We start from the raw sequence: 72,089 nt of genomic DNA on the forward strand, positions 1-72,089 counted from the left end.
GGTATCGAAAATACTACACCGAACACGTTCCAAGAGGATGGAAGTAGAAATTTTTAATTGCAAGGGTAGCTATGAAACACCCTACTCCAAATCGCACCAAGAATTGTACATCTCAAGACAAACACTAAAGCACTATATCACAATTTTACACATACCACCGCTCCACACTGGATCCTAGCGATAGGGACTTAACGTCAGTTACTTCAGTGGCGTAATCAATAAAACGTAACAGATTTTGATTATAACTATGGCGGTAAAAATGCTTACTGCTGAAATGATACAGTTCGCCTTAAAACAAGTTAGTAAAAAGTCAAGATAATGCTATTCAAAGGAACTAAATTACTCACCTGATCAACTAGACCTGACCCACAACAAACCGACACGCAAGCCCTATAATTATCGTTATTAGTACCAGCGACGAGACAACACGCCTCTGTACAAGACAGAACGGCGCGCGCGGTACACAAGTTTAAATTAAGTCAACAACAAATCGTCGCCTGGCCTCTACCAACTCCCGTAAACTTACTTGTGTGCTGCCGTACGGAAGCAAGAGAACAGAGTGCTGACATCAGTGGACACAGTCTTGCACGAATTTACTGTCACAGCGACTGAACATTAACAGACTTCGTGCAACAGACAGGTACATACATGTTGTACAAATCAATGATTCGTGCGCTTCCAAAGAAAATTATGTAAACGTCACCTAATACTCACAACGACAATTAGTCACAAAATACCTTAACACTAAGCAAAGAATATCAAGAAACGCCGCGAGAGCCAAAATTATATTGAAATTAGCTGGTGTTATACACGAGCTTTGGCAGAAATAGGATTTCATTCTTCTTGGTTAATGAGCACTACTTGCACATAAATCGTGTGTCTCAGAATATCTGGCCACACACACTCAAGCAGTATACACTATGTGATCAGGAGTATCCGGACACCTGGCTGAAAGCGACTTATAAGTTCGTGATTTCCTCTATCGGTAATGTCGGAATTCAATATGGTGTTGGCCTTGATGACAGCTTCCACTCTCGCACGCATACGTTCAGTCAGGTGGTGGAAGGTTTCTTGAGGTATGGCAGTCCATTCTTCACGGAGTGCTGCACTGAGGAGAGGTATCTATTTCGGTCGGTGAGGCCTGGTACTAATTCGGGGTACCAAAACATCCCAAATGTGTTCTACAGAATTCAGGCTACGACTCCCCGCGGGCCAGTCCCTTACAGGCATGTTATTGTTTTCTAACCTCTCCGCCACAGACCGTGCAATATGAACACGTGCTCGATCGTGTTGAAAGCGTACCTGAAAGCAGGTGGCAGCACAAAGCACCTAACATAAAAAAAAACGTATGATTTTGGGGGTTTCCGATACCTTTCATCATATAATGTAAAATCTTATTCTTCTTACAATATTGTATACCGGTGTTAGACAGAAATTTGGCATCTGTTATCCGGAACAGAAGAGAATCTAAGCATTTGACATGTGGTGCTATAGACGAATGTTGAAAACTAGGTGGACTGTTAAGGTAAGGAATGAGGAGGTTCTACGCAGAATCGGAGAGGAAAGGAATATGTGGAAAACACTGATAAGGAGAAGGGACAGGATGATAGGACATCTGCTAAGACATGAGGGAATGACTTCCATGGTACTAGAGGGAGCTGTAGAGGGCAAAAACTGTAGAGGAAGACAGAGATTGGAATACGTCAAGCAAATAACTGAGGACGTAGGTTGCAAGTGCTACTCTGAGATGAAGAGGTTAGAACAGGAAAGGAATTCGCGGCGGGCCGCATCAAACCAGTCAGTAGACTGATGATCAAAAAAATAAATAAATAAATACATAAATCCGGAGTGGAAATGCAGTATTAACAGGAAGTAGTGTGCTACTAGAAGCCCCCCTCCATCATCAGAAATAAGAGTAAAAAATTCTCAATTAGTTTCTTAATATTGTAACAATAGTCGAATATAAAAAACGATCTCTTATTAATTCTCCGGGATAATATGTACGCCTCGGAATACGAACAATTACTCTGATAGCACTATAGCCGCCATCCCACGATGCTACGTGTCGTCCTGAACTGTTCTGAACTTGAAACGTTGTTGCTTTGTTCCCTGCCTACGTAATCCTTCGATGTTCACTGATGTCAATAAAAGTGCAAATGTTTACTAACCTGCAGCACATGGGATGCTTCTTCCCATACTGCTCGCCGTAAGAGTTCCACCACCTATGTTTTCTCTTACCTGTTACATGAAGATGTTAAAGTTACGAGGCACGTTCAGTAAGTAATGCAAAACGTTTTTCTCTGAAAACAGACTGGTTTTGTTCATAATTTCTGCACGTATATTATTCCCCACTCTTTTTTCTACAAAACCCTATTTTTCAACATAAGCTCCGTTTAATGCCACGGCCTTACTCTAACTTACTGGGATGGCCTGTATGAGTACTACTCTACTGGTCGACGACGGCACTAACGACTTGTTGCAGCAAGAACCTCTCCGTCATTCGTACAGTGGTTTCAGCGACGTCTGTTCTTTAATGGGGTAGCGCAATACACTTCAGAGTTGATCATTGCACCATGAAGCAGCACATCGAACAGAATAACCCCTTCAGAGTCCCAGAACGCCGTCTCAATGACCTAACCGGCTGATGGTGGGGTTTTGAACTTTTTCTCCAGAGGAGAGGTGGTGTCCCGCCGCTCCATGGATTGTAGTCTTGTTGCAGATTCGAAGTCATGAACCTATGCTTCATTCCCGTGACGATTTTCGGCAAAACATTGTCACAATCAGTCTCGTAACGCGCAAGCAATTCATCACAAATGGTCCTTCGTTGTTCTGCATGGTGCTCTGTTAGGCGGCGAGCAACCCAGCGGGCTCACACATTTGAGCGCCGCAACTGGTGGACGTGTGTGTCAATAATACCAATAGAGATGTCCAGTTTTGCAGCAAGATTTTTCATTCTGATCCGTTGATCACCTCAGATCAGAATGTCCGCACGCTCCAATGTTGCAGGAGTCAGAGCACGCAGGACATGGACAGGTTAGCGCGACCAAGCTGCGAAGGCGGCAGACTCCTCGCCCAACGACTCAACATGGTTTTGTTCACTCCCAGGTCTCCTTGTCACTCTGTTCTACAAGTGCCTATGAATATTTGAGATGCTCTGGTTTTCCGTCAAATAGGAATTCAATGACAAATTTCTGCTTGGAACGAACCTCTATTACAGACGCCATTATGAAGGACACGTAAAGTGCTGCCACATTTCGAAACTTCAGTGAACTATAGTAGCAGAAGAGGATATATTCCAAATCTTGATTTTTTTAAACCAAACTGAGCGAGGGAAAAATGGGTCTCATTACTTACTGTACGACCCTCGTACACGTTTTCGAATAGTTCTTGTCGTCACACGAAACGAAGATTGTTAAGTAGTCTCCAGTTATCTAACCGTTTAGAGATGAACTACAAGAACGAAACTTCCTGGCAGATTAAAACTGTGTGCCCGACCGAGACTCGAACTCGGGACCCGAGTTCGAGTCTCGGTCGGGCACACAGTTTTAATCTGCCAGGAAGGTTCATATCAGCGCACACTCCGGTGCAGAGTGAAAATCTCATTCTGGAACTACAAGAACATCAGTTTGTAACAGCCAATGCCATTTGTGCAATGAGCTCTTAGCAATGAATTTAATTTCTGAGGAAAAAGTAGAAAATATGAATGCAGTTTTCAGAAAGCAGAAAAAGACATTAAGATTAATAACCAGATATAGAATTAAGTCTCATTGTATAGATTATTTCGTGAAGCTGAGGATTGTAAGCACATCATATGAGAACATTTAGTAGCCTGTTATGCAAATCGTAAAATAACCTTAATTGTTGACTATACAGTTTTTACTGTGACAGTGAAACTAGATACAGATTAAACTTACATTTACCAAGAAAGAATAAACATAATGCTCAAAACATTACTATGAATGAAAGTTCCTGCCAGATTAAAACAATGGAGACGAGGTAATGGCCGAATTTGGTAGAGCACTTGCCCGCGAAAAACAAAGGTCTCGAGTTCGGCATTCAGTTTCAATCTGCCAGGAAGTTTCATATCACTGCAAACTACGCTGCAAAGCGAAAAATCTCGTTCTGGATTATTATCTATCTAGAAATGAAATTGTACAATCAATTGCCCAAAGAGAATAAGGAGATTAATAAGATTTACTTATTTAAAAAGACAGTTCTAGTTTTGTGTTCTTTGCTAAGTTGCTATCTTATGTATTCCTCGATGTTGGGAGTAGTGCCAATGACAGCATTCATATGAAAAATATTGTTACGTAAACGACAATCGAAAGATCTACTACGTCCACGTAATGCTGATGACACTGTAAACACCGGAAATATTCCTAAGATGTGAATGAGCTTTTCAGTTTGCTGTGCCCTTAAGAAAGAAAATAGTAATAACTGGAATAGCTAATGATTTATGTTGTTCGAAATAAGTATTGTTGGTATCTACGCCCTAGCTCCTGTGTCTAGTTACAGAAATGAGAGTGAAGGTCAGTGGCTTGTACTTTTGGTATTTCGGATCTGGATCAACTCAGCGGCTACATATTTGAGATGGAAGCCAGGTTCCGCATTTCTGAGCCTGCTCAAGAACCACAGTGGATGTGTCAATGTATCACTCCTGTAGCTGGTATAATTAGCTACATCAAAGAATATATTTGACAACTCTGTGTCTGTTAACTCCTGGAATGGTACAGAATTATCCAGCTAAATTCACTTGATGTTCAAAAAAATGTTCAAATGTGGGTGAAATCTTATGGGACATAACTGCTAAGGTCATTAGTCCCTAAGCTTACACACTACTTAATCTAAATAATCCTAAGGCCAAACAGACACACCCATGCCCGAGGGAGGACTCGAACTTCCCCCGGGACTAGCCGCACAGTTCATGACTGCAACGCTCACTTCATGTTTCTTGTCATTTCGATTAAATAATCTGAGTGATTTTTATGTAATATGTGACGTTGGCTTATTAAATTTTAAGTTTCGATTAGAGAAAGATTGTTCCATGCAGAAAATATAATTAATGTCATCTTTTACGACAAAATTATCTATCTTAGCTATTATTATGGTAATGACAGAGGAGGGATCACAGTAGTGGTTCGCTAGCTTAGTGGTAATGTGACTGATGTCTGAAATGATGACTGTGCTTGCTATGTGCCAAACTAATACACTGTGTCAGCATTTTTCCTCTGCTTTGAACTGGCAAATTGAAAATTGGCGAGGAAATCTTAATAAAACCTGTATATCGTAAGTCTTCTCCTTACCTGTATTTCATAAGGCCTCTCGTTACCTTGAGTCTGTACATTGTAAGCACAGAGGTGCAACACTTATGACATTCCTGAACTAGGCATGTTTTAATATCGCAATTTTTTGCTTCACTCAATAAAAATTAAATAACTTCGTTAACACATATTTTGAATAATTGCCGAGTGGAAAGGCCAGATAAATAGGTAGGCAGTGTAATTTCATCGGTAGCAGACTGGGACGTTGGTTTGGAGGCGATAAACAACCGTTTCATATGGAATCAAATATTGTGTTACTTGAATGTTGCTCTGTAATTTAACTGAGCCCACAATAAAATAGTTAACAGTGTACAAAATCATTTGATACCAAACCCAAAAAGTTTTTGACATGTACAAAGCCAAGTAAAAATTTTGCATATAGTTGTGAAAGTAGATAAGTGTCTTGGAGACAGGTCCTGGGAAGCTAATTCTGTGTCCTGATACTGTTTTTCATAAGCCTTTACTTAACTGATTAATTGGGTGCCACATAAATGTAACAGAACAACAAATAGACATTGACAATAGTGATACCAAAGTTGGAAGTCATTAAGAAGTAAAAAAAATTCAACAGTTTTAGGGAACAGGACAGTGAAACTAACAAAACATTTAGCAACTTCATTGCGTCTTTTGTTTTCTTACGTTTATTTGTACATAAATGTCAAATAATATCCTAATATTAATCATTTTTAGTTATTTCCAGCTAAATGGTTAAGCCTGAATGGTATATAATCAGCCCCTACAAAGGCATTCTTAAAATTTTTATACTTGTGTCTGCCACGCCCTATATATCTTAGTATCCAGTTGCTATGGCCGTGTTTCGAACGTTCAGTCAGGTCTATAACTTGTCTTGTAAGCAGCAGACTTTCTGGAGTGCCCTCAACCGACCAGTCAAGTACTGTAAGCAATATATAAACATGGAGCATAGGAAGTTACACAGTGAGTGCTGGATATCTCACATTTCCTGAATCAGTGACTCACCCTGTCTGACGTGACGCCCTGACCCAGTTTCTTTTTTATGCTGTTGTTAAATAACCCGAATTTTCTGCCTTTTTGTCTACAGTGACACAAATGTTTCACTATCGAGTATACTTTGCATTGAAGATGAAATATAAATATATGTAACAGTAATATGTTAAACAATTAATTAAAAACTAGAAATGAATAAATAAACAATTTTTTAGATGCAAATTCTCCTATCTATGCTATAATAATCTATCAATCACTCCTACAGCATGGTGTTAACAGATGAAATTGTCCACAGCAGTAATTGGAAAATAATCGTTACCTTTTTATACTTTACACATGGTATAAGTGTTAACAAAGATTGCATTCAAATTTACCAACGCAATTTATTGAACAGGCAATTTTTTACATAGTTTAACACAGATATAATGTTTTGCTATAATTCTTGAATGGATGAACAGAAGAAAACTAATTGCCTTAAGCCAATAGATTTTGAATAAACATGGAAATATGTTTTCCATCAACAAATTTATGGACACCTATGAAAACTGCAGGTCAAGAATTTATCAACTGATTCAGAAATAGATCCATGATCTGAAACAGAAACTAAATGAACAATGGTTCCAGATAAACGTATTATTTTAACTATTATGCTAGGATTTTTTTTTCAGTACATCACAGACATTGTGTCGACGCTGGCATACATTGAAAACATAATAATGTGTCTACATGTCTAAAACAACATGTAAACGACGTAAAAATTTAAGCACTCCCAGTTAATTGAATTAAAACATTGTTAATACTAAACTTTTTGTTAAAATAGTAAACACTCAAATATTCATCCTAATTCTCAGTTCATTGCTACTTTCATGTTAAAGTCCAACATAGAGCAGTAGCACTTTTTAACGTCTTAAGAGTGAATGTCTATTCTGCAGAATTAACCAAGGAGCCAGTAAACTTCTTCTCAGTAGTTGTAGTGCTGGTGGTGCCGAAGAAGTTGGTGGTACCAATAGTGGTTATGATGTCCATATTTGTAGTCATAGTTACCACCACCACCACGAATGGTGTGGCTTATACCAATACTCATGTCCCCATCCATGGTCATGTGCCCATCCACAATCTTCATCCAATCCATGGTCATCACGCCAACTCCAATAATGACCATAATGAGGATCAACTACTGGGTATGCCTTCAGCATCACGAAACACAGTGCCAGCGTCAGCAGCACAGCCGAGACCACCTGTTGGACAACGATAACTCACTGTCATCTTCGAATGATTGTGTTTAGGGCGCCAGCAGAATCCCGTTCATAGACACATGCAGCTGTGGCAAGGTGAGCACAAACAAAAGAAAAACCTATTCCCAGGGAAGTATTGTAATTATTGCTAAATCTTGCGTCGGTGTATGTAGCTAGGTAACCCAAATACCGTAAGTGGTGCGAAATCTATACAAATTAAAACCTAAAAGTTAGTTTGTTCAAAATCGTTTATTTCCAGAAGTTGTCAATCGATTACTTCTAATTTTCACACAACGTTGCATTTTAATACAGGCGTGTTTTAGGTACCGACTTCTTATATATAAAGTTTTTCTATTCTTGTAACAATGTTTCCCTGTTCAATTTCTAAAACATTACTATATTAACGAAATAAATACATAAAACACATTTGTATTCCCATGAAATGTTGTATCAAAATTTCAAAGTATTCGGTCCAAAATTTGCGGAGATTTGCCGTTGGGAATAGCTACATTTACTATATAAAAATGAAAGAAGATGTTCATTTTTCCAAAATACCAAATATTCAAAAGTTCTTCATTGGCTGCTTTGAAATGTTGACACAATGGTGCATTCGAATACTCAAGTGGTTTTGTATTCCTATTCACCGAACGCCGTCTGGTACACATGGAATATTTATATAATAAAAGGGGAAACGATATAAAAATGTAAATATCGGTTTGTTCAGATTCGTTAACCTTCGAAAGTTCTTGACTAATAGCTGTGAAATTTTGACATAATGTTTAATTATAATACAGTAACATATATTTGAGTAAAAATTCTTTAATATATGAATATCTCAGTACATGTAATGTATAAATATATGTGTGTAACAGATAAAAACTTTGCTACCAAAAATCTCAAAATATACCTTTCCGATTTACTTCAAATTTTTACATGTTTCTGTAATAAACGTTTAGACACATATGGATCATATAATTTTTAATAATAAATGTATATACAATAAATGCTATAGTGAAACGTTAGCAAACAGTTACGTTGTATTTAAGGCTTATTGCTTTATGATTAGAAAACTAATACAGAGTCGGATCGGCGTTAACAATAAACAAGGCTCAAGAACAGAGAGGGGTGGAAAGGAGGGGATGAACAGAGAGAGGGGCTGGAGGACATGGAGAGAGAACGGGAAGGAGAAGATGAACGGATAAGGGGGGAGAAAGTGATGGACAGAGAGAGGGAGAAGGAGGAGGTGATGGAAAAAAAAATCGGGAGAGAAGGAAATTAGGACATACATCCCACCTTCATATATTTTAGAAATATATTCTTTCCTTTTCCTTTGTTACCCGTTTAAGCAGACTGAGCCACAACATTGTAGTTGGGTACAGTTAGTATTAGCACATAAGCTTATGGTTTTCTTAATGTACAAAAGATTTTAGTCCCCACAGCAAGTACAGAATGTTCCCAACGAACCATTCCTTATATTATGTGCAGAATTTTTATTGAGTACAGAGATACAGATGGTTACAAGAGATAAGTTATCATTTCGCGTCATGGTATCCCTAGTTCGTATGGGTTTATTTACAGATGTCATCTTTGGTTTGATTTGCAAATTGTGAAGTTGTCCTTGAGCTTACTTAATTTAATTTTTCGAATTCGATTGTGATTCGTCTTCCAATTGCACTGTATTAGTCATTCATGCCTTACTAACACGTGCTAAGTATGCTGATACGGAACTTGTGTTCGGGTTTTCAAGTGCAAACGCTGCTGCTTATTGCTGCATCACACAGTGGGCTATTCCATAACCTCACAATACCATGATAAAGAAAGTTTTCTCGTGTCTGCACCAAACTGATCGGGACTGGTGCAAATGGTTCAAATGGCTCTGAGCACTATGGGACTCAACTGCTGTGGTCATTAGTCCCCTAGAACTTAGAACTACTTAAACCTAACTAACCTAAGGACATCAAACACATCCATGCCCGAGGCAGGATTCGAACCTGCGAGCGTAGCAGTCGCACGGTTCCGGACTGCGCGCCTAGAACCGCGAGACCACCGTGGCCGGCGACTGGTGAAGTGATTATCATTCGTGTCTCATTTGAATATACAAATAAATGGTGCGTGGATGAAACAGAAGACATTATGCTGTTGGTAGCATGTGGTCCTCCAGCTAGCATATGCAAAACTTCTATGCATATTGTAAAATACATCATTAGCATTATGACTAGTGCTCCCATCAGAACAGAACGCCAAGGCGGTCTCAGGAAAGCTACACATAGTGTTGGCAACAGAATTCGAAAGAGCACTGAAGTCGATAGTGAAATTTATGGAAACTTAAGTATCTCAATAACATCTACAAAAGGTTAACTCATAAACAGTGACTGTAAGAAACTGGTAGAAAATGGCGTCTGTTCAAAGTTGTTGAAGTTTAGTAATAGGACCACAAGTAAAAATGTTAACATAGCAGTCAATAGTGTCAAACATCAATTTTACGAAAGAATACTGAATAAAACCAATATTACTTTTACGCAGGGTGAGAATGACTTGTTATGTAAAGACCTTAAATATAATTTGCCTGCTCAACTCGATAAATATCCAGTTATATGTAATCTTATTGTAGATCTTAAAATCGGTTTCGAATCCCTGAAATTAGAGAAAACCGAGCAAGTCAAATGTGCCTATGAATGTAATAACATAATAGAAAAAGAAATTAAATTACCCTCCTAATGGGCCGTTGGGCGAATATAGCAGAGTAAAATGCATTAATCGTAAGCTTAGAGAACACGACGCGTTAGTCACTAAGAGTGACAAAGGGAACACTGCTGTGGTGGCTTATGAAAACGAATGTATAGAAAAGACTGTAAAGTTTTTTGAGGAAACTGACATCACTGAGGTTACCGTAGATCCAACCGCGGAACTGCAAAATGAAATCCGGCGCACTTAAGCTAGTTCTGTCAGCCTGTTCAATAATTTCCAAAAGAAAGGTCTTATAAATATGAACCCGAAACCACCCGTGCTCAGAAGTCATTTCAAACTGCACAAACAAAATCAGCCGATTCGCCCTGTAGTGAATGGAATAGGTAGTCAACATCACACACTTGCTTGGCACCTCCATTTTAAAATTAAAGACGCTTTCACATTTGAAAATAATTTTTCTATTAAAAATAGCAAGGAATTAATTAACAATATTCAAACTGTAAGATATACACCTGACACTAGACTGGTTTCCTTTGACATGGACAGTCTTTATACAAATGTCCCGGTCCATGAAAACATAGCCCTTGTAAAAAAGAGTCATCTAAAACATAAAAATCTAAGGGAAATTCAGATTGCGGAACTGATTGCTTTGCTTAAGGTCGTTTTAAAATACAATTATTTCACGTTCAATGGGAAACTGTACGTGCAACCAGATGGTTTAGCAATGGGTAGCCCCCTCACTGGTATTTTAGCAGATGTTTTTATCAACGCCCTGGAAATAACGCTCTTCAATTCAAGTTCAGAATTACGCCACAAAATCCGCTATTATGCACGTTATGTTGACGACATTATCATTGCTTTTGATGGTACTGATCGTGAGTTAGAGCTTCTCTTCCATACTTTCAATGGTTTACATGAAAAGATTTCCTTCACAAAAGAACTTCAGAATGAAAAAAGTGAACTTAACTTCCTCGATTTAACAATTTCTGTACAGAACAGTTGCTTCAATTCCAATATCTTCCGTAAGGAAACGTATTCAGATAATGTCATCCCTGCTGACTCAACTTTTCCAAAAGCTCATAAACTGGAGTTTTTTCATTTTGCTATTCACCGTATAGTAACTACTCCTTCTTCACCTGCCGATCAACAAAAGGAATTGAATGTCATCAAAGCGATTGCGGCTAATTATGGGTACAATCAGAATATGATTGATCACTTGTTCAGTAAGAAAACTTCCCAAAATTGTTCGACTTCGAGCAACAACCTCCCCACTGATAGCAAAGAAGCTAAAAAATTTATCTCAAATCCGTTTCTTGGGTAATGTATCGAACAGGATTAAACGTCTTCTAAGGAAAAAATGTAACTGTAACGTCTCCTTCTCTACAGATACCAGTTTAAAAAGAAATCTTGTACATTCAGTATAGATTGCCAGCGATTGGTTTTCCAATTCAGGTGTTTACTAACTAACCTGTAACAACTGTCCTACATATTACACTCCTGGAAATGGAAAAAAGAACACATTGACGCCGGTGTGTCAGACCCACCATACTTGCTCTGGACACTGCGAGAGGGCTGTACAAGCAATGATCACACGCACAGCACAGCGGACACACCAGGAACCGCGGTGTTGGCCGTCGAATGGCGCTAGCTGCGCAGCATTTGTGCACCGCCGCCGTCAGTGTCAGCCAGTTTGCCGTGGCATACGGAGCTCCATCGCAGTCTTTAACACTGGTAGCATGCCGCGACAGCGTGGACGTGAACCGTATGTGCAGTTGACGGACTTTGAGCGAGGGCGTATAGTGGGCATGCGGGAGGCCGGGTGGACGTACCGCCGAATTGCTCAACAAGTGGGGCGTGAGGTCTCCACAGAACATCGAGGTTGTCGCCAGTGGTAGGCGGAAGGTGCACGTGCCCGTCGACCTGGGACCGGACCGCAGCGACGCACGGATGCACGCCAAGACCGTAGGATCCTACGCAGTGCCGTAGGGGACCGCACCGCCACTTCCCAGCAAATTAGGGACACTGGGGTATCGGCGAGGACCATTCGCAACCGTCTCCATGAAGCTGGGCTACGGTCCTGCACACCGTTAGGCCGTCTTCCGCTCACGCCCCAACATCGTGCAGCCCGCCACCAGTGGTGTCGCGGCAGGCGTGAATGGAGGGACGAATGGAGACGTGTCGTCTTCAGCGATGAGAATCGCTTCTGCCTTGGTGCCAATGATGGTCGTATGCGTGTTTGGCGCCGTGCAGGTGAGCGCCACAATCAGGACTGCATACGATCGAGGCACGCAGGGCCAACACCCGGCATCATGGTGTGGGGAGCGATCTCCTACACTGGCCGTACACCTCTGGTGATCGTCGAGGTGACACTGAATAGTGCACGGTACATCCAAACCGTCATCGAACCCATCGTTCTACCATTCCTAGACCGTCAAGGGAACTTGCTGTTCCAACAGTACAATGCACGTCCGCATATACCCCTTGCCACCCAACGTGCTCTAGAAGGTGTAAGTCAACTACCCTGGCCAGCAAGATCTCCGGATCTGTCCCCCATTGAGCATGTTTGGGACTGGATGAAGCGTCGTCTCACGCGGTCTGCACGTCCAGCACGAACGCTGGTCCAACTGAGGCGCCAGGTGGAAATGGCATGGCAAGCCGTTCCACAGGACTACATCCAGCATCTCTACGATCGTCTCCATGGGAGAATAGCAGCCTGCATTGCTGCGAAAGGTGGATATACACTGTACTAGTGCCGACATTGTGCATGCTCTGTTGCCTGTGTCTATGTGCCTGTGGTTCTGTCAGTGTGATCATGTGATGTATCTGACCCCAGGAATGTGTCAATAATGTTTCCCCTACCTGGGACAATGAATTCACGGTGTTCTTATTTCAATTTCCAGGAGTGTATATTAATCAAATAGGCAGAGCTGTGAAAACAAGATATAAAGAACACCTGTTAGGTTAAAAAAGGAGTGAATATACACAGCTCTGCTTTTCCTGAACACCTCTTGATAGCCGGTCATACGCCTAAACAGTTAGAAGACACTGTTATCCTACACAGAGAAGTCAAAGGCCGTATATTAGATCTGCGGGAAGATTTACAAATTTTTAAACATCTAGAGCTCAAAGACGGTAATATACTTAACGACCAGTTGAACCTTGCTTGTAGACATTTTTTCGAAGGCTTTAAACCTGTACTGTTTATGGTATAACATTAATGCAGGTAACCTTAGAGGTCTATTTTCTCAGGAAGCTATGATGCACTTTGAATGCTTTAAGCTCACTACGCTTTATGTAACGTGGTTTTCTCGCGATGTATGGCTACCACTACATCGGCCCTTGTGTGATTTTGTCTGGATCTAAAACGTTGCTTCCCTGCGAATGTGTATTAACTGGATTGTGGACCAGGGTCCGTAATTCTGTCTTAAGAGCCATTATTGTCAATTTTAAAGTTCTAACATATATACCGTTTGTGGGCTTCACTAATATAGTAATGTAATTTTTATTTGGCTGTATATGCCACTGTGCGTAAGCGCCACCTGCCTTTTTGATGTACAACTACATTAATTGTACCAAGGCACCCATACTGTTATAACGGGAGTGTTAAACGCGTTCCTTCTTTTTGTTGTTACTTTATCTAAGGACGTAATTAATACTGATAATTTACACGTTGCTTTTGTACGCCAATTGGCACATGGTTCGCGCCATGAGCGCCACCTGCCCTGTTCGCAGAGTAACTACGCTGGCCGATTACACTCAGTCAGCTGTGAGGTCTCCAAGATCCATGTACTAATTTATATTTACGTGACAAACCCTATTTCAAGGGCTACATTTTAATTTTGACAAATGGATCTAAGCCGACATTTGTAAAGACGGCGATGGTACATTAGTCCTTACTAATGTAAAATTGTAAGTACCAGTCGTCGTTCTCATATTTCTGTAATGCAAGAGCTCTCTAATTTATGTTAGAATCTATTCTTGACTTAAGTTTCATAGTTTTCTAATGTAAGCTATGATGTTCATTGTCCTTAGGCCACCTTCTGAAGAAGACAAATTTAAATTTGTTGAAACCTAGATAAAGAGTTCTTTATCCATTGCAACTGGTCGGCTGTTTATAATTTTATTACGTAGTTAGTATGCTATTGATAACCCTATTTTCAAGACGACAACAGCAGAGTTCGTCTGGTTGGCAGGATGAGTGACTGGTATTCTGAACACTCCTCCATCCTATTACTTCCAGTTAGCATGGAAAATCACCAGACTTTAAACCATTAGAAAATCAGTAGGTAAAACGCCGACATAAACCTCCCAGGTATTTGGAGGAACGGCGCGATTAACCAATCAGCATGTTGCTTAGTCTGGGTGCGACGAACCTGCACATGCTTGTAGATTTACTTCCTAGCCGAATCCAGTCGGTTATCTAGTACCGAGGCTGAATTACGCGGTATTGAATGAGGCTGATAATGGATTCTTTATGGGAGTCTATTTTTTTTGTCCTACGATCTTATTTTCGCTTCCAAATATTTCTCGTTTTACGGCAGGAAACTCTATGTGAGTTTATTTATTATGTGTTACCCACATGAAATGACAACAGAAAGTTATACTGCATTCGTTATGTGTTTTACAAACATCTGTCTGTATGCTCTCCTTCGAATTTCTGTCTACCTTGCTTTTTCGGTTTTCACTGCCAAAGGAAAGGTTCTTTGTTTTAATGGATGCTGCGAATTGCTGTCAAGAGTGCCTTCTTATTCTAGATGCGTAATGTATGTTTACACTGAACAATGCTTGCTTGAAGATTTTGCTGACAATTGGTTAGCTTTGCCTTCATCTCTGAAATGCAGCTCCTTTCATTATCGTCTTTAGTTGCTACCTTCTGACGTTTCTCTTCTTCCTTTGTGTTGTCTCTTTCTACGAGCGTACTATTTCGTCACCATCGGAAGATTGCTAGAAAATGCTTGTTTTAGGTTGTACAAATAATGTATTTTGAACTCAAGACAATCGTCTCATCGGATTCAGTAAAATTCATGAGTATTAAATCTCCAGCAACTAACACCCAGCTTATTAGGCATGATTTTGTACTCATCTACGTTTTTCGCTAGTTAGTTACTGCGTCGCTATTTAGACACACCGGATTTTCAGTGTATGTTGGTAATAAGTCAGTTGAGATTCGACTGAAACCACTATAGTGTTTACGGAATACCTTATAGTACGATCAAAACTAATACTCTCTGGCACAGAGATTTGCAACAATAATTATTTACGCCGCAACCTGTAATGTCTACGTGTATGATGTTACGTTGACATCTGATAAGACCAATAAGGCCATATATATATATATATATATATATATATATATATATATATATATATATATCAAAAATAGGAAGTGCAAAATGGCTAAGCTGGGATGGCTAGAGGACAAATGTAAGGATGTAGAGGCTTATCTCACTAGGGGTAAGATAGATACTGCCTACAAGATAATTAAAGAGACCTTTGGAGAAAAGAGAACCACTTGTATGAACATCAAGAGCTCAGATGGACCCTCCCCGAGGTCCGCATCTACCAGTTTCTCCATTCGTCTGTAAAGAATTGGCGTTAGTATTTTGCAGCTGTGACTTACTAAACTGATAGTTCGCTAATTTTCATGTCTGTCAGCACCTGCTTTCTTTGGGATTGGAATTATTATATTCTTCTTAAAGTCTGAGGGTATTTCGCCTGTCTCATACATCTTGCTCACCAGCTGGTAGAGTTTTGTCATGACTGCATCTCCCAAGGCCGTGAGTAGTTCTAATGCAATGTTGTCTACTCCCGGGGCCTTGTTTCGACTCAGGTCTTTCAGTGCTCTGTCAAACTCTTCACGCAGTATCGTATCTCCCATTTTGTCTTCATCTACATCCTCTTCCATTTCCATAATATTGTCCTCAAGTACATCGCCCTTGTATATACCTTCTATATACTCCTTCCACCTTTCTGCCTTCCCTTCTTTGCTTAGAACTGGGTTGCCATCTGAGCTCTTGATATTCATACACGCGGTTCTCTTCTCTCCAAAGGTCTCTTTAATTTTCCTGTACGCAGTATCTATCTTACCCCTAGTGAGATAAGCTTCTACATCCTTACATTTGTCCTCTATCCATCCCTGTTTAGCCATTTTGCACTTCCTGTCGATCTCATTTTTGAGACGTTTGTATTCCTTTTTGCCTGCTTCATTTACTGCATTTTTTATATTTTCTCCTTTCATCAATTTAATTCAATATTTCTTCTGTTACCCAAGGATTTCTAGCAGCCCTCGTCTTTTTACCTACTTTATCCTCTGCTGCCTTCACTACTTCATCCCTCAGAGCTACCCATTCTTCTTCTACTGTATTTCTTTCCCCCATTCCTGTCAATTGTTCCCTTATGCTCAACCTGAAACTCTGTACAACCTCTGGTTCTTTCAGTTTATCCAGGTCCCATCTCCTTAATTTCCCACATTTTTGCAGTTTCTTCAGTTTTAATCTACAGGTCATAACCAATAGATTGTGGTCAGAGTCCACATCTGCCCCTGGAAATGTCTTACTACTTAAAACCTGGTTCCTAAATCTCTGTCTTACCATTATATAATCTATCTGATACCTTTTAGAATCTCCAGGGTTCTTCCATGTATACAACCTTCTTTCATGATTCTTAAACCAAGTGTTAGCTATGATTAAGTTGTGCTCTGTGCAAAATTCTACTAGGCGGCTTCCTCTTTCATTTCTTAGCCCCAATCCATATTCACCTGCTATGTTTCCTTCTCTCCCTTTTCCTACACTCGAATTCCAGTCACCCATGACTATTAAATTTTCGTCTCCCTTCACTATCTGAATAATTTCTTTTATTTCATCGTATATTTCTTCAATTTCTTCGTCATCTGCAGAGCTAGTTGGCATATAAACTTGTACTACTGTAGTAGGTGTGGGCTTCGTATCTATCTTGGCCACAATAATGCGTTCACTATGCTGTTTGTAGTAGCTTACCCGCATTCCTATTTTCCTATTCACTACTAATCCTACTCCTGCATTACCCCTATTTGATTTTGTGTTTATAACCCTTTAGTCACCTGACCAGAGGTCTTGTTCCTCCTGCCACCGAACTTCACTAATTCCCACTATATCTAACTTTAACCTATCCATTTCCCTTTTTAAATTTTCTAACCTACCTGCCCGATTAAGGGATATGACATTCCACACTCCGATCCGTAGATCGCCAATTTTTTTTCTCCTTATAATGACATCCTCTTGAGTAGTCCCCGCCCGGAGATCCGAATGGGGGACTATTTTAGCTCCGGAATATTTTACCGAAGAGGACGCCATCATCATTTAATCATACAGTAAAGCTGCATGTCCTCGGGAAGAATTACGGCTGTAGTTTCCCCTTGCTGTCAGCCGTTCGCTATACCAGCACAGCAAGGCCGTTTTGGTTAATGTTGCAAGGCCAGATCAGTCAATCATCCAGACTGTTGCCCCTGCAACTACTGAAAAGGCTGCTCCCCCTCTTCAGGAACCACATGTTCGTCTGGCCTCTCAACAGATACCCTCCGTTGTGGTTGCACCTACGGTACGGCCATCTGTATCGCTGAGGCACGCAAGCCTCCCCACCAACGGCAAGGTCCGTGGTTCATGTGGGGGGTTATATATATATATATATATATATATATATATATATATATATATATATATATATATATATTGTTGTGGTCTTCAGTCCTGAAAATAGTTTGATACAGTTCTCCATGCTACTCTATCCTGTGCAAGCTTCTTCATCTCCCAGTACGTACTGCAGCCTAAATCCTTCTGAATCTGCTAGTGTATTCATTTCTTGGTCTCCCTTTGCGATTTTTACCCTCCACGCTGCCCTCCAATATTAAATTGGTGATCCCTTGATGTCTCAGAACGTGTCCTACCAACCGATCCCTTCTTCTAGTCAAGTTGTGCCACAAACTCCTCTTCTCCCAACCCTATTAGTTATGTGATCTACCCATCTAATCTTCAGCATTCTTCTGTAGCACCACATTTCGAAAGCTTCTATTCTCTTCTTGTCGAAACTGTTTACCGTCTATGTTTCACTTCCATACATGGCTACACTCCATACGAATACTTTCAGAAACGTCTTCCTGACACTTAAATCTATACTCGATGTTAACAAATTTCTCTTCTTCAGAAACGCTTTCCTTGCCATTGCCAGTCTACATTTCATATCCACTCTACGTCGACCATCATCAGCTATTTTGCCCCCAAATAGCAAAACTCCTTTATTACTTTAAGCGTCCTATTTCCTAACCGGACTTAATTCGACTACATTCCATTATCCTCGTTTTGCATTTGTTGATGTTCATCTTATATCCTCCTTTCAAGACACTGTCCATTCCTTTCAACAGCTCTTCCAAGTCCTTTGCTGTTTCTGACAGAATTACTATCTCATCGGCGAACCTCAAAGTTTTTATTTCTTCTCCATGGGTTTTAATAGCTACTCTGAACTTTACTTTTGTTTCCTTCAATGCTTGCTCAATATACAGATTGAATAACATCGGGGAGAGGCTACAACCCTGTCTCACTACCTTTCCAACCACTGCTTCCCTTTCATGACCCTTGACTTTCATAACGGCCATCTGGTTTCTGCACAAATTGTAAATAGCCATTCGCTTCCTGTATTTTACCCCTGCCACCTTCGGAATTTGAAAGAGAGCATTCCAGTCAACATTGTCAAAAGCTTTCTCCAAATCTACAAATGTTAGAAACGTAGGTTTGCCTTTTATGAGTCTAGCTTGTAAGATAAGTCGTAGGGTCAGTATTGCCGCACGTGTTTCCATATTTCTACGGAATCCAAACTGATCTTCCCCGAGATCGGCTTCTGCCAGTTTTTCCATTCGTCTGTAAAGAATTCGCGTTAGTATTTTTCAGCCGTGACTTATTAATCCGATAGTTCGATAATTTTCACATATGTCAACACCTGCTTTCTTTGGGATTGAAATTATTATATTCTTCTTGAAGTCTGAGGGAATTTCGCCTGTCTCATACATCTTGCTCACCAGATGGTAGAGTTTTGTCAGGACTGGCTCTCCCAAGGTCGATATTTAGCATATCTGGGATGCCTTGCAATGTGGCAGTTCTGCGTGCTCGCGACGACCCTAGCATCTGAAGCAGTGCCGGAGGGAACTGACACCATGAATCCTGCAGGGCTGTCCATAAATCTGTGAGACTACGAGGGGGTGCAGACCTCTTCTGAACAACATGTTGCGAGGCATTCGAGATATGATGAATAAAGTTTATGTCTGGGGAGTGTGGTGCCTGCCGGAGGTGTTAAAACCCAGAAGTGTGTTCCTGGAGCCACTCTGTAGCAATTCTGGAGGTTTAGGGTGTCGGATTGTTCAGCTGGAATTGCCCAAGTTCGTCGGACAGGATGCTTACACACGTGTTGCCTGTCAGAGTCGTATCTAGACGTATCAGGGGTCCCATGTTGTCCAACTGTACACGAACCACGCCATTAGAGAGCCTCCACCAGTTTGAAAGGTCTCCTGCTATCATGCAGGGTCCGTGGATACATGAGGTTGTCTCCACACCCGTACACGTCCGTCCGTTCAATACAGTTTGAAACGAGACTCGTCTCAGCAGGCAACATGTTTCCAGTAATCAACAGTCCAATGTCAGTGCTGCGCAATTATCAAGTGTACACGAGTGGGCCTTCGGCTCCGAAAGCCCGTACCAATAATGCAACGTTGAATGGTTCGCACGCTGACACTTGTTGATGGCCCACCATTGAAATCTGCAGCAATTTGCGGAGCGATTGCACTTCTGTCACGTTGAATGATTCACTTCAGTCGTTGTTGGTCCCTTTCTTGCAGGATATTTTTCCAGCTGCAGGGATGTCTGAGATCCTGATATTCACGATACACTCGTGAAATGATGGTACGGGAAAGTCCCCACTTCATCGCTACCTGGGAGATGGTGCGTCTCATCGCTCGTGCGCCGACTATCACACCACGTTGAAACTCAAATTTTGATAACCTACCGTTGTAGGAGCAGTAACCTATCTAACAATGCACCAGACACTTGTCGTATACTCATACAGTAGAAGTTGCCTGCTGAAGCGCCTTATTCACCTGTTTATATATTTTAGTACACATGGCTATTACCAGTTTCTTTGGCGCACAGGGTGGTCCATTGATCGTGGCCGGGCCAAATATCTCACGAAATAATCGTCAAACGAAAAAACTACAAAGAACGAAACTTGTCTAACTTGAGGGGGGAAACCAGATGGAGCTATCGTTGGCCCGCTAGATGGTGTTTCCATTGGTCAAATGGATATCAACTGCGTTTATTTAAATAGGAACCCCCATTTTTTATTACATATTCGTGTAGTACGTAAAGAAATGTGAATGTGTTAGTTCGACCACTTTTTTTCGCTTTGTGATGGCGCAGTAATAGTCACAAACATATGGCTCACAATTTTAGACGAACGGTTGGTAACAGTTAGGTTTTTTAAATTAAAATGCAGAACTTAGGTACGTTTGAACATTTTATTTCGGTTCTTCCAATGTGATACATGTACCTTTGTGAACTTATCATTTCTGAGAACGCATGCTATTACAGCGAGATTACCTGTAAATGCCAGATTAATGCCATAAATGCTCAAAATGATGTCCATCAACTTCAATGCATTTGGCAATACGTGTAACGACATTTCTCTCAACAGCGAGTAGTTCGCCTTCCGTAATGTTTGCTCATGCACTGACAATGTGCTGACGCATGTTGTTAAGCGTTGTCGGTGGATCACGATAGCAAATATCCCTCAACTTTCCCCACACAAAGAAATCCGGGGAAGTCAGATCCGTTGAACATATGGGCCATGGTATGGTACTTCGGCGACCAATCGACCTGTCATGAAATATGTTTTTCAATACGGCTTCAACTGCACGCGAGCTATGTGCTGGATATCCATCATGTTGGAAGTACATCGCCATTCAGTCATGCAGTGAAACATCTTTTAGTAACATCGGTAGAACATTACGTAGGAAATCAGCATGTATTCCACCATTTTTATAATGCCATCGATAAAATGGGAGCCAATTATCCTTCCTCCCATAGTGCCGCACCATACATTAACCCGCCAAGGTCGCTGATGTTCCACTTGTCGCAGCCTTAGTGACTTTCCGTTGACCAATAGTGCCTACTATGCCGGTCTACGTTACCGCTGTTGGTGAATGACGCTTTGTCGCTACATCTACATCTACATTTATACTCCGCAAGCCACGCAACGGTGTGACATTATCTCCCTTTTCTGTTCCAGTCGCGTATGGTTCGCAGGGAGAACGACTGTCTGAAAGCCTCCGTGCGCGCTCGAATCTCTCTCATTTTACATTCGTGATCTCCTCGGGAGGTATAAGTAGGGGGAAGCAATATATTCGATACTTCATCCAGAAACGCACCCTCTCGAAACTTGGCGAGCAAGCCACACCGCGATGCAGTCTGCCACTTGAGTTTGCTAAATATCTCCGTAACGCTATCACGGTTGAGTGACGAAGCGCGCCGCTCTTCCTTAGATCTTCTGTATCTCCTCCGCAAACCGGTTTGGTACGGATACCACACTGATGAGCAATGTTCAAGTATAGGTCGAACGAGTGTTTTGTAAGCCACCTCCTTTGTTGATGGACTACATTTCCTAAGGACTCTCCCAATGAATCTCAACCTGGCACCCGCATTACCAATAATTAATTTTATAAGATCATTCCACTTCAAATCGTTCCGCATGCATATTCCCAGATATTTTACAGAAGTAACTCCTACTAGTGTTTGTTCCGCTATCATATAACCATACAATAAAGGATGCTTCTTTCTATGTATTCGCAACACATTACATTTCTCTATGTTAAGGGTCAGTTGCCACTCCCTGCACCAAGTGCCTATCCGCTGCACATCTTCCTGCATTTCGCTACAATTTTCTAATGCTGAAACTTTTCTGTATACTACAGCATCATCCACGAAAAGCCGCATGGAGCTTCCGACAACACTCCCCTGTGCCACGCCAGAGGTTACTTTAACGTCTGTAGACGTCTCTCCATAGATAACAACATGCTGTGTACTGTTTGCTAAAAACTCTTCAATCCAGCCACACAGCTGGTATGATATTCCGTAGGCTCTTACTTTGTTTATCAGGCGACAGTGCGGAACTGTATCGAACGGCTTCCGGAAGTCAAGGAGAATAGTATCTACCTGGGAGCCTGTATCTAATATTTTCTGGGTTTCATTAACAAATAAAGCGAGTTGGGTCTCACACGATCGCTGTTTCCGGAATCCATGTTGATTCCTACAGAGTAGATTCTGGGTTTCCAAAAACGACATGATACGCCAGCAAAAAACATGTTCTAAAATTCTACAACAGATCGACGTCAGAGATATAGGTCTATAGTTTTGCGCAACTGCTGGACGACTCTTCTTGAAGACTGGGACAACCTGCGCTCCTTTCCAATCATTTGGAACATTCCATTCCTCTCGAGACTTGCGGTACACGGCTGTTAGAAGGGGGGCAAGTTCTTTCGCGTACTCTGTGTAGTTTCGAATAGGTATCCCGTCAGGTCTAGTGGACCTTCCTCTGTTGAGTGATTCCAGTCGCTTTTCTATTCTTGGACACTTATTTCGATGTCAGCCATTTTTTCGTTTGTACGAGGATTTAGAGAAGGAACTGCCATGCGGTCTTCCTCTGTGAAACAGCATTGGAAAAAGGTGTTTAGCATTTCAGCTTTAGGCGTGTCATCCTCTGTTTTAATGCCATCATCATTCCGCAGTGTCTGGATATGCTGTTTCGAGCCACTTACTGATTTCACGTAAGACCTGAACTTCCTAGGATTTTCTGTCAAGTCGGTTCGTAGAATATTACTTTCTAATTCACTGAACGCTTCACGCATAGCCCTCTTTACGCTAACTTTGACATCGTTTAGCTTCTGTTTGTCTGGGAGGTTTTGGCAGCGTTTAAACTTAGAGTGAAGCTCTCTTTGCTTTCGCAGTAGTTTCCTAACTTTGTTGTTGATTCACGGTGAGTTTTTCCCGTCCCTCACAGTTTTACTCGGCACGTACCTGTCTAAAACGCATTTTACGATTGCCTTGAACTTTCTCCATAAACACTCAACATTGTCAGTGTCGGAGCAGAAATTTTCGTTTTGATCTGTTAGGTAGTCTGAAATCTGCCTTCTATTACTCTTGCTAAAGAGATAAACCTACCTCCCTTTTTTTATATTCCTATTAACTTCCATATTCAGGGATGCTGCAACGGCCTTATGATCACTGATTCCCTGTTCTGCACTTACAGAGTCGAAAAGTTCGGGTCTGTTTGTTATCAGTAGGTCCAAGATGTTATCCCCCCGGGTCGGTTCTCTGTTTAACTGGTCTAGGTAATTTTCGGATAGTGCACTCAGTATAATGTCATTCGATGCTCTGTCCCTACCACCCGTCCTAAACATCTGAGTGTCCTAGTCTATATCTGGTAAATTGAAATCTCCAACTAAGACTAAACAGAAGACGTGCAAAAAATTTTTCATCGTCCAGTAATTTCCCTTGTGCCCAGTGGCAGAACTTTACACGACTTTCAAAGTCGTCGCCATGCAATTCCTGGTGCATAGAAATATGGTACGGGTTGATGTAGGATTCTCAACACCGTCGTTTTTGAGATTCCTGATTCTCGAGCAATTTGTCTGCTACTGATGTGCGGATTTGCCGCGATAGTAGCTAAAACACCTACTAGACAGCATCATCATTTGTTGCAAGTCGAGGTTGAAGTTTCATATGTGGCTGAACACTTCCTGTTTCCTTAAATAACGTAACTATCCGTCGAACGGTCCGGACACCTGGATGATGTCGTCCAGCATACCGAGCAGCATATATAGCAGACGCCAGTTGGGCATTTTGATCACAATAACCATACATCAACACGATATCGACCTCTTCCGCAATTGGTAAACGGTCCATTTTAACACAGGTAATGTAAACGAAGCAAATACCGTCCGCACTGGTGGAATGTTACGTGATACCTCGTACTTATACGTTTGTGACTATTACAGCGCCATCTATCACAAAGCGAAAAAAGTGGTCCAATTAAAACATTCATAGTTCTTTACGTACTACACGAATATGTAATAAAATATGGGGGTTCCTATTTTTAAAAAAACGCAGTTAATATCCGTTTGACTAATGGCAGCGCCATCTAGCGGGAAAACCATAGCGCCATCTGGTTTCCCCCTTCAAGCTAGTTTCGTTCTTTGTAGTTTATTCGTTTGATGCTTATTTCGTGAGATATTTGGCCTGGTTACTATCAATGGACCACCGTGTATACACCTGCAAACCGAGCGCCTCCCTAGGTGGCGGATAGGGGAATGAAATACTCGGGGCGGACCAAAATTACTAATAGCGTCTGTTCACACAGTGGGCGGCTACAAAAGACGTCTGCTCCACATATCAGTGGCGGCCTCAACCAACCTCCTGATCTGGAAAGTCAGGTTGTATTCGACAGCATGCCATATATCCAACTACTAAACATCATGATGGTGCATCGAGAAAAATCTCATTACCCCGGGCAACAGTCAGTAGACAGAGATCGTCGTGAGCATCGAATTCCGGGGGCTGACGAACACCACGAGAAGAATTGGAGCTTCTCGAACTCCCTAAAGACCAAACTCAAGGAATACATCGGCACACTCAACGTGAACACACTGATGAAGACAGGAAAGATTAAACATCTGACAGATACTCTCGAAAAATTTCAGTTCAAAATATGTGCACTGCAAGAATCACGATTCAGAGACGAAGACAATCTCAACACGGAGATCTTTAGAATATACAAAGAAAAACCATCGAGACAACTGAAAACCCTACGGCATTTTTGGGACAGGATTTGCAGTACAGAGATCCATCACGGACAGCATAATCGACTTTTCGTCACCAAACGAAAGAATCTGCACAATCACAATGAAATCAGGAAACAAATCCTACACAATAATCAACGCACATGCACCGACTAATGACTACAACAGGTAAAACCCGGACAAAATTGATGACTTCTGGACGACAATGGAAGAAACTGTCAGGAAAATTCCTGCACATATAGTAAAAATAATACTGGGAGACTTCAACGCTTAACTCGGAAAAGAAAAGATATACAGACATACCACAGGAAACATGCTCCACACAACGACACAAACAAAAATGGAAAACACCTGATAGTGTTTTGCAAAAGCCACGACCTCGCCATTATGTCAACAAAATTCAAGAAACCCACACGAAAATTTACCACATGGAAATTCCCCAGCAAAAAGCTAGTACCACAAATCGACCACGTAATAGTCTAGAAAGACTAAGAAAAAGAAATTTTGAACGTAGACACAAGTGAAGGCTATTTCGGCTCGGACCACCACCTACTACAGATCAGGATTCGTCTTTTGCCCAAGAAAAAGCCCCAGGACTAAATTGTTAGACCAGATCCAGAATAACTTACTTTAAACTAGACACAAATATCAGACATAATGAAAATGGTGAAAACGACAGACTGGACTCAACTTTCAGGAAGAATCCCAGAAGCCATGAAACTAGCGCAAGCACCACGCACAAGGAAACACCGTTGGTGGAACAAAACATGTAACCAACCTATTGACCAGCGAATCAGTGCACTGAAAAAATTTAATAGTCATAAATCCCCAGAGAATTGGATGTACTTCCTGAAAACACAGAAACAATCAAGCAAAATCATTTGCAGTGAAAAACGACAGTATGATAAACGGCGACTGACGGAGATCGAATCGGACTTCACGAAGAACAATATAAGAAAATTCTACAGAACTTTCAGAGAAAACGTGACTGTATATCAACCACCCAAATTGTGCTTCAGAAGACCGGATGGAACCCTATAAACCAATACCAAAAACAACTGTGACATTCTTCCCAAGTAATTTGAAAAACTCCGGCCGGCCTGGATGGCCGAGTGTTTCTAGGCGCTACAGTCTGAGACAGCGCGACCGCAAGTGTCGCAGGTTCGAATCCTGCCTCGGGCATGGATGTGTGTGATGTCCTTAGGTTTGTTAGGTTTAAGTATTTCTAAGTTCTAGGGGACTGATGACCTCAGAAGTTAAGTCCCATAGTACTCAGAGCCATTTGAACCATGTTTTGAAAAACTCCTCAACACGGACCCCCCTATGGAAGAAATGGTGACAGGAACGAGCACATACAATCCAGAGAGTGAACCTCCAACTCTAGAAGAAGTTAAAGAAATTATCAAATCACTCAAGAGTCGTAGAGAACCTAGAGAAGACGGTGTCATCGAGGAAATCTGGAAGTTAAAAGACCCGGAACTCACCAAAGATATCCACAAGGTCTTGGAAGATATCTTGGAGACCACGAAAGTTCCTGATTGACTAGAAAATTGCCCTGATACACCCACTACACGAAAAAGGTGAAAAGACTGACCCGAACAACTACAGAGGACTTCCCCTACTACCGGTCACATACAAGATCCTCTCTAAAGCTTTACTAAACATACTAGAATGCCATACCGACCACTTGATTGGGGAATACCAAGCAGGCTCCCGTAAAGAGCGGTCTTGTGCAGAACGAATTTGGAACTTGAAAATGATTTTACCACACAGACAGAACCTGATCATCACCTTTGTCGACTTCAAAAAGGCGTACGACTCTATCGACCGGAAAACTGTCTTCAAGATTCTAGCTGAATGCAAAGTAGACAATAAAACACGGACTATCATAGAGCAAACCTTCACCAACATAACCTCAGAAGTAAGGTTCTGAGGGGAACTATCAGCGCCATTTGAAATTCGCACAAGTGTCCGACAAGGCGATGCCCTCTCACCTCTCTTTTTCAACCTAGTGTTAGATAAGGTAATAAAAGAATGGGAAATGTCACAACAGGGGATAACTTTAGGAAACCTACAGATTAAATGCCTGGCTTTTGCAGACGATTTGGCAATTGTAACGAAAGGTATAAACGAAACAAAAGACACTATAACTACACTAAATCGCTTCCAAAACTGGACTACAGATCTCTTACGAAAAGACACAGTTTATGAGCACAGAGAAACTCATTTCTGTGCACAAAGTACGGCACGATTTACAAAACAAATACCTCGGTGAAACACTACAAATGAGCGGCCATAACAGAGAATCAAACGGAGAAAGAAAAACTAAACTCGACAAGGCATTCAAAGTAGTGTAGAAACATTATAACGAGAAGTCTATCTTACAAAAAGCCAAATTATTCCACTACGACACGGTGGTGCTCCCCGAGGCACTATATGCAGCAGAGACCATACTAATCCTAGGGCATACAAGTATCACAGAACTAGAAAAAGTAGAACGGAAAATACTTTGGAAAATATTTGACGCAACTAACAACAATGAATATGGATCATAAAACCTACAGAGGAACTATAAAAACATATGGAGACAATCACAGAAAAGATTAGAAAACGCAGACTACAATTCTATTGACACCACAGAATGTCATCACACAGACTGACCAAACAGTTCCTTCACACTGGGTAACCAGTAGAAACAACAAATGGGTGGCAGAGGTAAAAAAGCGATCAGAACCAACTCAACGTAACAGCAGACACAATAAACGACAGAATAAAATTCAGAAACATCATTAACAAAAGCAAACTACACGAGATACACTGTGAGAATCAAACAGGCGTAAAATGGACCGAAGAACGCAAGCAAGATCACAGCCGGAAGATGAAAGAAACATGGGCAACTCAAAAAGGCAATCAAAATGAAGCCGAAGACACGAATCCGACAAGAAGCATGGACAGAAACACAGCGAGCGAATGAGAGAAGTTTGGGCAGTAAGGTACGCAGCAAAAGGAATTGGTCATGTAGTTTAGTCCAACTGCCCTCTTTAAGGGCAAAACACCGAGGTGTGTTCAGAAAATTCCGGAAGATTCGTAATTTTTCGCGCCAGTGGAGTGATCGAACGAAATGCGGTGGGTATCCGTGCACACGCCTGTGTTTAATGTGTAACTACCGGAAGTTCATTGTTGGATGTCAGTTAGTAATTGTTGAGCGCTGCATTGAGTAGAAACTTGTGTCGCACAGTGTGCGAATTTCGAAGTGGCAGTGTTAGAGAAGCAACGCGTCTGCATTAAATTTTTACAGAAAACTTTTACAGAACCACCCCAAATGATGCAGAAATCCTACGGTGATGAATGATGAAGCTGTCTTATGAATGGTTCACACGGTTAAAAGTGGCCGGACGGAAGTTACAGATGACCGTCGTTCATAACACCCTTAGACTTCTACCGACGACTCACATGATAGAATCGTCAACGAAATTCTGCGTGGCAATCGCGTACTGACTGTCTGAAAGACTTCAGAAGCATGTAACATTCCAGTAGCATCATGTCACGAAATTCTGAGACAGCATCTTGGAATACATCGTGTTGCCGCTAATTTTATCCCGCGGCTCATGAGTTGAAACCAGAAACACCTTCACCTCAAAGTCTGTGAAGAGCAAGAAAAACGAAATCACTGTGCTGCCTGATCCTCTGTACTTTCCAGGTCTGGCCTCAGCAGACTATCTTTTCATTTCTAAAGTTGAAAACCTAGTTGATAGTGCCAAGTTTTGCAACGATAGGCGAGACAAAAAGAAAAATCACAGACGGCGTTTCACACAATCCAGTAAGAGGCGTAACAATACTGCTTTCGGAAGTGAAAATGGCGTTGAGAGCGGTGTATCAATTGTGGAGTGTAGTATTTCGAAAGTGACCATACACAATAAGTAAAAGGTAAGCGTAGAAATATTCTGAACAGACTTCATATGTATGTGTATACAAATTCATGTGTATGAGTTTGAGTGTGTGTGTGTGTGTGTGTGTGTGTGTGTGTGTGTGTGTGTGCGTGTTTCTAAATTACTGGAGCACATAGTACTTTCAACACCTGCAGATATGAAATTTGGTTGGTATAAGACTTTGTACCTCAAGAAAGATGTAAGCTGGAATTACCAGTGGCATTCTAAGTGGCAGATTGAAGCTCGGAAGAGAATAACGTCTACACTTTAGCTTGGCTGCAGAAATATGAAACAGATTGATACAGTGTATGGACAATAACTCTTTCAGATAACTTGACCTTACCAACCTCCCCCCCCCCCCCTCTTAATGGGTGAAATGGATGACATAATAATGAATGATGTACATTGCTGTGAGGTTACTAGTTTTAGATTCCACTTGTCTGGCCGGTGGCAGTCCTCAATACATATCGGTTCAAGTTTATTCCAGCAGGACTCTGCAGAAACATCTGAATATTTTAATCAAGAAATAAAACTCTTCAGAGTCATCACGAAGGAACTAAAATCTCCAATGAAATAGTACTGATACAAGAAGGTAAAAATAAACGAAAATTGTTTCTACACGGAATGCAATACGAACACGGAATGCAATACGAAAATTGTCAGGACAGTAAAATGTCTTTGGTATTAAAGCCAATACACCTCTAGGAATCTAATGATAACACTGCAGTACACAAACAACAATTTGTGTACAAACGACTATAGAGGTACATAAATTGTAATTTACAAGGATTTATTTCCGTTAGACAGTACCCGTGAGTGCAAGAAATCTCCTATAAAGTAAAAGAGAATGAAAATCTCTGGCTCGTGCTACGCAACAATGTTATGTGGAAAAATATAGACTTACTATAGACAAAATGTACATAAATATTAGCGAAATTGTTACAAAATATTGCAATTTTGAAACGACCATGGTTGAAAATGTCGCACATTAACTTAACAATGGTCAGTAAGTACTCACCAATTGCGTGTTCATGTCGCTAGTATCACTATGTTCTTGAACTAGAACCGCACCTTTTGTGTCTGAACGCTGCTGGCCTAGCCACACAATTACACCGGGAGCTTTGGAGGAAACCGTTAGGTAAGGGCGAAATTAACTGTCATTAGTACGGTACATCGGAAAACACTGCAGACGCAAACGGCTCCACATTATGGCCTCGGGCTACCGCGTCTGTCTCACCTAGATGACGATCGAGAGGAATGCATAGAAAGCTGTTACTTACGCAAACTGCACACGTCTAGTTTCACAGGGATCTCTCCCAAGCGACGTACGTCAAATTGTTCTGGAGAGGTGTCACCTTAGCTGTCGTTACACAGCAGTTTTCGTAGATGCAGGATTTCACTGCATTTAATTGTGTGTTCAACATTCGTCTGCCGCTCCCGATGTGAAATAAGTGTTTACTAATTTTAGAAATCATTCAAAACTCAGTGCACTCGACGAAAATCGAGTCTTATTATAGCAACAACACGGAAGCGGTGCAACGAATAGGTTTGGGAAGGACAAGCGCAAAAAAAAAAAAAAAAAAAAAAAGTGAGCAGAGGATCTTCAGTATGTAGTCACCTCGTACAACAATGAAAACAGCTACTTTTCAGAAGTGAAGGCAAGATTAATAATAATAGGAGCAAAATCTTCAAAAAGAGCATTTTTCATGGGATATATATTAAACACGTATTGATAACGTAGAGGCATCCCTCACATTAATACAAAGATATTTTCGAGGAAAAGCAAAGCTGGAGGTAAGTCAAGAAGCAGATATGACAAAAAAACTCCAATGGAGATTAGTTAGAGAGATGTAGCGTCCCTTACACCTGTGAAACACAGAGCGTTTCGTAACTTTCAACTGTGAGTTGAAGTGGACGAGACATAGAAAATACATACAGAGGTTTCACCTGTATAACGGGAAATCTTTTCAAAGGAAATCTATAAGAATAATGAAGTGACTTTTATACAATGTAGTATACAGAGCGGGACAAGAATGAGAACAGCTGCTGTCATAGAACAAAAGAAGACGAATATGTACTGTGCAGAGTTTCTCAAATGCCAGCTTCAAAGACATTTAAATCAGTAGATCTCGACGTATTCGCGTTTCTTTACTTGTCAGTATCAGTTAAAATGTCAGGTAATATAATGCACCATGTTAGGTAAAGTAACATAATACATAGCGTCATCCTCCCCCAGGTGCAAATCAAATCCCCGGAAGCTTTATCTTCCCAGATGAACATCCTTAGCTGTTACTTCTACGCTCTTCAGCCATATGATATTATCAAACACAGAAATTATGTATCCAACCTATTGCAAATAACTGTTTCGTACACTGACCTAGGTTTCGACACTTACTAAGTGTATCTTCATGAGAATGAAATTTTGAGAAACAGTATCATTACATTGCGAGAAAGCAACGGTCAGAATTTAGAACACTTACCCTCAAGTGAAAAACAAAATTGTATATGATTGCTGGGAAACAGCCATGTTTTAAGTTATATGATATTAAATTTTATTTTACTAGGGCTAGAGAATCGTATGGATTTTGGGCACAGGAAGAGAGACTTTCGCTTATAAATTGCAAAACGCAGGTGTGCCAATACGTTGCAATAAGAGAGCTCACGGCTCTGGAGAAATAGGATTAACTCTTAAAAAAGCGCAAATATGTCAAGATGTTTCAATTCCGACGTCTTCGAAGCTGCCAGCTAAGTCGAAAAGCTACTTCCCTTCTTTGACACCCCTAACTCTTCTCGGGATATATTCGCCTTTCTGGTAGAAGCATTTTTTGTTTGGTTCCTAACATTCACTCAAATATAATTTTGGCGCTAAACGACGATACCTTGACAACCGATGTAGGTTTCTGTTTACTCTGACGAAGATTGACCCAGTATGGTTTCTTTATAGTCATTCCAGCTATGTTTTTCATGTTGTGGCAATACATAAAGCTTCCACAAAACAACAGGAGGACCATTAATTAAATGTATTTTTCTAGCTTGTTACAAAATATGAACCACAATTTTTTTTCTGAAACATGTAAGTTGCTAGCGTAAAATGACTCCCGAAAAAAGTAATTTTTCACGTAAAATACGAATGAAGCTAGATTTTCAAAAGCCAGTTCTCAGTTTCATCGTAACGATACATTTTCTTATTATCTGAATTACTTGAAATCGTTCCGCACATTCATTTCAGGTAAGAATGAATTTTACGTGCCACGTTTACCTCGACTTTAAACCATTGTATGTAGACAACGGATAAAGATTATTGGATAAAAAAATTCATTTTGAATTTATTCATTTATCTACCTTAGTAATAAGTTTGAAACGATTCGAGTATCTTTAAAATATAGAAGTGGTGCGCTTCAAACACCTATCAGAAAAGCGTGCTTTTGCACGTAAAATCCGAACGTTGTACATATAAGTGGTGTTAGTAGCAGGGCACTGATTTCAGCCCAATTAACATCTTCAGCAATAGAAATTAATCGATTCACAAAATCTTCCTGAGTGCCACCTGTAGCTACAGTAAGAAATATGTTCGAATGGCTATACAATTGGCAGTTGACCCTAAACAACTAAAAGTGTGATTTCATCCACCTGAGTGCTAAAAGGGACTCATTAAACTTCGGTTATATGACAAATCAGTCTAATCTAAAAGCCGTAAATTCAACTAAATACCTAGGCATTACAATTAAGAAAAACTGAAACTGAAAAGAACACATAAAAAAATGTTGTGGGAAGGCTAACCAAAGACTGCGTTTTATTGGCAGGACACATAGAAAATGTAACAGTCCTACTAAGGAGACTGCCTACACTACGCTTGTCCGTCCTCTTTTAGAATACTGCTGCGCGTTGTGGGATCCTTACCAGGTAGGACTGACGGATTACATGGAAAAAGTTCAAAGAAAGGTAGCACGGTTTGTATTATCGCTAAATATTGGAGAGAGTCTCACAGAAATGATACAGAGTTTGGGATGGAAATAATTAAAAGAAAGGCGGTTTTCGTTGCGACGAAATATTTTCACGAAATTCCTATCACCGACTTTCTCCTCCAAATGCGAAAATATTTTGTGGAAAACGACATACATACGGCGGAACGATCACCACGACAAAATAAGGGAAATCAGAGCAAGTAGGGAAAGATACAGGTGTTCATTCTTTCCGCGTGCTATACGAGATTGGAATAATAGAGAATTGTGAAGGTGGTTTGATGAGCCCTCTGCCAGGTACTTAAATGTGATTTGAAGAGTATGCATGTAGATGTAGATGTAGATATAGATGCCACTACCCCGGACTAAACCAAAAATCCTTTACCCCACATTCCTAGCTCAAAACTCTTACACCACTGACGTTTATAAATGTCGTTCCTATAGCAAATTTCATATCTGCGAAGCTACAACCATTATATTGCTCATACCAACGGTCTTGCCGCAGTGGTTACAGCGTTCCCGTCAGATCACCGAAGCAAAGCACTGCCGGACTTGGCTAGCACTTGGATGAGCAGTCATTCGGGTCTGTCGAGCGCTGTTAGCAAAGGGAATGCACACAGCTCTTCTGAGGCCACTTCCAGGAGCTACTTGACTGAGAAATAACGGCTCTAGTCACGAAAATTGACAACGGCTGGGAGCGAAGTGTTGCTGACTACATGGGTCTCCATATGCGCATCCAGTGACGCCTAAAGGCTGAGGATGACACGGCAGTCGATCGGTGACCGTCGGGCCTCCGAGACCTTTTCTGACGAAGTTTAGTTTTATTACATTACACATACAGTAAAGAACGCTGACACCATTGGTTATCAGACATTTTCTCGCACTTCCCATCTGTCATACATGTTGTGTGCAGTAAATTATTTTCATATAGCTACTAAAACACGCCTCCCACAACCAACGACAATAAAGTACCCATACTGGCACTGACAATAAATACACAATTACTCCACACAGCATTTTGGTAAGCCTGCTTTCAACTTTCTCCAGTGCCTTGCCTATGGCACATAGTCTTACGCGAAGTTGAAGGCGATATCCAGTATCTACAATATAATGTTAAAGCATACAGAGAATTATTGAGAAACATAATTAATGTATTGTCCAAGATATAACGTGTGTATTATAAACAGCTATCATTTAGCTAAACCGAACATAGAAGTCCACAGTTCTGAAGAGTTTTTAACACAACTGTAATTATCCTGTTAATTGTACACTGATCAGCCACAAAATTATGACCACCTACGCAATAGCCGGTACGCCTCCCTTTGGCGCGGATAACAGCGGCGACGCGTCGTCGCGTGGAAGCAGTGAGACCGTAGTAAGCTGCAGTAGGGAGGTGGCATCACACACATGTCACCTAATTTCCGAAAATTCCCGGGAGGGGGCAATGAGCTCTGACGCCACGTTCAGTCGCATCCCAAATGTGTTCAGATGTGCCGAGTTGGAGGGGGGGAAGGGTTCGGATGGAGATGGGGGTGGTTAGCAAATCAAGTGGTACTCGCCAGTGTGTTTCTCGAAACACTCAATCACAAATAATGTTCAAATGTGTGTGAAATCTTATGGGACTTAACTGCTAAGGTTATCAGTCTCTAAGCTTACACACTGCGTAACCTAAATTATCCTAAGGACAAACATACACAACCATGCCCGATGGAGGACTCGAACCTCCACCTGGATCAGCCTCATGGTCCATGACTGCAGCGCCTTAGACCGCTCGGCTAACCCCTCGCACACTCCATCACACTTCTGATCTTGTGACATGCCGCATTATCTTGTTGAAAAATGCCACTGCTGTCATGAAACATGATCGTCATGAAGTGGCGTACGTGTTCTACAAGCAGTGTACGCTTCTCCTTGGTCATGGTGGTGCCTTGCACGAGCTCCACTGGTCCAATAGATGAATACATAGATGTTCATCAGAGCATAATGGAGGCGCCGCCAGCTTGTCTGTGTTGTCTCTGTCCCCCAGAAAAGGCGTCAAGGAGCTGTTTCCTTTGAAGATGACGAATTAGCGCTTTCTCATTGGCATGATGAAGAAGATATTGGTTTCATCGGACCATGCAATGCTCTACCTCTGTGCCAACTTTCACTGTCGATGGTCACGTGCCCATTTCAGTGATGGTGTTAAAATCGGCTGCGGAGGCCCATCGTTAAGAGTGTTCGATGCACTGTGTATTCAGACGCAATTCTACTCCACCCAGCATTAAAATCTGATGTTAGTTCCGCCACAGTTCGCCCCCTGTTCTGTTTTACCAGTCTGTGCAACCTGCGACGTCCGACATCGGTAATGAGGAATGACCGCCCAACCCCATATCTTCTGAATGTGGTTTCACCTTGGAGTTTCCAAGTATTGAAGACACTCACTACGAAATTCCTCGAACACCCGAGAAATCATGCAGTTTCTGAAAAGCTTGTGGCGAGCCTCTGAGCCATCAGGAGGTGCTCTCGGTCAAACTCAGATACATCTCACGCCTTCCCCATTCTATACACGGACAACGCATTCACGAATACTACATGCACTCTGTGTGTGTCTGACCGGAAGTAATTCTCCGCCAACCAGGTGATGCTGCTATCGAGTTTACATCGATAGTAGGTCGGTGGTCTTAATGGTCTGGCTAATCACTGTAGGTCGTTCTTAAGCAGAACAAAATAACTGTCAAATCTAAATTTTGAGTGTTTGTTCATTATTTTATCAATCTTATTTCTACATGTTTCCAACTACTACTTTAGTCCTTTAGGAGGAACATGCGAAGTTTTTAAAGTGTCTTCTATGTTGCTAGCTGCTAGCGGCGCGATTATTAGTGCACATCTGCTGTCTATAAGCCGTTCTATTACTCGGGCCTACATATTCTTTGTACGTAATCATGAATCTGCGTCCAGTCTAACCAGTGCAGAACCATATGTATGTTCCACATCGTAACTTTTATACTTCCAGTGCTTAATATGTTTTGTTTCTTCCGTGATCCACTGTTTTCATTAATCCATGTTTCAAACTAAACCGTAAATGAATCTTTACTTGAAAAGCTATATCAATATTTTTGTGAAACACAGGGGCCAACTTCTCATTATTCCATAGTACTGGAAGCCAACAAATTTTCTTTCTTTCCTCTGGGGTTTTGCTTGCCTATGTTTTGGAGAAATATCCGTAATAGTTTGCTCTTGTGACCGTTAGCTATAGCCACCTATTTAAGGATATCGAATTTCCATTGCAGCCATATTTTCAAGCGGCGGTTTACAGAGCAGCTCGGCTAGTGCACGAAAAACGCCTTTTCGTGTTGTGAGGGGTGATTTGAAGCAGCATCTATTTGTGCATCTGATTGCGATGGTTTACGATAAATAGAAAAACTAATTTTTCCTTTCCCTCTAACAACAATTATGCCCACAATGTTTATTTTTCTATCTACTTTCTTTACGTGTACTTCATATTTCCATGCCAATGGTTGAATATTGACTGGAGGTTTTGAAGATCAGTATCCTCATCTTTGGGTATTAAAAACGTATTGTCTACATACCACCTATAAATCTTACTCACATCATTTCATATTATGCACAAAAATATCCACAAGCAGCACGAAGGGACAATTGCCAATAGCGAGTACAAGTTTTTGTTGGACAACCTTTCCATCAAAAGCGAAATAATTATAGATTAAAGCGAATTCAAAAGATTCAAGTAGTTCCCCTCTACACTTCTAACCGTTATGTATGAGTTTCTCCATAATAATCGTCAAAGTGTTAGCTACTGGTACATTTGCATATAAAATTTACATATCAAAACATGCCAAAATCTTTTCATCAGAGACTACATCATTTTTAATTTCACTAGCGAAGACTGTGCTACTAGAGACACTATAATTAACAGAAAATTTATATGAACTTTCTAGCTTCCTGTACAAGAATGTGTTAAACTGTGCGAATGGGGCATTTTTACTGTTAACAATAATACGCAAGCTCCTACTTTGAATTTTAATTAGTGCCTTTGCTGGTGGATGTGTGAGTTCATTTTTATCAGCCTATGCTTTTTATGTGTGAGAAACAAAACTGTGAATCTTCAGTTCTCTTTCTCAGTGCTGTCTGAAAAAATTTTATTCGATCTTTCTCTGTCTGACATATGCTATTCTCCTCAAAATAAAGTAAATACTTTGGTCTGTATACATCATCCTGTATCAAAATTAACTTGTTTCCCTTACACTTTTAGTGTTTCGTTTCCCTGTAAAAGCTATTAATGCTTTCAATAAGTTTTATGTTCCTGCGTCCATTACGGATAGTCCTTTAACTATGATCCCCATTTGACAGCAGGCTTTGCGCACTAACTGCTGCTCTAGCCACCTCAATATCACTCTGTATCAGCTGTGTGTGCACACAGTTTTAACCTCTGCTGCCATGTCTGCTACTCTGCTATTGGTCATCAGGACTGCTGGAATGATCTTTGTGGAGAGCACCTGCGAAGCACCAGCCACGCGAGTGCCGGTATTGAAGGCACTTCAAAAATTACACATATTCCCATAAAGGATAGAAGCTAAACTTGCTTGAGCAGAGGAAAATATATAGAAATAATATTACAGAGCCTGATAAAATAATGACTGCATATTCGGAAACATCCTATAGTGAACAATGTAAATTAAATATAGTTGACTTAAATGTTCTTCAGCACATTAGGCTGGTATGTTAGGTTAAAATGAAAGCTTTCGACAGTGCATAGAGAGTGCAGTCCTCTGATGTTTTAACGTGATACTGTAGATACTGGCTACAGTCTGTAAATGTGCACGAGAAGACATGCTATAGGCAAGGAATTAGTGAAAATTTACTAAAGTAGGCTCGAAATGTTGTGTGTAACGACTGTGTATTTGTTGCTACTGTCTGTATGGTTGCGTTATTGTGGTTGGGTATGGAATAAGTGTTGTAGTAGCTGTATGAAAATAAATTGTTTGTACACAATGTACATGCCAGACGACAGACATATAGATAAGCATCTCTAACTATTGGTGACAGCGCTCGTTATTTTTCTAAATAAATGTTTTATTTATGATGTGAGATGAAGACAGCATACATTTAATACAATAGTTGTAACTGAAAGTGTAACAAGATATTTTACATCATGTACTCGACAAGTGCAATTATGAAATATGCTTAAGCAGAACATTTCAGAACGTCAGTGGTTTTATTAACTGCAGGGTATACATCGGCAATCCACCTGTCCTGGTGACGAATCCTTTTAAAAGATTCCATAGTTTACGATGGGGGCTGAAAATGGCTCACGATACAGTTTAAACTCTGTTAGTCTATCATGGACAGGGGAATCGGCTGGTCAAGTAACTGTCAATGTGAATGAAGTTCACCAACATCCGTGTAACTTAAGATATTATTTTATTTTATTTTGAACGCTAACAGTTTCAGCATTTCACTATGCATTCTCAAGCCCCATATGAATCCTGCCATATAAACGAAAATGTTTTATACAGCCATAAATCTCTGGATGTCATGAATTCAATCGTGCACTAGTGTTTCATTCGAAAACTTGATAGCAACTGCTATTCAGTACTTATCTGACGCAGCATGAGTGCAAATGGTGCGGAGGATATGTGTTTTATTGATTTAATGATGGACCACATGGCTTACATAATGTCCTAAAAACATATATGCAGAAGTGTGAATATCCGTGTTTCTTGGGATTATATTTTCACACACTATAATGAAGCAGAGTGTGACACTCCCCGCTGGATACTGACACCACCGCAGTCCCCTGACCTTAATCCAATTCAGAATTTGTGTAATGTACTCGAAAGAAATATGAGAAATCATCAGCATCCAACAGAAATAATCTACAGAACGCACTAGTAGAGAAATGGCAGTACAAACAACAGATCCTCTGATGAAATCCATGCCAAGGGGAATTTAAGTGATTATAAAGAGCAAAGGAGTATACTAAGTACAAGCCACAACATTCAGAGACTAATTTTCAGTGTTGCAGTGGAATACTTATTTTGCATCCTAAACTGCCTATCTTTACTTTTGATTGTTCAACTATTTTTATGTACACAGAAATTTATGTTCCTTTATTGTCATCTCCATTTCACTGAATAACAAAAAATTCCATGTTCCTGTTGTACTACATTTTGACAGTTTTCCACAATCTACACACGTTAAATATAACATAACGTAGTAGATGAATACTGTTTGGCGTAACTGTACAGGCACCGTTCGCCTACTGTCAGGAATTTCCGCTAGATTGGGCAAAATTGTTCTCTCTCTCTCTCTCTCTCTCTCTCTCTCTCTCTCTCTCTCTCTCTCTCTCTCTCTAAACTGCGTTGAAAGCTGCCTTCGAAAAGCGTTTGTCTGAACGCCCACATGGCTGCACACACACTGATATCCACACACACACACACACACACACACACACACACACACACACAAACACACACAGACAACACACACACACACACACACGATGCTAGGCTAATGGAGTGGGGAATCGCTGATACTGAAAGACATTGAACAAACTCTTTTCATGGACGCTTGGATGTTTTTTTAATGAATTCGGTGATTTTTGAGACAGGGATGACCAGATGTTTCCCAAGATCCTTTTATTTTTCATTTATTTTTATGTAATTAGTCTTTCTTTTGGTTTTGTGCTATCCTCCAGCTTTCTTTGTTTTAATGCTAATGTTTCAGTCTCCACGTGACGACATGTTCTTAGCCAAAGGATATCACATACCCGGGAAACATGATGAAAGTGAAAACGATGCACTAATGGCATGTGAGCATAACGCAATGGAGCTGTAAATGAGAGGAAGGAAAGGTGAAGTACTAGAGTTAGTTACCGACATAGCCTCGCGTTTTGAATGCAGAAGTAGACAAAGAAAATTCGTTACGAGCGCATCTTGGTAAAGGAATAGTTAATGTTATAAAATACAGGTTTTTAGTGTGAAACATCTTAAGCCTTCCATAGTTAACTACGTTCCCAAGGATTATTAGTAAATCTGCTATTTTAGCCTGCCTTACGCTTCAGATACGTTCTGTTTCCTCTTACAATATAAAAATGGTTCAAATGGCTCTGAGCACTATGCGACTTAACTTCTGAGGTCATCAGTCTCCTAGACTTAGAACTACGTAAACCTAACTAGCCTAAGGACATCACACACATCCATGCCCGAGGCAGGATTCGAACCTGCGACCGTGACCGTAGCGGTCGCTCGGTTCCAGACTGTAGCGCCTATAACCTCACGGCCACTCAGGCCGGCTCTTACAATATATTTGATAGTGAATGGGATCGTAAAGCAAAATATTTCAGAAACTATCGTGGTGGTAAAACTGTAGCACGTCTCTAGTGAAATCACGCAGTACTTGCTTGCAATTTAGATACAGTCGCAAGGCGTCGAAAATAGTAAATGGTATAAGCGTTATGGCGTACGGAAGTGAGGTATAAGGTTTAAAGGCTTTTGCAATTAAAAAAAATGTTTTTATGCTTTTATGCCCTGTGTACGTTCTGTCAAATTATTCAACAGACCGTGTTCAAAAGAAAGTTGTCACGAAGTTTCGCATGTATCGCAGCTTGTGTGTGGTGGAACAGCCTCGCTTAGAAGTGCGGGCTGCAGATGACGTTCTCCCAACGCCCCGCCAATTGTAACGGAAATTTCCGCTTTCCAGCGCGACATCGACGAGGCAGGCAAGTTGTAGGATGGTTGATTTGAGGGAGGGCACCAAACAGCATCCGGTGGGCAGGTACGTTGGTTGGCTGGTTGATCTGGGAAAAGGGACCGAACAGTGAGGGGATCAGTCCCACCGCATTAGCGAAGGATGGGGAAGGAAGGCCGTCGTGCATTTTCAAAGGAACCCTCCCGGCATTTGCCTCGAGCGACTTGTGCAAAACGTAAACCAGGATGGCCGGACGCGGGTTTGAACTGGCGTCCTCCCGAATGCGTGTCGAGTGTGGGAAGGGAAGATGCTGTACGTGCAGTGACGTGGTCTACACAGAATAGTATGCGCTGGTCTAAAACCATTTTCAAGAATGTCACTACGTGAATATTGTAGATGTTACTGATTGTAGGAAGTTCGGTTGACGTTCATAAATGAAATGACGTCTTCAAGTCACCGGTATTTCTGAAATAACGTCGCTGAAATTATCTACATAATAGCAATATATGGTGCATCAATAATTTGCAAATAGTGGTATTGTGTATGCAGCTTCCTCACACCAACGCTCATCTCGACTCTTCCGTTCCACAACATACTCGGCGCAGCCGGGGGCCGCCCAGCGCCGGTTACCGTGAAGTGGCCAGCCAAACTTACTGCCTACGCACTCGCTTCGGTCCCCATCTGCCGAAACAATAGCAACAACGCCAAGATTTCAACAACCATAGCGTGTACCATGTATTATACGGTACTACAGCAGTTAATGGTTGAGAACGGACACATCACTTTATGTCAGTAGGTATAGAAATAGCATTAGTCGTTAAAACAGAGTTACCGGTCAGTATGGGCGAGCGGTTCTGGGCGCTTCAGTCTGGAACCGCGCGACCGCTACCGTGGCAGTTTCGAATCCTGCCTCGGGCATGGGTGTGTGTGATGTCCTTAGGTTAGTTAGGTTTCAGTAGTTCTAAGTTCTAGGGGACGGATGACCTGAGCAGTTAAGTCCCATATTGCTCAGAGCCATTTTTTTTAAAAACAGAGTTCTTTATCTACGCGGAAGAACCCTGTGCTGTAAGGCCTGTAAAAGAAACATGTAAGTTGCCCTCTATGCTTTGTTTCTGTCTGAAATTTAATCCAACATTATAGAATCTAATATGAACTGAACTGTAACTGGTCTGAATGCAGCCTGACTTTGTACTAAATGCGCAAGGGAAGTAAAACAGTTATCTGGGGTAACTGAAATTTCCACTTACCTCGCGTCTTCACAACATTGCTTCAGATTTCTCGAAAGCACATCAAACAGCAAGCAGGCAGCGGCTAAGCCAAACTTTTGTTTGTAAATACATATTCAGTCTGTTGCCCGTGGTAATGCGGATAAACAGTGAGGTGGGAAAGGTAACAATTCCTCTGAAAATATTACAAGACTACACTTTTAGAATGAAATATATATTTACAAAAAACTGATACTTCACTTATCTTTACACATAACTTTGGTCTGTACAGTACTAGGCTTAACAAGGTGAACATCAATTTACAAAAGAACAAAAAAAAAAAAAACAATGAGCTTAATCACTTAAAATGCAAACCCGTTGAAAATGTGTGTGAAATCTTATGGGACTTAACTGCTAAGTTAAGACACTGCTAAGTTTAGACACTACTTAACCTAAATTATCCTAAGGACAAACACACACACCTCCGCCGGGATCAGCCGCACAGTCGATGACTGCAGCGCCCAAGACCGCTCAGCTAATCCCACGCGGCTGCGGCTGCAAATCCGTGACTCAGGGAAGTGGGCTGGTCTTTCTCTCAGGTCTAAGCAATTCAAATAGCCGACAATAATCATTCCTAGCTGCGCAGTGCTAAAGTCTTACCTCAAAATTCTTCTCTTGAAAAAATAGTGACATTATTCAAAATTTATATTACTTTCACCTTTCTGTCCTTTCTTCATGTAACAGATGCAATCACAAGTTCATGCAGTACTATTAAATACACCCATCATCTACCACACTTCAGCTAAAAATGTATCAGACTGCGGAGTGGCAAAGATTGTGCGTCGACAAGACCAAAGACTGTTTAACAGTAACGACACTTGCTCTCTGTTTGACGTTAACACCGATGACATTAAAAAATAAATACCACATGACCACCTTACAAGCTAACCCAGAAATAGTGGCATACGAGTGAATTTTCCTGCTACAAGGCAAGTGCTGGGATGTTTCCTTACGAAAGGACACGGCCGATGCACTATTTTATCCTTCGCATTAGTTTAAGTAATACTAGCAGTAGCTTAACTCATAGGTGGATCGCGTTTGCAAAGATGTTAGACATGTAATCGAACTATAGTAAAAGAGCAGAAAATAACATAAATCGTGCATAGGCGCATTTACGCAGTTACAGGTCTGGTTCATAGAGAATGGGGCGGGTAGGTGTTCGTGGTGTAGTAGTAGAAAACATCCTAATATTTGCACACTAGACGCCCGCCAATTTCAATTCCACTAAGTCAGTTGCGCAGACCTGATCTTCCTGCTTTTGCCGTAGTCCCTTCCCCACCATGTGGCTTTTGCAGTCATCTTTTGATTTCTCATCACTGGCGGGTCTTCATATTTTTCTATCCAAACGTAGGTTTATTCCGTTTAGTTTCTTGCAAGGTCTTACCTAAACTCCTCTTTAGATCCATATCCGCGGCCCACAGTGCTGAAGTACACTGCCTGCGTCCGCTACCCATTGAAATTTTCGATGTTTCATTTTTGTAACCGTCCAAATTAAGCGATTCTGACAATTCGCACTTTGCAAGACCGTGTACCTGTAATGGCCAAATCTAAAATTTGTTATGTGATTATTTCTTCCCCTACCTTTCTGTTTAAATTGTTTATAATTGCCTTAGTTTTTGCCGTTACTACACTTTTTTATTCTCATTACGTTGTTCATAAATGTATCTGAGGATACGATTAAATCACCGCGAAACAGGTCGTGTATGATACTATAAGAAAGGAACTATTAACAGCTAATGCGTCTACCAGAAGCTTTTTAGAAATATTTCTATTAGTACGTAAGCCACGGATGCTCTAACCGTAAACTAATATATTCTAACATGCGATGCATTGCTAAACGGGCTTTGTATGTTTTGAAGAACAATTGTCGTGTTAAAATTATTGCTAATATTAAGTTTAATAAGATCTGTCTCGCCAGAAAGCTAATTTCAAACTATCTCAGACATCTATTTAATAAACGGGTGCATTTGTCTGATTTTCGGCTGCGTAGCTTAACTGCTTTCTATAACCTGGAGGAAATTTGGTTCCTGTATGTAAAGGAGGAAAATTAATAACTTGAGTACAAAGTATTAATGTTCCACAATAATATCTATTAGTTCGCTATGAACCGTCTTTCCGCTTCTTAGGCCATCATCAGATAACTTAATGCTAAACAGATAGTTTACACAACTTCAGCGAGAATTCATAGCTGTGCCAAGAATGCTGCACAAAGATATGTGACTTTCGTGACTATATCGATACATAACACATCTCGCATCGTTTGAATGACATTCATATGACGTGAAATGTGATGTTGCCCATAAAGGAACTAAAGACAGAAAACTATACTGAAATTCTGGCTATTAATAAAGACTAATCAAAGAATCCTGAGCTGGTCCTTAACGACCAAACACAGTTCCATTACTCACGCTTATTCAACTAGCAGCCACTTATCATTCCTCTCACAAGTGGCTAATAAGCTTGTCATAAATTTTCCACTCGCATATTCCACAGCCTTCATTCTTCCCTTCCTTTTATTCGGTCTGGTCACTACATTCACCAGTTTGTCCACATGGCATAGTAGCCTGTGCAAATTCTCACTTGTAGAACATTTCTGTTTTACACGCTCATATCGTTTTAATATTTGAATATACTTTAATATAAGCTGTATTTGTTCAGAGTCTCTTTAGGCGTTACATCATGCTTGTGTTTTGTATCTGTATAGTCATAAAATGTCCCATATCTTTCTACAGCATTCTTTATACGGCTATGAATTCTCGCTTAAGTTGTGTGGACTATGTGTTTAGCATTAAGTTATGTGACGATGGCCCATGAGGTGGACAGCCGGTTCATAAAGAACTAATTAACATTCCATCTACATCTACATTTATACTCCGCAAGCCACTCAACGGTGTGTGGCGGAGGGCACTTTATGTGCCACTGTCATTACCTCCCTTTTCTGTTCCAGTCGCGTATGGTTCGCGGGAATAACGACTGCCGGAAAGCCTCCGTGCGCGCCCGAATTTCTCTAATTTTACATTCGTGATCTCCTCGGGAGGTATAAGTAGGGGGAAGCAATACATTCGATAGCTCATCCAGAAATGCACCCTCTCGAAACCTGGCGAGCAAGCTACACCGCGACGCAGAGCGCCTCTCTTCCAGAGTCTGCCACTTGAGTTTGCTAAACATCTCCGTAGCGCTATCACGGTTACCAAATAACCCTGTGACGAAACGCGCAGCTCTCCTTTGGATCTTCTCTATCTCCTCCGTCAACCACATCTGGTACGGATCCCACACTGATGAGCAATACTCAAGTATAGGTCAAACGAGTATTTTGTAAGCAACCTCCTTTGTTGATGGACTACATTTTCTAAGAACTCTCCCAATGAATGTCAACCTGGCACCCGCCTTACCGACAATTAATATTATATGATTATTCCACTTCAAATCGTTCCGTACGCATACTCCCAGATATTTTACAGAAGTAACGGCTACCAGTATTCGTTCTGCTATAATATAATCATACAATAAAGGATCCTTCTTTCTATGTATTTGCAATACATTACATTTGTCTATGTTAAGGATCAGTTGCCACTCCCTGATTATTGTGGAACATCAAGAAATCCATATTAATATTTGCGAAATCACTGTTCTGTGCATTCGAAATTCGAAGCAAATATTTCTTTCTTTTTTCGCCTCTGGAGAATGGCCGCTAATTGAGATCTCTACGTGTTCCCTGACGATCGTTTTATGTACTTTAGAGTAACTAATATCTTTGTGACGATATACGCTAGAGCAAGACTCTTATTCCCCTACTGGAACTTTCATAAATTAGCCCATACTGGAATAGGGGTCCTACTGTGTAGTCCTTCAAGCTGATTTCCTTGTTGTCTCAGCTATGATGCTAATTTTAAATTTGAAGGTAACGTTGTGAAATATTCTATGAATATATTACTCCAAGTTACCTGTGTGTGTTGCGCGAATTTATCACAACATTTTTTAGCAGATTGGAACATTTATTACTCTGTAGCCAAATTCGCCTTCTGGCCCTGCAAATACAAGGCAGTGGAAGGAATTGAAGTCAAGCTACACAGGTTGCAACTTATCTGTCGTCTGAGTGACATATATTTGTAATGTGTGACTAATCAACTTAAAAATTGTAATGGGAAGCTACAAGTAACAATACCTCTTACTTACAGTATCTCACTTCATTATTATCAATGTGAAAGTAAGTGCTGTAAATTTCGACTACAGTGTCGTCAGTGTATTATGATCTAGAATGGCTGTAGCTACACTACACTTGAATATGAATATTAACTGTGTGCTGGCGTAAGCTGGCGCCAGTACACCAGGCGGCAAAGAGGTTGCGAGGAGGTCGATTGTAGGCACCGGAGCAAGAGAGCCTATCAGGAGAGAGGCCAGTGACAGACTCGCAAACAACTCGCCACCAACGCCCTCTCGACAGCCAGTATTTAGATCGCCACCGTTGACCCACATCCAGTCAGTTCCATCCCACTCACTCGCACCCACAATTAGCAGTTACCTCAGCCTCTACCTAGCAACCTAATAGCGGACTTGTAGACTTGTTCTTCACCCGCAGTGGGGGTAACGTGGACTATCATGGAAGAGCTTGTACCACAACAACTAGCTTCTGTTAAGTAGCTTTCTTATCCTTATGAATAAATAACCCTATTAATCATTCGTGCAGTTTGTGTTATAGAGGAGGATACCGGCCACCAAGAAACCTCCTCTCCTTGCTGCCCATGGTACAAGCCACAGTGACAACGAGACGAGACAAAAAACTTTGTAAATTTGCTTTGTAAATTTCATTCATTTTGCGTGATCCAAATCTCTCCAAACTGATCGTCACAATCCGTGAATGAAAGTGAATGAAATGAATGACTATTAATAATACAGAGAACGGCTCCCTCCTGAAACAAGTGGTTAGACACTGGACTCGCATTCGGGAGGACGACGGTTCAATCCCGCGTCCGGCCATCCTGATTTAGGTTTTCCGTGATTTCCCTAAATCACTCCAGGCGAATGCCGGGATGGTTCCTCTGAAAGGGCACGGCCAACGTCCTTCCCAATCCTTCCCTACTCCGATGAGACCGATGACCACGCTGTCTGGTCTCCTTCCCCAACCAACCAACCAACCAATCTCCTGAAACAATGACAACATATTGGCTAACTGTAGCATATTGGATCAGTCTTGCTTTACTGCGTAATAAATCATAGCTGCATGTTCCTATAAGAAATCACAGCGTGGCAGATAGTCTTACAACAGCTATATAGCAGCTTTGCGAAAGCAACTACTTTGTTACCAAAAAATTAAATGTCTGTGCAATAGTGCAATGTGTGACAGTACAGTTGTGTCAAGATTTATCTTCAAACTGTGAGGAGAAACTTGCAGATGTTGGCAAATAAATGAAAAAGCAACTTTAATTTTAAATCATACGACTACTTTTTAATAAGACAGAAATGAAGCAGATTAACTTTAAAACTATGCTTTTCCTTTGACATTGGCAAAGGAGGAGACCTGGTTCAGACACACGGTACTTAAACTTACTATTTGCTATTTTTATGGAATAGCTTTAGCTGAAAGGCGAAGGGTGAACAATGCTTATCAAAAGCTAGAACACACGAGCGATAATTTTTATATGGATCCCAAAGTATACCCATTGTTCATGGGAATCACAGCTTCGAGCTAAAACGCTACATGAAAGTTAAATGTGCAGTGTTCACACCCTATAAGAACTTCGTCCATGTTATCTCCATCCAAATGTACAATTTCTATGTGAAAATATCTCGAAACCATTCTCTATCCTCTTTTACACCGTGGGACGTCTCGAAGAAAAGTCCTCCTCTGATCGTCAAGTGCTCCTCACTCACCGATGACCTGACACAGCAGCAGAATGACAGTGACGACACCGGCTTGTAGCACAACCTCTGGTAGCCAAAGAGGAACATATCACTCATGCGATCAGGGCTGCCAAGGCGCTCATAATGGCAAACATTGCAAACAATCCGGCATTTTTCATGATACAGAAACTTTTCGAGGTATGATATATGTCTTCTGGTAAACATCACTCTGAGCTGGACGAATTCAATGGTAATGTGCAAGTACATTTACTTCCAAGATTTTTAATAATTTTGTGTCTTCTCGGTTCAGATACGGTAAAAAGAACTATTGAATATATCTGACATTATCAGATTAGGTGAAAAGGATCGTAAGCTGATAATCAAATACCCAATTGTAATTATATGTAAATTGTAGGTGGAGCAGTGGGGGGAGGGGGGAGGGAGGAGGGGAGAAAGGAAAGGAACGAAAAAGGGATACTGATGTCAGCTTCATCAGGACGTTATCCGGAATCTGTGGATACGGGAGAAAATATGTACTGGATCGGGATTCGAACCCAGGATCTCTTACTTACTATGCAAGTGCGTGAGCCACTGCGCCATCCAGCAGACAGAGTGAGCACATCTGCACGGACGATCTCGACACACATCACGGCCGAAGTACACTCCCACCAAAGACCACCTGCCCGCAGTGCCTGTCTGTTTCCTATGAGTGTGCCCGCATCTCGTGGTCGTGCGGTAGCGTTCTCGCTTCCCGCGCCCGGGTTCCCGGGTTCGATTCCCGGCGGGGTCAGGGATTTTCTCTGCCTCGTGATGGCTGGGTGTTGTGTGTTGTTCTTAGGTTAGTTAGGTTTAAGTAGTTGTAAGTTCTAGGGGACTTATGACCATAGATATTAAGTCCCATAGTACTCAGAGCCATTTGAACCATTTGAACCTATGAGTGTCCATGTTCGGTACTCCGAGATTCCCGCAGAAGGTCAGGCGCACTTGTGCATCCGCACTGAGGAAGGTTGATCCACTGCCCATCTAGGCGAACCATTTATATGAGTGTGTGGTCCGAAAGAACAGACGCCACGCAGTCATACGAAATTATAAATTTTTTGCCAGTATATATTACTTACCATTACGTTCGTTTTAGGCTGTACATAACAGATTTTACCTGAAGATTTTATAATATGAATGTTCTGTGCGCTGCGTCTGCGTTGTATACTGCTTGTTGCACTTCTGATACTATATGTGGTGTGGTAGTTCCTTACTTTTAATAATAAGCCAATAATAATTTTTACATTACATTTTACTTTATTACTGTTTTGAATAATATTATTAGCTGTGTATTCTGTTCAGTACAAGCAAACATTTATTAGTATTTGAATAATATTGTTACGTTTATGCTCTATTAACTAAAAGCAAACACTTGTAGCCTGTTTTGCCTTTTACGAGGACAAATCTCTATGTGCAGTAACTCACTGTAACGAAAATAATTACACAGACGTTAGACTGTGTAAAAGAAAAATTTAGAACGATGTACAGGCTCTATGTTTCAGTAGCAGTCAAAGATAGCGCGGTACTTTCCATAAATTAATCTTCTTCTAAATAATTATTTTCTTGAAACTTCGTGGCAGATTAAAACTGTATGCCGGGTCGAGACACTAACTCGGTACCTTTGCCTTCCTGGTGGAAATAAAGCTGTGAGTATCGGTCGTGAATCGTTCTTGGGTAGCTCAGTCGGTGCAACACTTCCCCGCGAATGGAAGAGGTCCCGAGGTCGAGTCTCGGCCCGGCGCACACTTTTAATCTACCATGGATTTTGATATCAGCGGACACTCCACTGTAGAGAGAAAACTTCATTCTGAATTATTTGCCTATTCGTTTGTCACTACATAATATAGTATACTTTCCTTTGCATTCTTTTTAGGTTAAGTATAACGGATTTACGTGAAGATTTAAGAAAAAAATGTTATGGCGATAGAATTGTGTTTGCACACTGCTATTTGCATTTATAATACTATGTGTGGTTTGTTAACTCGCTTCAAAGAAATAACAAATAAATTCGAAAGCAAGTCAATAGAAATTTTAATGTAACTTGTTTCTTAAATCAATTTTCCTTTCGGTTTGACGGTTTTCATATCTGAAAGCTACGGAAACTGGTCATCACTTTGTAAAAAATTTTAATGTAGGAAGTGATTTGGTTAATACATATAAAGTTTAGAATGTTTTATTGAAAGTTTTTAATTTTTAATAATTTTGTAGAGACACTATTGTACATTCGGCGCCCGACAAGAGTGCTGGAGACGACTGATATAGTTTGTAAAAATTTTTTAAGTTCCAACAGTAAATGTCAGACCTAAAGTTTTTAGTATCATGCTTTTGCTTCCTTTGAACACTGATCAATACGTTGGCAATTGATTTTGATTTCCGTTGAATTTTTCATCTTGTATTATGTCTTGTTCTATTTCCTTACCTTGCGATGAATATCACGACATTTCAATGATGATGAAAAGTGACATTAACGCTGCAGTCGATACTTTGAACTATAAGATATTATTTCAGGTTGATAGTGTAGTTCTTTTCCTCTTTCAATCGATCGGAGAAATAATTATAGTAATACATGTTTGGAAAAATAAGGTTTTATTGTTGGCGACAGATGCAGATGTGCGGCATCTCCGAAGCATTTATTGTAGTTGCGAGGACAAGTAGGTCTCCCACATTAGTTGCAGCAGGTGTGGTTCGGCCCCTCAGCCGTGGTGCCCGTGGTGGCCGCCGCCGTAGTTTCCACCGCCATGGTGTCCGCCTTGGTGACCGCCTCCCCCATAGTGGCCGCCACCGCCGCCGCCACGTCCTCCGTGGTGCGCGGCCTCTGGCTCAGCCACGGCAGCGGCCTGCACTGACACGCAGCAGATGGCGACCAGCACCAGCAGCGCCGCGTAGACCACCTGCTCAGCAGAAAAGCATACATCGCGTTACCAGGCGAAGGGCACAGTTTAAGGCGAAATGCAAGTAGAGCGGGTTTTATATGTTCCCAAGTCTTAAATCTACATCTACATCTACGAGGGTCGGGCAAAAAGTAATGCCTCCCATTTTTTTTTCTACTTAAAAAAATTAAGTGAAGTGAAAAATTTGAATTTGGCGCCATTCCTCAAACCTTCTACTGCAATCCACTGCAGTAGTAACTTTCTGTGTCAACAGGTGGCAGCACAGCAGAAGTTTGTAAGATGGCCGACATCGATGTTCGTTTGAGACAGCGTTGTGTGATTGAATTCTTGAATGCAGAAGGTGAAACGCCCATACGCATTCATGAAAGACTGAAGAAGGTGTATGGTGTTGTGACAGTGGATGTCAGCACAGTTACACGATGGGTTCGTCGTTGTAAGGAAGCTGAAGGGCAAACACCGTTGACTGACGAAAAGCGGAGCGGCAGGCCGGTGAGTGCAGTGACTCCACACAACAGTCAGCAAGTTGATGACATCATTCGTGGTGACCGTCGGGTGACTGCAGATGAAGTGTGTCGCATTATTTCTCTTAGTAAAGGCAGTGTGATCACGATTATTAAACAATTGGGATACTCAAAAGTTTGTGCACAGTGGGTTCCAAGAATGTTAACCGATCAGAATAAAGAGGCAAGGAAAACAATAGCCTCCCAACACTTGCAGCGCTTCCGTTTGGAGGGAGATGAGTTTCTGAAAAAAATTGTGACCGGGGACGAAACATGGGTGCATTTTTTTGAACCCGAATCAAAGAGGCAGTCAATGGAGTGGCGTCACACAAGCTCGCCGAGGAAGAAAAAATTCAAAACTGTGCGATCGGCAGGGAAAGTTATGGCAACAGTTTTCTGGGATACAGAGGGTGTGATTCTGGTTGATTTTTTGGAGCAGGGATGCACAATAAATTCTGTTCAATACGTCACAACCCTCAAAAAACTTAAAGCACGTCTTCAGCGAGTTCGCCCAACAAAATCAATGGCAGATGTTCTTCTTTTGCATGACAATGCAAGACCACACACCAGTCGTCACACCTCTGACGAGATTGTCAAAATTGGATGGGGAGTTTTGCCTCATCCCCCATACAGCCCTGACCTGGCACCATCAGACTTCCATCTGTTCGGGCCACTAAAAGAAGCTCATCGTGGGATTCATTTTGAAGATGAGGAGGCCGTCAAAACATCCGTGCGTCAATAGCTTAGGAAGCAGAGCTGTGATTTTTACCGTGCTGGGATACATGCCCTTGTTCAAAGATGGACCAAAACTGTAGAGATGGGCGGAGATTACATTGAAAAATGACAACATGATCCTCAATGTTGTGGTTTTCAACCTATGTAATTGCATTTAAATTTCCTGACAATTAAATGTAGAAAAAAAATAGGAGGCATTACTTTTTGACTGACCCTCGTACATCCATACTCCGCAAGCCACCTGACGGTGTGTGGCAGATGGTACTATGAGTACCTCTATCGGTTCTCCCTTCTATTCCAGTCTCGTATTGTACGTGGAAAGAAGGATGGTCGGTATGCTTCTGTGTGGGCTCTAATCTCTCTGATTTTATCCTCATGATCTCTTCGCGAGATATACGTAGGAGGGAGCATTATACTGCTTGACTCTTCGGTGAAGGTATGTTCTCGAAACTTTAACAAAAGCCCGTACCGAGCTACTGAGCGTCTCTCCTGCAGAGTCTTCCACTGGAGTTTATCTATCATCTCCGTAACGCTTTCGCGATTACTAAATGATCCTGTAACGAAGCGCGCTGCTCTCCGTTGGATCTTCTCTATCTCTTCTGTCAACCCTATCTGGTGCGGATCACACACTGCTGAGCAGTATTCAAGCAGTGAGCGAACAAGCGTACTGTAACCTACTTCCTTTGTTGTCGGATTGCATTTCCTTAGGATTCTTCCAATTAATCTTAGTCTGGCATCTGCTTTACCGACGATCAACTTTATATGATCATTCCATTTTAAATCACTCCTAATGCGTACTCCCAGATAATTTATGGAATTAACTGCTTCCAGTTGCTGACCTGCTATTTTGTAGCTAAATGTTAAGGGACCTATCTTTCTATGTATTCGCATCACATTACACTTGTCTACATTGAAATTCAATTGCCATTCCGTGCACCATGCGTCAATTCGCTGCAGATCCTCCTGCATTTCAGTACAATCTTCCATTGTTGCAACCTCTCGATACACCACAGCATCATCTGCAAAAAGCCTCAGTGAACTTCCGATGTCATTCACCAGGTCATTTATGTATATTGTGAATAGCAACGGTCCTATGACACTCCCCTGCGGCACACCTGAAATCACTCTTACTTCGGAAGACTTCTCTCCATTGAGAATGACATGCTGCGTTGTGTTATCTAGGAACTCTTCAATCCAATCACACAATTGATCTGATAGTCCGTATGCTCTTACTTTGTTCATTGAACTACTGTCGGGAACTGTGTCAAACGCCTTGTGGAAGTCAAGTAACACGGCATCTACCTGTGAACCCGTGTCTATGGCCCTCTGAGTCTCGTGGACGAATAGCGTGAGCTGGGTTTCACACGACCGTCTTTTTCGAAACCCATGCTGATTCCTAGAGAGTAGATTTCTAGACTCCAGAAAAGACATTATACTCAAACATAATACGTGTTCCAAAATTCTACAACTGATCGACGTTAGAGATATAGGTCTATAGTTCTGCACATCTGTTCGACGTACCTTCTTGAAAACGGGGATGACATGTGCCCTTTTCCAATCCTTTGGAACGCTTCGCTCTTCTAGAGACCTACGGTACACCGCTGCAAGAAGGGGGGCAAGTTCCTTCGCGTACTCTGTGTAAAATCGAACTGGTATCCCATCAGGACCAGCGGCCTTTCCTCTTTTGAGCGATTTTAATTGTTTCTCTATCCCTCTGTCGTCTATTTCGATATCTACCATTTTGTCAACTGTGCGACAATCTAGAGAAGGAAGCACAGTGCAGTCTTCCTCTGTGAAACAGCTTTAGAAGAAGACATTTAGTATTTCGGCCTTTAGTCTGTCATCCTCTGTTTCAGTACCATTTTGGTCACAGAGTGTCTGGACATTTTGTTTTGATCCACCTACCGCTTTGACATAGGACCAAAATTTCTTAGGATTTTCTGCCAAGACAGTCGGGAAGAAAGAAGTATTACTCGTAAGCACAGACCCATGACCAGAGCGGCTGCAGAATCTGATTGAATGTTCCTGCTACGAGACACAAGAAAGCTACATGGCATGTAAACAAACAACCGCGTAATGGAAGAATGCATCGGATAGAAAGTCACATCTTTCCCTTGTCCCATAGAAGCTCTATTTGTTTTCGTTTTAAAACTATAAGCAGAAGTAAGTTCACTTTATTTGTACAGGTTCTATAGCACAAGAAGAAAAAGATTGATGTCAAATTTCTTCCACAACCTAATCAAAAACATCGACAGTTACAAGAGACAAACAGAGGTGGCTTTGGAGTTGTTCTAAAGAGGAAGAACGAAAGATTAGAGCTGAAATTTCTTTGTTTACATTTCTACGCACTGAACAAGAAAACGGGTACTTAAAACCCGTTTATGTCATACAGGATTACAAAACAGAGAACACCAGATTCAGGACATTTCTTTTAACGTAAACATCGTCTGGTTTTCAAACACCATCACAGCCCTGTTCGCCGTCCCTGTTTAGGGGCCAATCACGCAGCAACAACATAAATATTATATTTTGTGAATTTCCAGAAAACGTAATTAGGAGCGTATTTTTTAAATAAACATGTACTGTATGTTGTTTGTGTGCTTCCACAACGAATTATTATGCGGAAGAGGACAAATACAACGATTTTCTAGGTCTAGTGTGTAAAGGGACATCAGAACGGAACATTCCAAAAAATGAGAATTGAACAAAATTACCCTCCGATGATGGTAAAAAAGACAATGAAACAAGTTTGGGCTTTAAAAAGGATTAGTTATTTGCATTGTACTTTGGGCATTAAAAAGGAATAGTTTTTGCATTCGCATACCTCTTTGACTCAAGCGATGAAGCACGAACACGCGTCAATGGTTTTACAACAGTGAAAACACCCACATTTACAGTTTGAAAATGCCATATATCAAATATGGATTACCATATTAAAAACACAGGAAAGCAAGACAGCGTTCGCAGTCAGCAAAGATATTTTGTATTTCGAATTCAGCTCATTTTACAACTGATACCACCAAATTGATGTCTTCTTAAATTTGTACCGAACAAGGTCTTAATCATTACGAAAGTGGTCCGACTTTCGTTTGTGTCGGTGAAATGTCCCTAGAGATTCTCCCCACCTGCACCGTAGATCAATATCTATTTATTTCAGTTGTACCATAAAATCATTTCTGGTTTTTTTCAGTGCTTGCTCTCCTCCTCGGGCAGTTCAAATTCCGTCTCGGTATTAACCAAACACTGCTAGTCTCTGTGGTCATAGACCTCTGTTGACGGAGATCCTTTAGCAATTATAGCAAAGATGTTACGAATTTCCTATCTTTAGTGTAAATAGTAGCAAGAGATGAAATGAAACAGACGCCAAAAGAGGAATTTGGCACACATTTCGTGTGGCGAGAAAAGTGGCAGAGTGGTCTCAAAATGTCGAAAACATTGTATGGGAAGACAAGTTACTGTATAGAAAGAAACATAATGGCGTTGATTTTGTAAAGTGAACTTCAGTGAAAAGTCACTCTAGTACATTCTGCTAACAGTAACACAATGATTTTACAACAACCAAACATTTTTGCTAAGAAGTATAAATATTCGTTTCATTTTCAGAGACGTGGTGATCACAATCTTCCCTTTTCAAAACAATCCCCACTGTTCCCTAGTTTACAAAAAGACAGAAAAGGTCATGTAGAATAAAATAAACATAAAAATGGATTGGTTTATGATACTCCGGAAGTTCTGAGTGAGTACTACAATCCGAAAAATGACTTCGTTTACTTAGAACACTGTACCATTGGTTAATGTTATTGAAGTGTTATCATTATCGACTTGAGAAACACATAAAAACGCATAATATTGGCAGAATGGTACTGGACAGACAATACAGTTTGCAATGTACCGAGTAAAACGTGCAAGCACTCAACAATCTAGCGCTCGAGACAAAAAAAGGAATGAAACATCAAGGGTTCTTCGTGCGGTATAGCCGTCCATGTATTTCTGCTGGTGAATGTGATTATTCATCCTTTAGTAATTCACATACATCTTTCACGAAAAATTTTGCCCGGCAGTATGAAAGTAACTCTAACTAACCAGAGCGTACAAAGCGGCAAGAATTCTCAGAAACTAAATTGGGGCACTTTCACACACACATCAGCATTTCACCTGTACGATTACGATACACAGCTAAATTCTCTCAGACGGCGAGAGAAAAAAATCTCTCCATATTTTTCACTATCTGTTATTTTCTTCACGCTCTTCTGCTTTCCACAATTACTGTAACAAAATATTGAGCTAATAACACAGTTTCTCCCCGAACAATTCCAGTTCATATGCCCTAAGTACATCCTTACAACTATTGCATTGACTAAGTCCACTGTCTGTGAACTTCGTGGAGACGCTAATACTAAATCAATACATAAAAATAATTATTAGCAGCGATACGTGAGCAGCCCTTACCAGATAACTCTTCATGTCGCTGGAGTAAGATCAGTTCACGGTATTCACAGAGAATATGGTGAGTGTATGGAGCATGCAGGTCTTTTATACTACAACTCTTCGAGGACGGAGACAGCAAAAGCACGTCATTTCCGAGAATGTTACGAGGAGCACGTGTGATCCTTAAGCAGGGGTGGAGGGGGGAGGACATAAATATTACAGAAACGCGTGTACACTCGTGCTGCGGTGTCACGTGTTCGCGTAAACAATAACCCGACCGGTTCTCGGCTCTCCTGGTCTCGGGTATTCACCGACGTCGACAAAACCATGCTTGTTATCTGGCCTCGGACACGGCAGCTGAGTGTCTGCGTGTTCCAAAACCGGTCGACGCGCCTCTCTTGAGGTCACGTAGGCTGGATGCAGAGACCCTGTCATTTTCTGGTATTACAAAACTCGCTCAGTTTGATTCATCAACACTTCATGAGACACTGCAGTACGTATATAAACAGCACCGCCTCCAGGAGTTCTCCACTGTTGACTCCGAGGTTGAGCAGGCAGGTCGATACCGTTTTTCCTCTGGATGACAGTCAATACGTAGTTTCTGATGTGCTGCGTAAAGGCAGAAGAACGCACCATCCTTGGGGATCGGTAGTGTCTGCTCTTACATAGACCTTTCTAAGGATTTGTTTTGAAGACATCAGTCTTCTCACTGGTTTGATGCGATCCGCCACAGATTACCCTCCTATGACAACCTTATCATTTAAGAGTAGCACATGCACCTTACACTGAATTATTTGATGGCTGTAGTAGAACCTCTGTCTTCTCCTTCAGTTTTTACCCTCTACAGTTCACTCTAGTCTATCCCTGCTACCTTCACACATGTCTTCTCATTCTGTCCCGTCTCCGTATCAGGGTTTTCCATACTTTCTTTTCTTCACCGATTCTGCTGAGAATCTCCTCATATCTCTACTTATCAGTCCATCAGATTTTCAACATTGTTCTGTGGCATCACATCTCAAATACTTAAATTATCTTTTGTTCACACTGTCAATGATTCTGTACCATAGAATAATGTGTTCTTAGCGTACAGCCTCATAAAATTATTCCTCCGACAGTGGCCTAAGCTTGATACCTGTTGACTTATAGCCAGAAATGCTCACTTTGCCTGTGCTAGTCTGCTTCTTATGTTCTCCTTGCTTCGTTCATAATGGCTTATTTTGTTTTCATGGTAGCAGTCTTTCTTACCTTGGTGATTACAAGTTGTGATGTTAAGCATCTCGCTGTATAATTTGATCTAATTCTCAATATTTTTGTCTTTTTCCGGTTTACTCCAAATCCATATTTTTTACTCATTAGACTCTTCATTCCTCCAACAGATTTTGTAATTCTTCTCCACTTCCATTGAGGATAGAAAAGTCATCAGCGTACCTTTTCATTGATCTCCTCTCACTTTCTAATTTTAATCCAACTCCTGACTCATTTTTATATCCGTCATCGCTTCTTCGATGTATAGATTGAACAGTGGGGGCGAAAGACTTAGTCCCTCTCTTACATTCTTTTTGATCCGAGCACTTCGTTCTTGGTCTTATTTTTCCCCTCTTGGTTCTGAAACATACTGTATATCACCCTAATTCCGTTTTGGTTTACACCTACTTTTTCTGAGAATGTCCAATATTTTGCATCATTTCACACCGTCGAACGCATTTTCTGTACCAACAACTCCTATGAACGTATCTTGATTTTACTTCAGTTTTGCTTCCACTATTAGTCACAAAGTCAGAAATGCCTCTCTAGCGCCTTCACCTGTCCTAAAGCCAAACTGATCATCATCTAACAGATCCGCAATTTTCTTTTCCTTTCTTCTGTATATTATTCTTGTCAGCAGCTTGGGTGCATGAGAGGGTAAGCTGATTTTGTAATAGTTTTCCCACCTATCTTTGGCAATGCGCAGAAGATATTTTTTAGAAGTCTGATAGTGTGTCGCCAATCTCACACACTGTACACATCAACTTCTATAGTCGTTTGTTCCCCATTTACCCCAATGATTTTAGAAATGCCGATGGAGTGTTGTATGTCCCTCCTGCTGTATTTGATCTCAAGTCGTCCAGAGCCTTTTTCAGTTCTAATACTAAATCGCCTATGTCTTCTTTATCGACCCCCCATTTTTTCTTAAATTAAGTCACCTGACAAGCCCCCCCCCCCCCCATAGAGACCTTCAGCGTACTCATTACGTCTAATCTCTCTTTCCTAAATTATGGTCCGTTTCTATATCTGCCCCTAACTACGCTTTAAAATCCATTATATGATTTCAAAATCTCTGTCTTACCATGAAGTGATCAGCTGGAATCTTACTGTGTCTCCAGGTCTTTTCAAAGTATATCTCTTCCTCTTGAGATTCTAGAACAAAGTATTCGCGATTACAATCAGAAATTTATTATAGAACTCAGCTTTCCTCGTTTCACATTGCTACAGTTTGGACTATATTCTCGCGTTACCCTTTCTTCTGTTCCTTCCCCAGTTACCTCGTTCCAGTCCCCAATGATCACTTGAGGTTGATCTGCCTTTACATAATAAATTACTGGTTCAGTATCATCATATAATGTCACTATAGTTTCATCTTCTGCCTGCGACGTCGGCATATATCGGAACTACCGTTTTCAGTGTTCGTTTACTGTCGAATCAGGTGAGAACAACCCTATCAGTGAACTGTTCAAAATAGCTCAATCGCCCATCTACTTTCCTATTCATAACAAATCCTACTGCCGTTATACCATTTTCTGCTACTGTTGATATCATCCTATATTAATTCACCAGCAACCTTAACCTTCTTTCTATTTCACTTCACTGACACCAACTACATCCTGACTGATCCTTTGCATTTCTATATTAATTTATTACGTCAATGATCACTAATGTCGCGACAAGAGTCTTTTACCAAGTGACGACAAGCACATTCATGGAATAGTTAAATGACTTTGTTATGTTCAAATCGCCTAACTGTTTGTTTGTCTGTACGAAGGTGTTGTGGATTATGCACAACTGAAGATGGAAGGTATTTGCCGATACCGGTAAAGTGCACATTTTATTTGTGTATCTAAGCAGTCGTTGAAGCAATAAATTATTATACAAAGATTACAAAGGTTGCATACTTCCAGCTGTCAAAACGCCAGATTTTTCAAAAATCCTTTTCGTTTCACTTTTCAGATTTTCTAGATTTGCAGCTACTTTCCAACTGCCGAAATTCCCATCTCCCACTTCTCGAATGTTATTACTTCGTTAGCTATTCTGTCTTTTTCTCACGATCACCTCCCCCCTGGCAGTTCCCTTGCAGAGGCCAACATGGGGAACTACTCCGGAAACGTGAGAAGGATCATCATGATACTTTTTTTAATTACACGTCCCATGCTCTTTGAATACACGTTATATGTCTTTATGCTGTGGTTTCCATTGCCATAGGCAGTCTCAAGCCGTTGATCACTGCTGATCCTTCCACCATTTTGGTGCAGTTTCCGACAATAAGGGCAAGAGCTTCCGCCTAATCTCTGTCCTCTCCTGAGCCCTCTTTGACGAGTCCGTTTGGTAAACGAGTTTGATTTCTTGTGTTTAAGGTCTTAGGATGTTATTGATGATGATTTTTATTCTAAGTTAAAGCAGTTGCTCAGCTGGAACCCGTTTTGCTAGTCAGGGGCACTACACTTACAGTAATAAGTAATTTTCTGTATTTTACATCGACCCTGTTGCTGCCACAATTTTAGAGCAGTCTTAGATTTTGCTCCTGCTACGCTGAAAGACGGCACGATTCTATCAAACCACTTCTACGGCGAAGACCTCAACAGATGCATTAACTATGTTTTCGATGTACCCGACGACATTAAATGGCCACTTGGTATACGGTTGCGGAAGAAAAATTCGAATAGAAATGTTGTTCAAGTGTCTAGGTTCACAAGATCTGTTGTGGCAGGCAGCCTAACATTTAGAGACGTATTATAGTTGAATATTTTAAGATACGTGATGGATATGACAGTGATTCCAAGCATGAGTTTTGACTAAATCGTCTTATAGAAAGTCTGACTTCAAATTTGGCTTGTGTTGTTTTATCAGATTTTGTATTATTAATTTACGTCCACTACGTCAAATAGCAACGAAGTTCTTCCATTTTCCTGTTAACTGTCCTCTCCCCGACGAAAACAACTTGATAAACTTCTACAGCACAGAAATCAAGACTTATACCTTAAGCCACTGCGTTCGAGCTGAAAATATAATCATTCAAAAGACCAGTAACCCAATAGTCGGTTTATGTCAAGTGATATAATAATCAAAAACAAATGAATTTCAGTCCACAAACTGTACATAAATAGATTATCCTCGTGAGCAGGTATGACAACATTTAGTTGATGAACTTGTAAGGATCTTTCAGGTAGATCAGTGATCCACACAATCTACACTCCTGGAAATTGAAATAAGAACACCATGAATTCATTGTCGCAGGAAGGGGAAACTTTATTGACACATTCCTGGGGTCAGATACATCACATGATCATGCTGACAGAACCACAGGCACATAGACACAGACAACAGAGCATGCACAATGTCGGCACTAGTACAGTGTATATCCACCTTTCGCAGCAATGCAGGCTGCTATTCTCCCATGGAGACGATCGTAGAGATGCTGGATGTAGTCCTGTGGAACGGCTTGCCATGCCATTTCCACCTGGCGCCTCAGTTGGATCAGCGTTCGTGCTGGACATGCACACCGCGTGAGACGACGCTTCATCCAGTCCCAAACATGCTCAATGGGGGACAGATCCGGAGATCTTGCTGGCCAGGGTAGTTGACTTACACCTTCTATAGCACGTTGGGTGGCACGGGATACATGCGGACGTGCATTGTCCTGTTGGAACAGCAAGTTCCCTTGCCGGTCTAGGAATGGTAGAACGATGGGTTCGATGACGGTTTGGATGTACCGTGCTCTATTCAGTGGCCCCTCGACGATCACCAGAGGTGTACGGCCAGTGTAGGAGATCGCTCCCCACACCATGATGCTGGGTGTTGGCCCTGTGTGCCTCGGTCGTATGCAGTCCTGATTGTGGCGCTCACCTGCACGGCGCCAAACACGCATACGACCATCATTGGCATCAAGGCAGAAGCGACTCTCATCGCTGAAGACGACACGTCTCCATTCGTCCCTCCATTCACGCCTGTCGCGACACCACTGGAGGCGGGCTGCACGATGTTGGGGCGTGAGCGGAAGATGGCCGAACGGTGTGCGGGTCCGTAGCCCAGCTTCATGGAGACGGTTGCGAATGGTCCTCGCCGATACCCCAGGAGCAACAGTGTCCCTAATTTTCTGGGAAATGGCGGTGCGGTCCCCTACGGTACTGCGTAGGATCCTACGGTCTTGGCGAGCATCCGTGCGTCGCTGCGGTCCGGTCCCAGGTCGACGGGCACGTGCACCTTCCGCCGACCACTGGCGACAACATCGATGTACTGTGGAGACCTCACGCCCCACGTGTTGAGCAATTCGGCGGTACGTCCACCCGGCCTCCCGCATGCCCACTATATGCCCTCGCTCAAAGTCCGTCAACTGCACATACGGTTCACGTCCACGCTGTCGCGGCATGCTACCAGTGTTAAGACTGCGATGGAGCTCCGTATGCCACGGCAAACTGGCTCACACTGACGGCGGCGGTGCACAAATGCCGCGCAGCTAGCGCCATTCGACGGCCAACACCGCGGTTCCTGGTGTGTCCGCTGTGCCGTGCGTGTGATCATTGCTTGTACAGCCCTCTCGCAGTGTCTGGAGCAAGTATGGTGGGTCTGACACACCGGTGTCAATGTGTTCTTTTTTCCATTTCCAGGAGTGTATTAAAGCTATCAGAAGCAAATATTCGGCAGGAACATGGTGATCTGTGACTTCTGTTCACAGAAGTTCTGTAGAGACATTTCCACAACATTACGACTTTTGTTACTTGTAGAGACTTATTCCTTGTTCGATAACTCTTCTACACAGTGGGTGATCAAATGTCCATGTTCAGCAGCCACTGGCAATGATAATTTGTTGTAGCATTGATTGGTTCACTATGGGACTAAACAACTGAGGTCATCAGTCCCCTATACCTTAGAACTACGCTAACCTTACTAACCTAAGGACATCACACACCTCAATGCCCGAGGCAGGATTCGAACCTGCGACCGTAGCGGTCGCGCTGTTCCAGACTGAAGCGCTTATAACCGCTCGTCCACAGCGGCCGGCGTGTCGTAGCTTTGACTCTGTTTTTGAATCGCTTCCTGTGACCTACGGCCACAGTGTGTTTATAAAGTAGAATTATAAATGATGTGACACGTGGGACATTTACCAGCTGAAGAATTAGCGTAATCTCTGTGCTCCTGTTGTCCAGCTCCTCATGATAACAGGTTGGTGCAGCTTCTGGAACTAGAATCTACACTATTGGAGGTGCTGTATAAAGAATCCCTTAATTAAGTCCACGAGAAAGTGTTTTCCATCAACTACACTAATTCCCAGAGGACTCTCAAGAGTGAGACAGTGACAGAACAAATTCTTTCGTAAGGAAAAATTGCTAACTTTTAAGCATTAACTTTTATTGTTTCACTTGTAGTAGTAAGTGTCCAGAAATATCTTCAAGAAATGCTAAAATATCCATTTCAGCGACATCCATCATTACCTGTCCATTGATGTACCAAAACACTGAGACGACTGGCCACCCCGAGACTGAATGACGCCTAATGGTGTTGCGTGCACGTGAAGCGGTGGGTAAGGAATGTAAGTGGAACAGGGACGAAAGGGGAATGATTCTACCAACAATACGTGTCACGTATAGCAAAAGGGGACATTTGCTGACATATGCGGCGCTGACAAAGCGCTGCCCGTTACGGCCCAGTGCCTGGGACCTAGCAACTTGGTAACGGCGAAGATGGTCGACTGTTCGTTTGCTACTGTCGTGAGACTCTATGGAGAATAGAGATCAGCGGAGAGAGGCGAACATGCTCCTGTTTAATTAAAAATCTCTGACTGAAAAGTGGAGTACCAGCTACCTTTTTCTACCTTCTTCAGCACGTTTCAAAACTTTCCCAAAAATTTGAGCATACTAGCATACATCTCCTCTTTTTGACGTCTTGGAATCCGCAGCTCGATTTTGGCACCAAAAACCATTATTTTTAAATTATCTTAGAAACCGCCCATTAATTAAATCGTGCCACCATACACATATTAAAGCACATTGTAGGCAAATATAATGCAAAAATAACAAACCGATTTCCTCCATTAGCCTAAGCTGGAGGAAGTGTGCAGTATTGGAATTTTGACCCTTTAATGTAGGATTGTAACACACTGTCATAGCACTTTCTGTTACGAATAGAACCCAAGGTAAGAGCCCCGAATTAATCCAGTTTTTGTCCGCGGCGTTTTGGAACGTATGAGGTAGCGCCTGCTGTCGCGCGTCTACCGATGAGAAATGTGGCAATCATAATGTTGCGGGTTGCATACCTCACAATTCAAGGCGCAACTGTTACATCAGTGCTAACGGGATTCCTTCACTCCCGCTGTATTTCTGCGAATATGACGAGTCTGAGTACTGAGGCGGTACTTCATTCCATACTGATTGATTCTTTCTCTGTTACTGAAGGAGTGTAAGGCTAGTCGTGACTTAGCACAGAATATGAGCACACTATCTTGCTGCTATAAAGAAGCACTGACAAGGCGAATTGACAGATTGTCGGGATCAGATGGCCTTCAACGAAGCTGGAAGGATGTAAGAAGAAAATTAAATGATACAAAGTACGCTGTTTCAAATGTGTTCTATTGCTGCAACAGCCCATCTAGAATACATTACATGCTGTAATCGACGCTTCAAACGAGAAACATACAAACAAAATGGTTGTATTCTGGTTTATTCCACCACCACCATAAGAATACATACGTGCTGCGTCGAACGAAAACTGGGTACAGAGCAATGTCACTGTTATATTTACGTGACAAAAAGCGCACTATTTCAGCTTTCGTTTTGCCGTAACAACTTGCGTCTATGGGTAAACAGAGAGTTGTGTAACTTATCACTCATTTGTGTAATTTATTCTAATAATTAATCAACATTTTCAGAATGCATTTCATCCTCATGTCACATATTCAGATATTGTCGTTACAAACTCGGTAACGCCTATAGAGTTTCTGAATAGATATTAAATATTAAAATAAATTTACATCAGTCTACGGAAAAGTTTTACTATATAAATGTAAGTATAAACACAACAATATTCACTGCTAGCCGACCAGTCCTTATATTGTTGTATACAGGGTGAAAGTTACTGAACTATATGAAGAAAAACGTAAAATGGTTACAAATTACGGGTTGCACACACTTTATTCAACATGTAAAGGTCGCTTCAGATATTCGAATTTAGTTTATGACATGTACGATAGGCCTGTCATCCTTGGCGGTCATTTGGCTCAGACGAATAGCGAAATTCTGAATGACGCGCTGAAGTGTCAGAACATCGATGCAGTCGATGAGTTCGTGAATGGCTGTTTTCAGCTCAGCAATGGTTTTAGGGTTACTGCCGTACACCTTGTATTTCATATAGCCCCAAACAACGAGTCGCGTGTGTTCAGGTCCGGACAATATGGTGGCCGATCGGGGCCCATACCTGTGGCCTCCGAGCACCCCAGAAGAGAGTACGATCCCTAAAGTGCTCCTGCAGGACATAAAAAATGGCTTGGAGCACTATGCGACTTAACATCTGTAGTCATAAGTCCCCTAGAACTTAGAACTACTTAAACCTAACTAACCTAAGGAAATCACACGGGTCCATGCCCGAGGCAGGATTCGATCCTGCGACCGTAGCGGTCAAGCGGTTCCAGACTGAAGCGCCTAGAACCGCACGGCCACATCGGCGGGCCAGGACATCAAACACTCTCCTGCTTCGATGGGGTCGAGCTCCGTCTTGCAAACCTCATTTTGTTGAAATCAGGGTCACTTCGCATAATACGATGAAATCATCTTCCAAAACCTTCACGTACCGATCGGTAGTCACCATTCCATCAAGGAACATCGCACCGATTATTCCGTGTCTGGACATAGCAGACCACAGAGTCACCAGTTAATGGTGAAGAGACTTCTCGAGCGCGAAATGCGGATTCTCAGTCCCCCATATGCACCAGTTTTGTGCTCACTGACGAACCAACCCAAATGAAAGTGAGCTTGGCGGCTAAACCAAACCATACGTCACATACTAATTCCCATCATGCCCCTGGGCAACTGTGCAGTTTTAGCTTCCTTGCGCAAACCGTTCAAAAGTTATGACGATTCTATTTCATATAGTTCAATAATTGTCACCTGCAATATCCGTCATGCCCATTGGTTACTTCTGTCATTTTGTGAGATCTCAACTAAAACTATAAGATCATGATTCTGTGAAACTGCTTTCAGAATAGTTGTGTATGCATAGGTAACGCAGTGAGTCCGATATCACAATTCCGAACTCGCGTTCTCGCTTTCCTTTATGAGCGAGTCGAGGCCCCTGTACTCAGGTGATGAGTAGGCTGCGGTGGAGACTCACGAGTCGAGCGTAAGAACGCATGGAGACGACTAGGTCGGAGATGATCTCACTGGACTGCACGGAGCTCATTTCTGACTAATGGACGGTGACCAAAGGCGGTAAGCGGCAAAACCACGAGTGGACGACAATGTGTTCGATGACCAGGGCTCATCACAGAGCCTGGAGGATTGTCCGTTCTTACCAGACAGACAGCGATCTGTGGCAGCTCTAACGACAGAATACAATGCTGGCGCAGTCGCAAGTGTTTGGGGAGCACACCGTTCAGCACTTATTGTTGAACATGAGGCTCCATAGCAGTCGACCCCTATGAGATCCCATGTCGACCCAACGACGTCATTAATTACCATGCTGTGGACGCAGCATCAACCAAACTGGATCGTGTATCATGGAAACATGTTGCTGGTGAGACGATTCACTTCCTTCGTTACAGATGACGGTGGTTGTGACTGGATATTCCATCTTCACGTGCTGTATAGTTGGCTGGTTGGAGGGTACGTGTATCTCTTTAGGATCTTCAACAGGCAATCTTTCCGTGTGATCTTCACAATTAAGCAATTGCTCAAAACAGTTTGACAAAAGTTCCACATTCTCGCGGTTGATAGCGACCAGCTCCCCAGCCGTATTCTTAATGTGAAGGCATTGTGGTTTATACCCTGAGAGTTCCTTTTTGAAGCCCCGATAAAAGTTTCTGCTGTTGCACATTTAGAATTCTACATCCAACTTTTCCATCTTGATCGATCGTAAAATCTCTTCACACACCTGATGGTCTTGATTGTCAGTTTCCGCACCATTGTGAAATTCTTCCAGTCTTCTGGAAGTTTAATCGAGTTCCACTTCCTCCAGGCTGAGGCACGCTTATCAACTGCAAGTTCACATTCAGAACTCCACCATCTATGGCGTCGCTTCCTTCGATGTTGTCCGAGGTTATTGCTTGCCTCGCTTACAATTTACCTCACTTGGTTCCAGTCTTTCATTCTTTTTGCATGATGTCAGTTTTAAAGCCTTCTTTATTCTCTGTAAAGAACTGGGGATCTATCCTTGGTGGAATTGTGATAGGAGGTACATCCGGTTTAGATAGTAGTCTGGTCTTTATTTGCGTGAAGAAATTGTCAGAGTCAACATTCAAACCTTTGCGTACCCTGACATTCATCATCTCTTTCCTACTATTTACACTGATTGCAACGTGATCGACTTGAAATGAAGCAACTCAATGGCGTGCTGCTAGATTCGCTGCCGGTAGATTCGAACAGCACGCAGTTATCACGGAAATGCTTCGTGAACTCAAATGCGAATTCCTGGAGGAAAGACGACGATGTTTTCGAGTGGCACTATTGAGGAAATTTAGAGAACTGGCATTTGAGGCCGACTACTGAACGATTCTTATGCAACCAGCGCACAGTTCGTTTAAGGGCGACGACGAGAAGATGCGATAAATTACGGCTTGCACGAAGGCCGTTTATTCCTCGCTCTGTTAGAGAGTGGGGCATGGGACGAAATGACTTGTAGCGGTAAGTGATACCCTCTGTCATGCACCATACGATGGGTTGCGGAGAATGTATACAGTCGTAGATGTAGATGTGGATGAGGCATACTGAGTAACCGCTATTGATCGACAAGCTCTGTAAAAATCGACAAAAACGTGGATGTAAATGACGATTATTTGCGGTTAACTGAAAAGTTTGAAGTCATGAAGAGGTTTAGTTGTCATTTCTGTCATTACATCACTGGCTCCATTACATATAGTACTATTTGATGCTAGAAGATCATCTTACTTATTCCTACCACTGGAATAGTTCTAATATTTGTCTGGGTGAAATACAAGTCCATATCGAGGCCATCGCTTCAGGTGATAATTGCTGCTTGAGGAATTTAAACACGACACTTTCTTTCTCGTACTTGCTACACATTGTTATGATAAATTTCTCGTTTTGAGTAGCCATACTTAGCGAGACGTGAGTAGAACTTATTTGCTTCTTCAAATCGTTAAAATGTTCTCGCTGGCTGTTGGAGAACTGGTTAATATTGCGCTCTCTCGAACTTTCCGGTTTGCGAATTGGTTCATTCATCGTCAATGGGGATAGAAGTAGAAATAGTATCGGTATGGAAAAGAGACTCCGAAGAGATGAAACTGAAAGATGCAAAGGCACATGACCTACGGTGTGGATATTCCTGATATCACCTCTAATTGGTATTGGATTTGTTTCAGTGATCGATGTTAAGCACACATCTTCGTTCGTAGGCTAACCCCAGGAAAAATATTGCAAAGTTGTTGAAATGTAATTTATGTTGGAATTATTTGAACACTACATGCAAATTGGGCCTCAATATTTTTCATTTATATTTATCTACACAGTAAGGCGAGGAATTTATGATGGCCCTTGTATGTATATAGACATATGAATATTTGGGACACGTTCTTTACAATCTTTGATTTAACTCTCTTTAGAAAAGTGCCAAGCAAACATATATTTAGTTGCACATACGTAATAGCTCCACCAACAGAATGGTGATCAAAATAATAAGGAATAAGGCTAGAAAGCGTCCAGTTTCATCACTATCCGATCTCTCCCTAGTAAGAAGATGACAGGCTTCCAAGAGGCGAAATCAAAGATATTCTATATACACTCACGTTGCCTGGTAGGCACAGGTACACCCTGATAACTTTTTTTCATGCGTGGTGGCATCGACACGTATAAGGCACGAATGGCGTCCTATGGTATAGCCATTTATGCTGCATGCACCCGGTTCCGAAGATCATTTGTAGTGTTCGGTATTCAGTCACAGCGCTGCACCCGTCGCTTCACCATATTCCACACATTTCCGATTGGCGACAAGTATACACACGGTGATCTGGCAGGCAAGGACAAAAGCTGATACCCTGTGACATCAAGCACGCACGTGTTCATGCAGCAGAATGTGATAGTGCATTGTCTTGCTGGAAAATGGCGTCTGGGGTGTGGTGCAGAAAGAATATGGCTATGGGTCGCAGGACATCATTCACGTTCGTCACACTGGTCACAGTGCCCTGGATATGCACCAGCTGTGATTTGTACAGCATGTCAAATCGAACACCTTTCAGCCGTCTAATTTCCAAACTGTTATTTCACTGGGCTATCAGTTTCAGTGATTTATTATGCCATCTTCAGATCCACTGACAGACGTGTGGGAAGATTCCGACCACTGTTCCGGCCAAAATAGGGGCCAGCATCCAAAGAGTGGTATCTGCAGATATCTGCTTGATACAGCAATCGCTTCAAACATCATCTGATGACTGTTAGATAACCATAAACTGTCTATCTTACAGTCGGAAGATGATGTTTGAAGTGATCACTGTATCATGCAGAAGTCTACTGATACCACTCTTTCAACGCTGGCCCCTATTTAGACCGGAACTGTGTCCTACACGTCGGTCAGGGAGCCAGAAGATGGCGTAATAAATCGCCGAAACTGGTAGACCAATAGAATAACAATTTGGAAATCAGACGGCTGAGAAGTGTTTGAATTCACGTTCTATACTGAATAGTCGACTCCCGCAACATTTCTGAAAAGATAGACACACAGGGAGCTGTTATTTGTGGATGTCCCCAGTAGAACGCCACATCATACAGCCTTGAGTTGGCACCGTGTATCTTGCGCTAATGTAGTCACTGTATTGCTGCTCCCAATGTCTGCAACGAACCGAAGTGCGGCCATTATTTTCAAACAAACGGAACCTGGATTCGTCCGACAACACTATCTGGTGCCATTGCTGTCTCCGGCGATATCGTTCCACATATCGTCACAGACTAGCATGTTTCTGAAAATTCGTCAAAGGCAGGTGGACAAGTGAACGACGCTCACCTAAACACGTCGTAATAAACGGCGAAGTACTGTCACCCCTATTAGAGTAGGATGTGTTACACTGTTTCACTGTTGCCCCAGAGCCGAGGACGACGCTGATGTGTTCTGCAATGCCATTCCGATGAGATATCGATGTTCTCGGGAGGTGGTATAGGTTGGAGCGACCTGACCCATTTCGTCTTTTTTTTTTCTTTTTACGACCTTCTGTGAACCATTCCGCACACACCCCTGGCACTGCCGAAACATTTCAACCCAAACGAGCAGAAATATCCTGGGTGGATGCATCACAGTCGCTTATGTCAATAATGCGCCCTCTTTCAGACTCGCTGATTTGGCGGTACGGTTCGCGCATACGTCTGCGAGGCATCCTGCACATCTGCTCAAGTCACACTGACCCTTTACCATCGGCTTATAGCGACAATGACAGACGCAGGCACATTTTACTGGTAGGTGGTGTTGCACCGCGATATCGATGTTGACCTTGAACCCTCGGGCCAACATGGTTCAAATGCTATCATTTTCGCAAAACATACTAGTTACATGTCCTCTGAATATGATCCTATCTCTAGTCTTTCATAGTCGTCAGTTTTTTCTAAGCATATTTGTAAATACAGAGCAAGCACCCGAGCCAGCAAACATCTCAACATAATCCAGAACGCAGTTGCATTAGTGTGCTCATTTCATTACCACTAGACGAACTGTGCATCCTGAACAGATCTTTACATCCTCTCAGCAACAAGACCAAGAAGAGAGCCTCCAACTGCTTCTGGCGCCGAGATTTCCTGCTGACCGCCTCACGCCAGATGTAAAATGACTTGCGAGATACCTAGAAATGTAGCTCTCATGCGGGCACCTGGATGACTACTGATTCTTTGAGAGAGACATGTGAATTTCGACGCTTACACGAATACGTCCCATAGAATTACTGTTGCGTCAGACGACCTTCGGTGTGTAGTTGTTTATAACAGGGAAAGATATGACATTTCCACTTCTACGGCAAATCAGAAGTTCAAATACTAGACACAAATAGCAGACACAAAACGAAAAACAATTACGGCTTAACGTGTTTTAGCATAAAGTGACTGAAAAGCTGAAGTTTACGAGACTAGTGAGGAAGTGTTGTAGTTGGCAGGAGAGCCAACACCGTATTGCTAAAGGAGGCCAATATGCACGTGTTTTAGCTCACGCAGGCTGGCTTGAGGTCTGGAACATGACAAGGGAATTAGAATTGAGAAAAACGGACGTATCTGTTGGAATACTTAACTTTAATCCATTAATGACGAACGTCGCTCTTGACATTACATGATTCACAGCATCAATAATAACCTATAATGGCGCCTTGCTAGGTCGTAGCAAATAACGTAGCTGAAGGCTATGCTAACTATCGTCTCGGCGAATGAGAGCGTATTTTGTCAGTGAACCCTCGGTAGCAAAGTTGGCTGTACAACTGGGGCGAGTGCTAGGAAGTCTCTCTAGACCTGCCGTGTGGCGGCGCTCAGTCTGCAATCACTGATAGTGGCGACACGCGGGTCCGACGTATACTAACGGACCGCGGCCGATTTAAAGGCTACCACCTAGCAAGTGTGGTGTCTGGCGGTGACACCACAAGAAGACTCAACGCTCAAAAAAAAAAAAAAAAAATAAAATAAAATGGGATACGGAAGTACTTAGCAATAAACAGATAATCTTGAAGTTCTCTGGGGCTATAGATGCTCCGATAATGAATAGCCCAAGAGTCAGTACAGTTGAATACAGATACAAGGAACGTAACTGCAAAGATACAACGTGTAACAGAAGAAATACTTCAGCTGATCGACGAAAGAAGGCAGTAAAAAAGCGTGCAATGAAATAGAGTAATACAGAAATACAAGTCACTTAGGAATGAAATAAACAGGAAGTGCTGGGAGGCTAAGGCATGTGACTAACTGAAATATGTGAAGAAATTGAAAAAGAAGTAATTTTCGGAAGGACTGACTCATCAATCAGAGAAGTCAAATCAATTTTCTGTTTAATTAAAAGCAAAGGCGGGGACATTAAGAGCGCACCGGCAATGCCATTGTGAAATGCAAAGGAGAGAGTGAATAGGTGGAAAGCGTACATTGAAGAACTTGTGTAATGACGTTGCTGAAGAAGAAACAGGAGTCGACAGGGAAGAGATATGGGACCCGGTACTACAATCAGAATTTAAACGAGCTTCAGCCAATTTAAGGCAAATAACGTGGAAGGGACAGATAACATACCATCGGAATTCCTAAAATCCTTGAGAGAAATGGCAATAAGACGTCTATTCACAACGGTTTGTGTGAGACTGGCGATAT

General features: G+C 41.7%; 2 long non-coding RNA genes across 2 annotated transcripts; both read right to left on the minus strand.

The window, feature by feature from the left end:
- Positions 1–6,650: 6,650 nt before the first annotated feature.
- On the minus strand, positions 6,651–30,215 carry LOC126267561 (uncharacterized). The gene is made up of 2 exons (XR_007549029.1): positions 30,027–30,215; positions 6,651–7,525 (listed from the first exon to the last, which is right to left on the minus strand). It is a non-coding gene; the product is annotated as an uncharacterized LOC126267561 (long non-coding RNA).
- Positions 30,216–50,371: 20,156 nt separating this feature from the next.
- Positions 50,372–56,661, minus strand: LOC126267553 (uncharacterized). Its single transcript, XR_007549020.1, has 2 exons — positions 56,380–56,661; positions 50,372–50,695 (listed from the first exon to the last, which is right to left on the minus strand). It is a non-coding gene; the product is annotated as an uncharacterized LOC126267553 (long non-coding RNA).
- Positions 56,662–72,089: the final 15,428 nt, after the last annotated feature.

The sequence above is a fragment of the Schistocerca gregaria genome, chromosome 4 (genome assembly GCF_023897955.1).
Source record: "Schistocerca gregaria isolate iqSchGreg1 chromosome 4, iqSchGreg1.2, whole genome shotgun sequence".
In the NCBI taxonomy this organism is placed as follows: Eukaryota; Metazoa; Arthropoda; class Insecta; order Orthoptera; family Acrididae; genus Schistocerca; species Schistocerca gregaria.